The sequence below is a fragment of the Hibiscus syriacus genome, unplaced genomic scaffold (assembly GCF_006381635.1).
Source record: "Hibiscus syriacus cultivar Baekdansim isolate YM2019G1 unplaced genomic scaffold, ASM638163v2 tig00110646_pilon, whole genome shotgun sequence".
NCBI classification, from domain to species: Eukaryota; Viridiplantae; Streptophyta; class Magnoliopsida; order Malvales; family Malvaceae; genus Hibiscus; species Hibiscus syriacus.
The window spans coordinates 461878-533966 of record NW_024062810.1 but is presented as its reverse complement, the minus strand read 5'-3'; the positions used below and the strand labels follow the sequence as shown (position 1 = coordinate 533966).

The following is a 72089-nucleotide window of genomic DNA, read 5'->3' as shown; positions in this document are numbered from 1 at the left end:
TTATTTAGTTGCTCATTTGATTTTAATCATGCAAAAAGAAGGCATTTGTTGCATCTTGGAGTGATGAAGATGATTCCAATGATGAAGATGAAGTAGTCAACCTATGCATTTTTGTATCAATACCTTTGTGTACTTTCAACACTATGTGTGCATGCATGGTATTCATAATGAGTTTGTGAATTACCATTTTGATACATTAGTATAGTGTCACTGTTACTACAGTACCTATACTTTCGTTTAGCACTTATGTGCAAGTCATGTACCTTGTATTCTCTTTGACATACATTGGGCTATGAATGAATATTTTTGAATATATCGATTGATAGGTATGCTGGGCATACTAAATATTGTTTCACAAGTTATTTGACAGAAACTTGGCTTATCAAGTCAGTTTTTATGCGTTTATTTATTTTATATGTTAATCGTATTTTTTTATTATAATGGTTTACTCATTTTTTAAAATTCCTTATTTGTTTTGTTATACCTCACTAATTGAATACTTAGCGTGTGATATTTTCACGCACAAGTTTGGTGTGCGAATCGGAGTGAGAAGTGCAACTGATATCATTTGTCAAGGATTGCCTCATCAATAACAATATGACATCTCTAGACGTTTATTCTGATATTACTAGTTGGCATGTACTTAGATATGTTATGATGCTTTGATAAGATACTTGGTACTTGGTTGTAGTATTATATTATATTTGAACTTAAACTATAGTTTGATGGATTTTAAACATTATTATATATATGTATTTGAAGAACTTTTTATAAACTATATTATTAAATCGTTTATTTAAAAAAACATCATTTTATTGGTTTTCAAGTACGAAAATGTTTCAAAAGTCATGTGACATCTGTGACTCGTATACGGAGACATATACAGGAAATGGGTGTTACATTTATGAAGAATAGAGCTTTATTAAATAAATGGATTTGCCGTTTTGGGTGAGAATCTGATATTCTTTGGAGGAATGTGGTGGTTGAGAAGTATGATTTGTATCAGTTAGCTTTTTGTTCGTGTCCCGTTCCATTAAAAAGGTCTTATGGATTTGGAGGAACATAATGAGCCCTCTCAATAAGAGAGGTGATATTTTCAAGAAGAATCTACAACTTTTTGTGGTGATGGCAGCCGTATTAATTTTTTAGACAATTTCTGGATGGCCGTTCCGTCCTTAAGGTAGCTTTCCCAAGGATTTTTAGTGTGGCATGTTGGATTAAAATTCATAATTATGAGCAGATATTTATAATGCATATTGTTATCATAAAATATGACATAAATTAAGTGACCAATCATATTATAAAGTCATAAGGTATTAGAAGTGTCATAGAAATAAAAGTGTATATACTATTAAATTTGTATTTATAATTTGATGAAGGGAAGAGTTATAAATACATACAATAACTAATTCTTAAATTATCTATATAAGGGGTTATGGTCTCCAAGAAATAGATAATCTCGTATTTTCTCTTATCCCCGTCAGAGAGTTTATACTTAAGACAACTCTATCTTCTTGGAAGATCACAACCGAAGAAATATTCAAGAATTTCAACCAATCAATTAATCTAGGTATGCTTCCACAACTAGTATTTTATTCTTGATGATTTGACATGATTAGATCCTAATTAATTTTTCATTTTATTGTGGTTTGATTCTAACAAGTGGTATCATCGCCTTATCATGTTGATCATAGAAAATCATAGAGTTTTATAAGATTAAAACTCTTGTATAATATTTAAGGTTTACTTTTTTCATTCAGTTGATATTTTTGATTAACACTATCAGCAGATTAAGTCATATTTATGATATTGCTTAATCGATTAGTGATAGTTTTCTTTTTGGTTATTTGGTATCGAACAATTTCGATAAATTTATATACGTTAATCTTGGTGTCAACTTTGTTGCATACTATAATATTTTTATGCGGTTTTCCTTGCTAAACTTTGTTGTTGCTATTTGTGGTTTTTCCTAATTGTATAAATTAGGTTTTAAATTGCAATAATTTATTGTTGGCGCATATTGTTATGCTTTCATTGGTTTTCATGCTTTTCATCATTAACATACATATAAGTTCTCAATAGTAATTGTGCAATAACTGATTTTGATTTCCATGAATGTGTGTCTAAATAAGTTTTTATAATATATTGTTTTTATTCCTAATAGTATATTAAAGGATTTATGTACAATGGACGTGCATTAAGAGAATTACAAATTCATATTTATTAATGCTTATATGCTTTAGAATAGTGAATCATGGCTTTGAAGGCTTGACTTTAAGCTATATGTTCTAGTATGACATATGTGGTTAACGACATACAGTGTAAGAATTTTAGTATAAAACAAAACACATGAATATTTGTTTCCAAAAAAAGTTATTGTAAGTTCTTTTATTATTATAGTAATTATATTTTGTTTCTTGTTACATGTTTTGTTTTAATTTGTTGAATAAATGGTTAAGAAATTTTTGAGAAATAACTAAATATTTAAGTTTTTCGATTTCTGATAACGCCGTCTAGACAATCTTATCATAGGTTACTTTGGAATTCATGATGTGATTAGAAAATTCAGTTTTGGCTTTGATTATTATGGATTATAGGATATATATTTTGGTATTGATATATTCGATTCAATTTGATTAAAGATTTTATTCACTAGTTTGTACTCTGAACTTGACTTTTGGTTAAATGATGATTGTGCGGTTTGTTTTTGGTAATTTATGAAGTTATGGATTGATTACATGTTTAAAGAATTATTCAAAAACAATTAAAGACTTGAGTTTCCGATTTTTTATAGCACTATTTATGTAACCTTATTTTAGGTTATTTCAGATATGGTAGTGCAATCAGAAATTTTAGTTTTGACCTTTGATTGTTATGAAAATATTAAATTTGAATACTAATATTTATTTTGAGATGACTTAATTAAAATAATAAGTCGTTAAAGTGACATCAATTATGAAAAATATTTTATATAGGTTTTTTACATGTACTTAGGATATGTTAGTATTGACCGACACAAAGGAAGATTAATAGTTGACATAATCACATGTACAACTTTGGTAATAAGCATGCGATAATTATTCGGTTTGATGTGTAAGTAATAAATCGACCCAAAGAATATTTTTGCTTGACATGTTCTTATTATCAATGTTTGGTTATTGCACTAGATATCACTTGAAGGTGAATATTTTGTCTAAAGATGAAATATTATTGAAGCATTTGATATATTGACATAAAGTTTAAGTGTATTCAAATTTATTATTATTTTGGTTTTCTTTTAATTGAAAGATAAAATTAAGAGAAATTAATTGGTTGACAATATTTATATGATTTTATTTATATTATTAATGCAATATATGTACATATTCAATTCAGTTTTTCAGTTTTGATTGTTGGTTATTAGAATATATATTTTGAAATAAATTAATTTATATTTTAGCTAAGTCTGATATTTTAGTAGATTTGTTGAAACAAAACGTCGCCAAAGTGACATCTTTTGTGTAGACTGATTTATTTGAAATATCAAGATGACTATGTGTTTCTTGTGATTCATGCGTTTATTAATTGACCCAAAGGAAAGTTTATATTTGACCAAATTTCAAGTGTGTTGAACCTATTTTGATATAACAAATTTAAGGGAGACTAAATTGAATTTATTCAAAGTTTTCAAAAATAATTCAATGTCCATAAAATTTGAATTTAAACACAAATAATTTATGGGCAAGAAGTACCGATGTTGTTCTTACAATATCGATACCATATAAACAATATCGATAATGTTCTTGTAGTATCGATACCCAAGGTAAGGGAAGTATCGATACTCTCATGGAAGTACTGATACTACATATTGGTTTTAAATGTGTTCACATTACAGTATGAAAAGTTGGTATCAATACTCAAAGGAGTACATATACTATTGTATAGTAGTATCGATATCGTAAACCCTAATATAGATACTCCTTATCCAACGATCGAAAAACAACTAGTTTTTATTAGTGCAATATTGATACTCCAAGCTTGAGTACGATACTCCCTAGTCTGGGCAATTTTATTTTGCAGCTTTTAAGTTCCCAACGGCTAGAAATCTAGACACTCATTCCAACTTATAAAAACAAGTTTAGGACACTTGAAAAAGGTTATATAACATATATCCAAGTATTGATCATCAAGAGAAAAACTTTCATTCTTTATTCTTTGTTTTCTCTTGTAAATAGTGTGTTTTGGTTAGCTTAATTGTGTAAACACATTCCTTTGAGAGGTTTCTTGATTATATTCTTTTTATACTTTTGTCAAAGGGGTTTGGTTCAAGTTTAGCCATTGAAAACTAGGGAGTTGTAAAGGTTACGTTTCTTGATTATATTCTTTTTATACTTTTGTCAAAGGGGTTTGGTTCAAGTTTAGCCATTGAAAACTAGGGAGTTGTAAAAGGTTACTGTTGAGCTTAGAAAAAAAATAGTGAATTTGTTAGAAATCCTTAGTGTGGAGCTAATATAGTGGATGTAAACTTCAATAAGGAAGTTGAACCACTATAAACGTTGTGTACTTTTTCTATCATTTCTCTCTATATTCCCAAAAATTTTATTTGACCAATTCACCCACTTTTGGCACTTTTTTGGTTAATTGATATAGCATAATAAATCCCAACAATTGGTATAAGAGATGTTCATAAATAGATGGTCTAACAACCATGTGAAAATCTTTGGAGCTCTCTATCAATTCTTGACATAACCGAAAAGATGACTTCTACATCTGATGCGTACTACATTGAGGACTGTCACTCCATCCATATGAATCCCTACTTTAATTGAGCAAATTATTCCTATTAGAAGAATAGAATGATGTTGTTCATCCAAGTCACCGACCTTACGGTGTAGGATGCCATCATCCATGGTTCTCTCATTTCTCCAAGGAAGATCAGAATGGAGAAGTGAAGATAGAAAGCTTGTCCAACTCAATGCCAAAGCCATGCACATTATCTTTTGTTCTCTTGGCTCAGAAAAATATAGTAGAATATCTTCATACTCTAATGCTAAAGAGATTTGGGATAAGTTGGAGGTAACTCATAAAGGAAAAGCCAAGTGAAAAAGTCCAAGGTTGGCATTCTCACTCTCAACTATGTGAACTTCAAGATGAAGCCCGATTAAGACATAAAGATGATGTCTGATCGGTTCACTTCAATCATCAACGAGTTGAAGAACTTTGGGAAGATTTATCCCAATGAAGAAATAGTGAGAAATATGCTTGCCTCATTGCCTACATTTTGGGAAGGTAAAGCAACTTCCATAGAAGAAGCCAAGAATTTGGAGTTGTACACCATTGATGAGCTTATTGGTTCTCTACTCACTCATGAGGTGAAACTCCAAAAGAAGAAGAAGAAGAAAAAGAGAAGAAAAAGAAAAAAATGAGATGAGAATCATCTTCCAATCCACCAATGAGAGTAATCATTACTCAAGTGAAGAGGTGGATGATGATGAAGAGATGGACAAGCTCTTCAAAAGATTCACAAGATTCATGTCTTCCAAAGGAAAGGAAGTGACATAAGTCGAGTAAGAGAAAGGGTCCCCGGGTTTGCTTTGAGTGCCAAGGAATGAGACATGTCAAATATGAATGTCCTCTATTAAAGAAGAATGGATCAGAAAAAAAGAAGGCATTTGTGGTGGCTTGGAATGATGAAGAAGACTCTAATGATGAAGATGAAGTTGTCAACCTATGTCTCATGGCCATCAAAGAAGATTTAAGGGTAACTTTTAACTCTTGTGATTTAAATTCTTATTAATTTAAAGAGTTACAAGATGCATATGATGAATTGAATTTGGAATTTGAGACCATGAATTCCAAATATAATAAATTAATTTCAAAATTTAAAGTTGAAAATGATTTTTCTTTTGAAAGAAACAATAGATTTTGAAAAACAAAACAAAATTTTGAAAATGATTTTGAGCTTTCAAAAATCAAAATCAATAATTTAGAAAAAGAAAATCTTGATTTGAAAATTAAGCATGAAAGCTTAACAAAAGGAAAAGAATTAATTTCTCAAAACACTTCATCATGTTTTAAAATGACAAAATACTCACATTACCATTTCCATGGTCACATGGAACATGCTTATCCTTTAAAACTTAGAAAATCTTTTAAAATTAGGTAAGTATGGGTTCCCAAAGGAACAAGAGACTTTTGCACTAACATTCAAGGATCCAAATCAATTTGGATACCAAAATCCAAATAAATGTCTCTTGTAGGTGTGTGGGAGTAATGATGACAAAAGTGAAGAAATTCAAATGCTCTAGTCACACAAAGAAAGGAATGTGTAACCTCTAAATTTAATGTTTTTGTTTTTATATACAATTGCATGAGTTTTTTGTTTGGCATAACTTATTATACGTTGTTTTTCAATCTTGTGTATGTTAAAATATGTTATGATGAACATTTTAACATTTTAATGATTATATGTTGGTCAAACATGTTTTATTGTTTTGATTTTACAAACTCTACTTTTTGACCTTAAATTTAAATGTTTATGCATATGGTTTTATTGCCAATGATGTCTCTCTAACAATTGATATCAATTTTTCAAATGCATAACATTTTTGGATGGCTTTATACATATGAACTTTAATGTCTCGTGTTAATATTTCATAAAGTAGTATAGACTTGGATTTATTGAATTTCTTGTGTTACTAACATGTTTCATCTTTGTTGAAATTCAATAGTTTTTAAGTGTCAAGCTTTTAAAGTCAATTCTTTAATGCATTTGTTGAGGGGGAGCTTTTTAATTTTCAAATGATTTTATGTTAAAATTTATACTTTCTCTCCATTGTTATTTGAAGCTAAATGTTTGAATTATTTTTTGATCTAAAAAAAAGGGAGAAGTATAAGTTTGAAAAATTCAATTTCAAGAATGAAAAAGGGGGAGCTTTAATATCTTTCCAATGTCTTTATATTTTTCATTAAATGTTTTATTAAGGGGGGTGTTTTTGCCAAAACCATTTTCAAATGTTTTGTTATATCAAAAAGGGGAGAAATTGTTGATCCTATTTTGATATAATAAATTTAAGGAAAATTTTTAGACTAAATTGAATTTATTAAAAGTTTCAAAAATAATTTAAAGTCCAAAAAATTCGAATTTGAACATGAACAATTTCTGGGCAAAAGTATCGATATTGTTCTTACAGTATCGATACCACATGAATAGTCTCGATATTGTAGTAACAATACCCAATGTAAGGGAAATATCGATACTCTCATGGCAGTACTGCGTATTGGTTTTAAATGTGTTCACATTATAGTACGTAAAGTTGGTATTTATACTCAAAGGAGTATTTATACTATTGTATAGTAGTATCGATATCGTAAACCCTAGTGTCGATACTCCCTGTCCAACAGTAAAAAACTACTAGATTTTATTAGTGTGATATCAATACTTCAAGCTCGAGTATCTCCAACAGTAAAAAAACTACTAGATTTATTAGTGTGATATCATACTTCAAGCTCGCCAACAGTAAAAACTACTAGATTTTATTAGTGTGATATCAATACTTCAAGCTCGAGTATCGATACTACCTGGTCTGGGCAGTTTTATTTTGCAGTTTTTAAGCTAGAAACGGCTATAAACACATTCCAACATGTAAAAACAAGTTGATGACACTTGAAGAAGGTTATGTAACACCTATCTAAGCATTGATTGTCAAGAGAAGGTCTTTTATTCTTTATTCTTTGGTTTCTCTTGTAAAATGTGTTTTAGTGAGCTTAATTGTGTAAACACCTTCCTTTGACAGGTTTCTTGTTTACATTCTTTTTATCCTTTTGTAAAAAGGGTTTGGTTCTAGTTTAGCCATTAAAAACTAGGGAGTTGTAAAAGGTTACTCCTCATCTTAGAAAAAGAAAGAAAAAATTAGTGAATTTGTTAGAAATCCTTAGTGTAGAGCTAAGGTAGTGGATGTAAACTTCAATAAAGATGTTGAACCACTATAAATCATTGTAAATTTCATTTTTTCCTAGAAAAAAGAAATAACAAATTAGTGAATTTTTATTTGGTCAATCCACCTCCTCTTGACACTTTTTTGGTTGATCGATCGCATCATAAATTCCAACAAAGCGACACTGTGGTAATAACAAGAGTATCGTTTGCAGTTACTACATGGTATCTTGTGATGGAAATTAACCATTATTTTGAATTTATTGTATGCTTATGTAAGATTCTTGTTTATTTTGTTCCTCTAGTTATTTTACTATCACAGTTTATGCTAATATCATTTTATTCTCATGCTTAATAAGACAAATTTCAAGTAATGGAAAAATGCACTTACATAAGGTTTTGGTTGTATAAACATAGACTTTGCACTAAGGAAAGAAAATTTTCCACCTTTCATGAGGATAACATTATTACGCTATTTGTGTACTTATAAATTACGCAAAAATATTTGCAAGTATATGTAGGTTATGCAATAGATAGTGACCGATCATTCACCTAAATCTAGCCGATTTTTTTTCTTTTTCTTTTTTTACCCTAAATCTAGTCGTCGATCATGAATTCCACCACTTCTTCATCGGAGGTCACTTCAGAAATCATCATTAATTCACCCCATTCTGATGTTTCTTCAGCCTCTATCACCTGTCACCGATTGAATGGTGACAATTATATCCCTCACTCTCAAACTACTACTTGACCAAAGAATGGGAGACCTTGGTGTGACTATTGTAAGAAGGTTGGTCATCTGCGGGATTCCTGTTAGAAACTACATGGCAAGCCTACTGATGGGAAGTCTTCAAAACAACATCAACAATGTGATACTCAAGAAAATTGTGTTGTGAATACTGATTTACAAGGAGGTTTGTTTACTGAAAAACAAATGGAAGAGTTGCAGCAATTTTTTAGTCAGTTAAACACTCCTTCCCAATCAGTACCTTCAGGTAGAATTTCTTCTGCTACTTTGGCTAATACATCCACCACTCCTACTTGGGTTGTGGATTCTGGTGCAGACCGATCCTTCACCTAAATCTAGCCGATTTTTTTCTTTTTCTTTTTTTTACCCTAAACTAGTCGTCGATCATGAATTCCACCACTTCTTCATCGGAGGTCACTTCAAATCATCATTAATTCACCCCATTCTGATGTTTCTTCAGCCTCTATCACCTGTCACCGATTGAATGGTGACAATTATATCCCTCACTCTCAAACTACTACTTGACCAAAGAATGGGAGACCTTGGTGTGACTATTGTAAGAAGGTTGGTCATCTGCGGGATTCCTGTTAGAAACTACATGGCAAGCCTACTGATGGGAAGTCTTCAAAACAACATCAACAATGTGATACTCAAGAAAATTGTGTTGTGAATACTGATTTACAAGGAGGTTTGTTTACTGAAAAACAAATGGAAGAGTTGCAGCAATTTTTTAGTCAGTTAAACACTCCTTCCCAATCAGTACCTTCAGGTAGAATTTCTTCTGCTACTTTGGCTAATACATCCACCACTCCTACTTGGGTTGTGGATTCTGGTGCAAGTGATCATATGACAGGTGATCTTCGGCTCTTTCACACTTTTCATGCCGACCTCATCTATCTCTCATATTTGAACAGCTGATGGTTCTCTATCCGGTGTTGCCGGTCATGGGTCTATTCGAATAAATCAGGACATTTTGTTATCTCATGTTCTTTATGTTCCCAATCTTACTTGTAATCTTATCTCCATTAGCAAGTTGTCTGCCGATTTATGCTGTATCATGAAATTTAACTCTTATTTTTGTGACTTTCAGGATTCTAGCTCGGGGAAAGTGATTGGCAGTGCTAGGCTTTGTGGGGGTCTTTACCTACTTCCAGCAACTTTATTTTCCCACCCATCTACTTCCTACCATGTTATACAACAATTTCCTTTACTTGAACCTTCAACTGATGTTATGTTATTGCATTTTCGTTTAGGACATCCCAGTTTCTTTTATCTTGCAAAATTGTTTCCACATTTGTTTGTCAATAAGAGTCCAAAATCTTTTTCTTGTGATATTTGTCCACTTGCTATACAAACTAGGAGTGTTTATCTACCTTCTCCATATAAACCGTCCAAACCATTTACCATGATCTATAGTGATATTTGGGGACCATCTCGGGTCGTATATTTACATGGGTTTCGGTGGTTTATTTCATTTATTGATGATCACACTCGTACTACTTGGACCTTTCTCATGAAACCCAAATCTGAAGCTTGTGAAATATTTAAACGGTTCCATAAGATGGTTGAAACCCAATTTCAGTGTTCAATCCAAATGATTCATTCTGACAATGGTAGTGAGTATTTTGCTAATGTTTTGGGTTCTTTCTTTCAGGAAACCGGGATTATTCATCTTACTTCGTGTGTCAATTATCCTCAACAAAATGGGATTACTGAGCGAAAAAATAGGCATCTTCTTGAGGTTACTCGGTCTCTACTTTTTTCCACAAATGTTTCTAACTATTTTTGGGGGGAAGCCCTTTTAACTACCACTTATTTGATTAACCGTCTCCCTAGTAAACCGTTACAATTTAAGTGTCCGAGAGATGTTTTTCTTCAGTTTTTTTCCCAATTTTAAACCGATGACTTCATTGTTACCCCTTAGAGTTTTTGGTTGTACTGTGTTCGTTCATAACAATGTTCCTTTTAGGTCCAAATTAGATCCTCAAGCATTTCAGTGTGTGTTTCTGGGTTATTCATCGACTCAAAAGGGCTTTCAGTGTTATTATCCTCGTACAAAGAAATTCTTTATTACTATGGACGTTATTTTCTTTGAAAAAACACCTTTTTTCCTTAAAACTGCTATTCAGGGGGAGTCATATAATAAATATCAATTTATTGACTCACAACAATTGTCACTTGATTTGCAGCCAGACGAAACAAACACTACCGAACCCAAAAAACGTATCTTTGCCAAACAAGTCCTCTGAAACACATTTACCTCGGCATGATCAACATATCACTTCGCCTCAAATACCTCAATCCGAGTTTCAGATTTACAAGAGACGATAAAAACCAATTTCTAAACCAATCCCTGAACCTAATCCCAAGTCTCCCACACAGCATGGACACTGTTATGAACCGGAACCGAACGAGAATCCTTTGGAGAATGAAGAAGGTAATCAGAGTTCTTCCACTGAATTAAATGTTTTAATTGATGATAATGACTTGCCGATTTTTCAAAGGAAATGAGTAAGAAAATACGGAAATTATCCAATTAAGATATTTGTTGCATATGGAATGCTAACGCCTTGTTTTAAGAACTTTACATCAAGTGTAGATAGCATTATTATTCCAGATACGGTGGAAGAAGCATTGAAAGATCCCAAGTGGAAAAAGGCAGTAGAATAGGAATTAAAAGCACTGGAAAACAACAATACTTGGATTATAGTTGATCTTCCGAAAGATAAAAACCAGTCGGCTGCAAATGGGTATTCACGGTAAAATACAAAGCTGATGGTAGCATTGAAAGATATAAGGCGAGATTAGTGGAGAAATGATTCACTCAATCTTTTGGAGTTGATTATCATGAAACGTTTGCTCCGGTAGCAAAACTAAACACTGTGAGAGTGTTATTGTCATTAGCAGTTAATGAGAATTGGGTACTTCATCAGTTAGACATCAAAAACGCATTTCTAAATGGAAACTTGGAGGAGGAAGTATATATGTGAATTCCACCGGGTGTGAAGAGTAATACAGGAAAAGCATGTAGATTACTAAAGTCCTTGTATGGACTTAAGCAATCTCCAAGAGCCTGGTTTGACAGATTTACAAAGGTGATTATTCAGGATGGTTACAAGTAAATGTCAATCAGATCACACTTTATTTGTCAAAATATCTTCAAACAACAAAAAGGCAATTTTGATTATCTATGTGGATGATATCATTCTAACAGGTGATGGTTGTATGGAGATAGAAAGATTGAAAAAGCTACTGGCGAAGGAGTTCAAAACCAAAGACTTGGGAACTTTACGGTATTTTTTAGGCATGGAGGTTACAAGGTCAAAAGAAGGAATAGTGATCAACCAAAGGAAATATATCCTTGGTCTACTATCAGAAACTGGAATGAAGGGATGTAAGCCAGCTAAAACACCCATGGAATCAAATCTGAAGCTAATGAGAGAAGAATTGGGAAGTCCTGTGAACAAAGAACAGTATCAAAGGCTAGTAGGTAAACTAATTTATTTATCACTTACTAGACCTGATATTGCGTTCCCTGTCAGTATAGTGAGTCAATATATGAATGATCCAAGAGAATAACATTTAGAGGCTTTGAATAGAATTCTAAGATACTTGAAAATGACACCAGGACATGGATTAATTTTTAGAAAGAGTAATGATAGAACAGTAAGAATTTTTTCGGATTCAAGCTGGGCAGGTGAATTAACGGATAGAAGGTCTACAACTGGTTATTGTTCATTTGTTTGGGGAAATCTGGTTACTTGGGAGAAGCAAAAAACATGCGATGGTGTCTCAAAGTAGTGCAGAAGCATAATTTAGAGCAATGACACTTGGAATTTGCGAAGGAATTTGGCTTCAAAGAATGTTAATTGAGCTGGGGTTATATGCCAACAAATGGTTTGAACTTCAAAGTAACAGTAAATCTGCAATAAGTATTGCAAAGAATCCAGTTCATCATGACCGAACGAAGCATGTGGAGATTGACAGACATTTCATCTCTGAAAAGGTGAATGGTGGAACGGTAAAGCTCAATTATGTTTCAACGAAGAATCAATTAGCAGATATTCTCACCAAAGCACTTCCAAGAATTACCTTTGATGAGATTATATCCAAGTTAGGTATTTTCAACATTTACTCCCCAACTTGAGGGGGAGTGTAGGTTATGCAATAGATAAGTTAGTATTTTAATATAACACTAACTCTTAGAAAGTTAGATAGATAAGAATAACTACTAAGTAGTTTACTTCTAATAGAAAACTTACACCTAATTTTTCCTATAAAAAGATGTATTTTCACCATTCAATATATAATAAAAAGAGTTCATTTTCTTCTCCACTATGTTGTTTATTCTTTATCAACAGTATACATAATCAAACAAGTAATATAGATTAAGTGAGTATCATCTCCACAGGGATTGGAGGAAATTACAAGTTAAGTTAAAACACCAATCTAAATTATCTAAGTATAGTTAGTTTGATGGTATGAAAAAATGATAATATCATGGTAAGTTGAAATGTATGCAGATGGAATTTCAATGGTGGTGTGGAAAGGTAGGAAATAGAAATGCTATGGCAAACTGAGATATATTAAGTGTAACCAATTAAAAATGCTAAAGAAAATTAAATTGAGGATCCAATATTAAACGAGATAACTTGAAAATTTTCACCCAAACAAGCTACAATGGGAATGATTGGTGGGGTCACTAAGGAATCATAAGCTTTGTTTTCTAGAATGGTCCAAACTTTTATAGCTTACTTGTTTAACATAGTTTACTAAGAGTGTCCCTATGTTGTCTCTAGTTTGGGAACCTGACAGATGAAAATACCATGACAATACCTATCGGTATGAACATTGGCACAAAACCTATCGATTAAGTTCTACTCCTTTTATTGGTTGAAATCCTATCCTTATCTTAAAGGTAGATTAGGTCGTAGTTAGCAGCTAAAACCCATTACTCACATTATTCCTTACCTAGTTTCTCTCGAGCACTAAGCATCGAACTACCTAGTTTCTCTTGAACACTAAGTAGTGAACCTAAGAAATGACTACTCTCATATCTCTTACAATCCTAAGTAAGTAAATACAATTAATAACCATAAAAAAACTTAAACCATTCATTAAAACAAATACTTAATAATCCATAAATAACCCACACCAAATAAGGTTTAGTTCATGGTAGGGTTTAAATCATCCAAAAATATCATTCATTTCATAACAACCCACAATATATAAAGGAAAAGAAAGCAGAAAGGTGGAGGAAAAACTCTGAACGCGCACTACTGTGAGCTCATTCGGCCACCATGAACCACCTCAGTAATGCTAGCTTCTCTCGAATGCCTAGCTCGCCATTCCTTTGAGCTTGAAAATAGAGGACACCACTAAAAAGATGAAAAATGGGAGAAAAAGATGGAAGCTTGTAGCTTATCTCTCACTCTTGCCCCTCTCACTTTTTCCAAAAAAAAATCCTTTCCCCATTTTTGTGACATCATTTTCTATTTATACTAAGGGGATGTCCTATGGTTTTGAGCTAAAATTCTCTTAGTAACTAAGTAACATCCTCTCACGTGAAAATGGAGTACAAAGGTAGTAGTGGTCCCCTCCTAGGTGGCAAGCAACATGAATCATGTGTGGGTTAGACAACTGGCTCTTTTATAAAAAATATCTTCAGTTTTTTGTCTTTTTCTGCACCCAGAAATGCAGGCTTAGCCACCGCGGCATTTTCCTCATGCTTCATCAACTCAAATTGTCACAACAATTTCCCTTGCTCACTTTTAGCTTCATGAACCTGCACATCACCAACCAGACACAACCTTTCCCATCAAGCAACACCGGTTGCAAAATAAAATACCACAGAAAAATAAATCAATCAAATGCAATATATGCTGCTAAATACATCTGTATGATTCTAAATGTGCCTTAAGATAACCAATAACTTAAGTGAAAAAGCCCTAGATATAGCCTTTTTATGGAGTTATCACACCCCCCAAACTTAAGCTATTGCTTGTTCTCAAGCAAAGGATAGTGGTCAGCAAAAGAAAAATGCAATGGCAAGTGGTCAGTAAAAGAAAAATGCAATGGAAAGTTCAGATTTAGGACAAATATATGGGATAGAATTTCAGCCCTACGAGTAGTTGGCTTCAACATGCTAGGCAAGTTAAGAAATCAAGTACAATTCCTTAGGGTAAGTTCCTTGGGACAATCATATAGGATGACTCCCCTTGTGCAGTGCTATGTAAAAAAATTGAAAAATTAAAAAGTTTAAATGCTGAATAAATAGAAGTAATTTTGTGCTTAATGAATAATTTTATACCTCGTCAAAAAAAGGAACTTATTTAAGGACTTTCTAATTCCGTTAAGCATAGACTAGATACAATCACGCACACATGCTTGAAAAGGATCTTGGCCTAGGGAAAGTTACTTGACTTCTCAATTAGTCTAGTATGTTAGAGCCAACTTTTTGTTGATGGCTGGAATTTTAGACCACTTGACTATCCTAATTAAAAATTTTACCATAGCATTTTATTTTCTATTGTTTATTATCCATTGCTTGAGGACAAGTAATAGTTTAAGTGTAGGGATGTGATAACTCCTTAAAAATACTATATTTTAGGTCTTTTTACTAAAGTTATTGTTGTCCAAAAGTTTTTTCATAGAATTTAGTTACACTTAGGAAATTTCATGCATGTGGTGAATAAGTTTTGTCTCTGCTAGTTTTTCTTTAAAACTGATGTTGTTGATGAGAAGGGTTATGTGATGGTTGTTATGATGCAAGTGATAAAAATGACCAAGGAGGAAAATATTTGTCGAGACAAATTTTGTGCGAAGGAATAATGAACTGAAGACGATGATCGTGAGCAATTTTTCGCCACGACAAGTTTTATCTTGCAAGTCAGACGCAAAACGAGAAAAATTGTTGACGTCACATGGCCAACTGTCCATTGCACCACACGTGAATCTCTGCCCTGCCAAAGATTTAGGACCACTACTAGCTTCCATATTATTCACGAAATGGGCATGTCTTCATGGGTAGTTGGGGAATTGTAAGGAGTTAAACATTAGAAATTCCTCACTATAAATTGCACATTATGCAAACCATTTAAGAAATCACACTCTCACCTACCTAAAACTCTTTGGAAAAAGAGGCAGCAGCACCTTCTTCTCCATCATTCCCCTCTTGTCCTTCCCTGTGTCCTCCATAGCCGTGCTTCGCCAGAGTAGCAGCTAGGCCCTCGAGAGAGGCTAGCGCGCAGAGGAGTCATGGTGATGGTCTGGTTTCACAAAACATATCTATTTTTTGGGAGTTTCCTTCTCCTTGTTCTCATTTTTATCTTTTAAGGTCTTGTACTTAAAGAATATTTGGAATGATTTTAGCCACACATGACTATTTTATTTGTGTTGGAGGTTTTTGGATGATACTTTATTTTATGTTTAATAGTTGATAAGTATTTTATGTTTATTGATGTTTTCTTCAATATTTTAATATTATACCTTAGCACTGTAAGAGCTTTTGGAGGATTGACTGGTGCCTTGGCAAAATATCCTAGACTTTGTAAGAGCTGTTGAGAGATAGTTGTTTTTCTAGGAGTTAATACCTAATATCGGGAGAGTTAGGTTAGATCTACGTGAACAGGGACTAATCTGGGATGGTGAGGTTTTAATCTACCTTAGACATAAGGAGGGTTTCAAGTGACTAAAGGGATAATACTTAATTGATAGGCTATGGATATGCTTACGCTAAGAGGTTATTGTGGCAATAGTTGTATCAGGTTCCTTACTATAGATAGCTTAGGAACACTTTAGTAAATCCTTCGGCAGTATAGGCAATCATACTTAGTTCATCTTAGGCTTAGAATAATTTATAGCGTAGCAAATCCAACCCAAGTGATCCGTTAGAAGTCTGATTGTGTGAGGTTGTTAGTCTATATTCAGAACTTGAACATTTTTTCCTTAGCAAATTTTATTTAATTACTCTTGAAATTAATTTTTGTCTTAGAAATTTTTACTTGTTTACTATTGCATATTTTTCTTGCCACGACAAAAATTATATGCTCTCTCTTCACTTCACACATTTCTTTCCTCAAACAATTTTTTCTATATGTTCATACTATCTGCCATAGTACATTTCTCATTTGTTTATATCACTAGATTTAGACGCTTAGGGTTAGTTAGTGATGTGTATTCCTAGCTGTAGCAATCTTTAAAAAATTCCCCTAATTCCTGTGGAGACGATATTCACTCACTATTGTATTACTTGCATCAATTTTGTATACTTGTACAAATTTACATGCCATATCACACAAATTTACACGGGATCACATTGCACAATGCTCACCCATTAACTATTGGATATAAGATAGATAACCCCAATACCAAGTAACTTTATGATTTCCTTCATCACCACCTTCTTTATAACCGGGTTGAGCCTTCTTTTTGGTTTAATGGAATTATTGTGGCATTCATCAAGCAAAATTTTGTATATGCAAATAGTAGCACTTATCCCCTTTAAATCAGCCATAGTCCAACCTAACACTTTCTTATGCTATGACAAAATAGGTAGCAAGCTACATTCTTGGTTAGGCTTAAGACTAGAGGAGATAATCATAAGTAATGTCTCATTACTACCTAGGTAAGTATATTTAAGATGCGATGGTAAAGTTTTTAGATCTAAGTTAGGTTCATATTGTAGGGAGGGTTTTGGAGGAATAAACTCATCAAAATCAAGAGGTTCAAAGTAAGTACCTTGTTTAGCTAAGAGTATGATAGATTGTTGCACCTCCATTGGACAATTCTTAGGGTCCTTTATGCTTTCTTCTTCTTTGAGTTTTTCATAGTCTTCCAACTATATGAAATTACTGTAGCAAAATTGCTCAACTACCCCTTCTATCATTGAGTCCATTTCCAAAATACTTTGGCATTCTTCAGAATCATCCATATACTTGAGAGTATGAAAGACATTCACAGTCACACTTTGATCGGTCACTCGCATAGTGGGCTCACCCTTCTCACAATCAATAAGAATATGACCAGTGGATAGGAAAGGCCTCCCCAATATTATGGGTGCATAGGTATCAACCTCACAATCGAGTATAAGAAAGTCAGAGGGGAACACAAACTTATCCACATTAACAATGACATCTTTGATCTTTCCCTTAGGACGAACATGAGAGCGGTAGGCAAGTTGAAAAATAACATAGGTGGGTCGTGATTTTTGTAATATCCACATTTTGACTAGTGACTAAAATAAATTTTTTGAAAGTTTAGTGGCTAAAGTATAAAGTTTAAAAAGTTTAGGTATAAAAAAATGTAATTTTGAAAAGTTATAGATTTCAGATCGTAAATGAATAGTTTGTCTTATAACGAGGATTTTTGTGGGAATCAAATTTTTGGTAAGGGATTTGTGTTAAAATCTATAAAGCGACAAAGTTCTGTATTGAAATCGAATAATTTGATCAAACCAGAATTTTAAGAAAATTTGAAGGATGTTAGAAAATGGTTGAAAATATTATTTTTCATATTTTAGATCAGAAATTTTGGCTCTTAACGGTGTAACTTTTTAAGATTTGACAGAATAGTGGAATTTTAGTGACTAAAATACAATTTTCAAAAATTGTATGGCTAAAATAGAAAGTCAAAGCCGAGTTGATTCATATTTGACTAAGGAATATTTTATTGGAAGAAAATTCAATGGCATTTTGTAATTATTAAGGTTCATTAATGGTATTTTTGGAATTTTTCATTAATTGAATTTTAAATTAATTTAAATTAACTTTATGCCAAGTGTATTAGTTATTAAATACTAGAACTATTAAGAGAATTAAGAAATTTTCAACCATTTTCACCTTAGGCCGAAAGTTCAAGGGTTTCTAAGGTGAGAGATTTATTTTTAATTTTTGAAGTTACATACTTGATTTTTTGGATTAAGTTATTAGATAGAGAATTAATCTACATGAAATTCTTTATCATTTGGTATAAATATTTCACAGTGAAGATTCTTATATGATGAGATTGAAAGTTAGGGTTTATGGAGATTGAAGAATTGATGAAAGATAATTATATTTTTTATGTTGAAGATTAATTCTAAAGCATGTATGATGATTAATTAATGTATACATGTTTTGGCCTAATTAAGGTTTTTGGAAATGTTGGGATTTTGATGTAATTTGATGTTGTTATGGTTAGAATATCATGAATTTAATATAAAGTTGAATTCATGCTTGAAGTTGAATTCATGCTTGAAATTGAATGAAAAAGTTTACCCTAAGTGCTTAGTGATATTCGGCCAATTGGGGGGAAATTAGGGGGAAATATTGAAAAAATCCCTATGATTTATAATTGATATTAGAAGTGTTATAAGTGACTTGGAGATCAATTTGGAACCTTGAAAGTGAAAAAGGGCTAGTTTACAAGTTTTAAGGATTTTGGGACATTATTGTATAAATGTGAGATTTGTAGTATTCAATGATAATATTTAGTATTTAGATGCTGAAAAATTAAGTTGGAAAGTTATTTGGAACCAAATTGAAAATTTGGTAAGAGTTTGGGTTGGAATTTGGAAGGTCCTAAGAAATGGAGACTTGTTTGCAAATTAATAAATGTAGAAGTATCATTTGCGTAAATTAGAAAAATTCTAGAAATTCTGGAAGCTTGCTGAATTTTTTTTTATTATTAAGTTTGAATCAAATTACAAGTTTACAGAGATTTGAAGTTGAATTGACAAAGTTTAAGAAAGTATAGGATGAATTTGCAAACTTTTGAATGTTTAAGTATTGATTTGAATACTTTTTGTAGGTGCTGGAAATTTTATGTTATTAATGTGAAATAATCATAATGGTGAAGGATCATTATGAAGTTAATAGAAAAGTTATAGTGAATTCTAGAAAGAATTCATTATTAGTGGTTTGATTATGTAGTTTATAATTAGAAAGAATTCATAATTAGAAAGGATCATTATGGAGTTAATAGAAAAGTTAAAAATTGAAGGATTGATAGTGAAAATAAATATTCATAGGATCGAATAAGTATTATGAGAAGTTTGAAAGTACGATTTAGATTTATATCGATTTAAGTATCGGATTTATTTCTATTAAATTTTTATATTTAAGTTTAGATTATGTTAGTTCGATGCTAACATATAGTTTGAATATTTTATGTTATTATATAATGTCATCAGATGAAGGTAAATTTAGTGATTCAAGTAGCATAAAAGGGAAGGAAAAAGTATGGGAATCGAGAAGATTATCATGGAGAATGTTCGATAGTGAAGCAAAGGTGAGTGCATTTAATTCGCGTTTGTGTTATCGTACAAACATTGGCTTGCAATGAGCCAGTGACGGAGTTACTACAGTAATAAGTGACTCCTAATGTTGTGTAAATTGTGATTCTAGGGTAAATGTTCATTTATTAAGCTTATATAATTATGAAATTAAGATAAGGATGTTAATTAAGGAAAGTTGTCTATAAATTAGAATTCAAACAATGAGTTTAGAAATTCACCATAAATTATACATAATTGATTAGAGGATGATCTATATACCGTTAGATTCGTATATCAGTACATCTTGGTTTAAAATAGAGGGTGACTAATTTCAAGGTGTACACAAAAAGATATGAATTTTAAATTGGTGATAGGTCAGAAAACAGGGCAGCAGATTCTGCCGAAATAGCTTTTATCAGTCAACTTTGAAAATTCGTTATAAATTGTACAAGAGGAACTAGACGGAGTGTCTTATATGGTTAGATTTGTATTATATTATAGTTTTCATTAGTTTAAACATAATAATTTTTCAATATATTAATTAATACAGAATAATATTTGTTTGAAGGCAGTGCAAACTGCCAGAATATAGAATTTTGATAAATTGTATATTGAAAGTAGTGGAAAGTAAAAGAATTTAAATATAAAGTTGATTGAGGCTTATATTTTGATTTAATAATAATAATAAGTGTTAAAGTGAGTGTAGTTTGTTTGTTTGATTGTTATAGTCGAGGACGACTTGCGATAAGCCAACCTCATTTTATTTTCCAGTATGATTAATAAATTTTAGTATGGAATATTTCTATAAAAATTTTCATCAAGTTTTATGAATGATTTTGGGTATGAACTGCCCATGTATGATATTTATGATGATGAATTCTAAATATTTACAGTTATCAGATGATTTTCAGTTATCAGATGATTTTCAGTTATCAGATGATTTTCAGTTATCAGATGATTTACAATTATTAGATGATTTTTAGTTATCAGGTGATTTTTAGTTATCAAATGATTTTCAATTATCAGATGATTTACAGTTATCAGATGATTTTTAGTTATCAGATGATTTTCGGTTATCAGATGATTTACAGTTATCAGATGATTTATAGTTATCAGATGATTTTCAGTTATCAGATTATTTACAATTATCAAATCATTTACAATTATCAAATTATTTTCAGTTATCATATGATTTTCAGTTATCATATGATTTACAGTTATCAGATGATTTACAGTTATTAGATAATTACAAATATCATATATTTTATAGTCATCATATACAGATTATTAAACGATTTTATGATGATAAATATAAGCCATTGTATGTTGCATTGAGAGTCGTAGATACATTTGGCATGCCATTAAGTGAGTAATTATCAGTTCAGCTTTGGAATATTCGTGAATCAATGTTCATTTATCAGTTATCAGTTCAGCTTTGGTACATTTGTGTATCAATGTTCAGCACAGTTGGTGCTCATTCAGGTTATGATTGCACTGAAGTGCATTATATATTAGTTTCAATTATGATTCGACATCTTGTTGTGCCTAGTGTGCATCTTAAACTCACGTACCTTATGTTCTCTTACATATACATTGGGCTATAACCGTAAATGTGAAAGTTATGACAGTATATAAAAGAAATGAACATAGAATTGAAAAGAAAGTATTGAAATATGTTGGTATGAAAATAACAAAAGTTATTTATGGTATTCGATGTTGACTTAAGTGATTTTTGATAAAATCGTGAGATGATGATTTTTTAGGTTTTCAGAAGGAAAAACGACTTGATTAGCCGGGTTTGAAGTTTTAGTGTTTTATTTAAATTATTGTTGATTGCTTATATTTTATCGATTTTACATTTTAGTTATATTTCTGCGTCACTAAGTTTTACTTAGCATGTGATGCTTTTAATGCGTAGGTTCAAATAAAGTAGAGTTCGTGAAGTGAGAAGCTTCCCAGCATCTTATGCAAAATCAAACCTACTGATAGTATCAGTAAGACATCCTAACTTTGACATATTAATGGCATGTACATTATATTTGTTGGGTTGTTTTATCATATTTATTTAAAAGGGTTTGTAATAGTAATTATGATTATTTTCTTTAGTTTTATCTAATTTTAGTATTAATCGTATTTATAAGTGAATAGTATAAATGTTATATTTTAAATAGCTTAAAATCAAGCGGTATTAGGTAGTTGTACTTGGATATGAACAACACTGAACTGCCTAATTACTGACTGAAATCAGGCTAGTTTTTAATGATCAAAAAATATTTTATAAATTAATATGATTAAGGAAAAATTTTAAAGTAAAAAAAAAGGAAATTATTAAATGAAACAAAAATTTTACGCATTTAAATTCAATAAAAGTCAGTTGAGTTGATGTGACATTTGTAGCTTGTATTACGAGACATATATGGGCTATGAGTGTTACACATTTACCATCCCAAGCTTCAAGAATATAGATTTAGGCATTATATTTACATTCAAGCTAAGGTCACATAGTGCCTTCCCAACTTAGTGGTCTCCTATAGAACATGGAATAATGAAACTGTCAGATCTTTTTTCTTTGATGTCAGCTTGCTCAGTATGGAGCAATATTCTTTTACTGTGGCAATTATCTCATACTTCTCTATTTTCCTTTTCTTGGTAATGATTTCCTTGAGAAATTTAGCATTAGTAGGCATTTGGTTAATGGCCTCCAAGAGTGGGACATTAATATATAGATGATTGAGGATATCAACAAACTTTTTGAATTGAATGTCATCATTATGCTTCTTCAATATTTGAGGAAATGGCGGTGGGGTTTGACTTCCTCTACTGATGGTGTGAGGAAAACTTTTGTTATGGCATTTTTTGTTGCGCCCTCAGTAGGTCCGCTTGTTGAACCTTCATCCTTGTTTTTCTCTCCAAATGTCTCTTCTTGCATCTCAAATTCAACTTGCTCAATTGTGGGGTTAGAATCATCCTTCTTTCTTCCACAAACTTATCTTATTTATTGATTTGGGTGCCAATCCTTAGAGTGAGTGCACTACATTTCTCCTTGCCATGAGCTGTAGTGACTTAAGTGTCAACTGGTAAATGACTTGGTTGACGTTCTTGTAATGCCACGAAAATTTAACCAACTTGAACCTCTAGAGCTCTTAAAGATGATCTATGACTTTGCAACAATGCTCCTTAACTTTGAAGTAGAACTCCTTGGTTCTTATAGATGTCAAATGGACCTGCAACAAGGTCTTGGTCAAAGCCATAACATCCTTAGTAGTTGTCATGAAATCCTGTAAATAAGGTTTCAACGAGTTGGTATTCAACGAAGATGTTACCCCCTTGTTAGATTTTTTCCACGACATATTTTCTTGAAAACCTGGGGGTTCACTTATATTTTTCTATCGAATAAAATGAATAACATTAGTGGCTCCTTGATTTCCCCATGAAAAGTTAGGATGTTGTCGCCACCCTGGGTTATAGGTATTGGAGTAAGGGTTATTGTTTCCTTGATTGAAATTTCTTACATAGTCGATGGAATCTTATTTTTTTGGGCATTCATTCTCATGCTGATTGCCTCGACATAAAAGACATGATGCGTTGGCCACATTTACCTAATTTACTTGGCTAGAGTGCTGAAGATTTTTTAGCATGTTGGTGATGGAAGATAATTAAGCTGATACGAAGTCCTTGGCATCCAACTCAAAGGTCCCTTGAGCTTTTTGCCCTATTCTCAGCCTTGAAGACAAAAAAATGGTAGTCATTACTAGTTATCCAGTCAAGAATATCAAAGGCTTCCTCAGGCGACTTGTCAAGAAAAGTTCCATTTTTCGGGCCATCTATAATAATTCTCGTGGGAGCATTGACTCCATTGTAAAACATCATGACTAGAGTCCAATCTTGAAATTCATTGTTGATACACTTGCAAAGCAATCCTTTATAGCGGTCCCAATATTCATACATTGATTCGTCATCAGCTTGATGGAAGGATGCTATGTCATTTCTAAGTTGAGTGTTTATGCTTGGTGGATTATACAGTAGAAAAAAACCTTTGCATAGATCTAACCATTACTTCATTGAGTCAGATGGTACTCCACTAAACCAAGCTCTTTCTTGGTCATGCAATGAATATGGAAACAACTTGAGCTTCAACACATCTTCATGCACTTCTTGTTGATTGAAGGAATCGCAAACCTCCATGAAGGCACGAATGTGTTGCCTTGTTTCTTCATGAGGTATGCCTCCAAACTGAAGTATTGAATTCAACATATTAAACATGATTGATTTGAGCTCGAAGTGGGCTTCTTGAATCTCAAGTGATAGAATACCATGGTTTAAATCGTCCAATATAGGAGCTAAATGATCTCGAATAGTACGCGGTCGAGCAACATTCCTAGCATTTGGAATTGCTACAATAATTGGACCTGCAGGATCCTCTGTTTGGTCTCCACTTTGGTTTTTTTGTATATACATGTTATTTTGAGCATGTTGAGAACGTCTCCTTTGTCTAAAAGATTGTTCTACCTCGGGATCAATCGGTAGTAGGCCTTCGGGATGTCCTCTGGTCATACGCAAATAAAACCAAAAAAGAATAAAAGAAATAACAATTAAAACTATACAAAAAAATAAAGAAGAAAAATTAAAAAAAAACTATAACAAAACCGATAAACTTCCTGTTGCCAATTCCTGAAACCGAAACCAAAAACTTGTTGCGCTATTTGTGTGCTTATAAATTACGCAAAAATATGTGTAAGTATACATAATTAAACAAGTAAAATAGAGTGAGTGAGTATCATCTCCATAGCGATCAGACAAAATTGCTAGTTAAGTTAAAGAATAAATCTAAATTATCTAAGTATAGCTTGTGTGATGGTATGAACAAATGATAATGTCGTGTCAATATGAAATGTATATAGATATAATTTAAATGGTGGTATGGAAAGGTAGCAGATAGAAATGCTATGACAAAATAAGATGTATTAAGCGTACATGCTAAAGAAAATTAAATTGAGGATCCGAGATTAAAAAAGATAACTTGACAATACTCACACAAAAAAACTACAATGAGAATAATTGGTGGGGTCACTAAGGAATCCTAAGCTTTTTTTCTAGAATGGTCCAAACTTCTATGGATTACTTGCCTGACAGAGTTTACTAAGAGTGTCCCTATATTATCTATAGTCAAGGAACCTGACAGATGAAAATGCCACGGTAATACCTCTCAGTATGAATAGTAGCATAAACCCAATCGATTAAGTTCTACTCCTTTTATTCATTGAAATCATACCCTTATCTCAAAGATGGATTATGTCATAGTTAGTAGTTAAAACCCATTGCTCACGTTGATCCTCACCTAGTTTCTCTAAAACACTAAGTATCAAACCACCTAGATTCTCTCGAACACTAAGTAGTGGACCTAATAAATGGATACTCTCACAGTTTTTAAAATCCTAAGTAAGTAATTATAATGAGCAAAACAAAATAATAACCATAAAAGACCTAAACCATTCATTAAAACAAAAACTTAATCATCCTTAAATAACCCACACCAAATAAGGTTTAGTTCATGGTGGGGTTTAAATCATCAAAAAATACCATTCATTTCATAACAACCCATAAAATATAAAGGGGAAAACACAAAGGTGGAGAAAAAACTCCCAACATACATTGTTGTGAGCTACCTTGGCCACCACAAACCACCAAAGTGATGTTACCTTCTCTTAAACACCTAGCTTGCCCCTCCCTTGAGCTTGAAAGTGGAAGAAACCACTAAAGAGATTAAAAATGGGAGAAAAAGATGGAAGCTTGTAGCTACCTCTCACTCTTACCTCTCTTACTTTTTTCCCAAAAGAATCCTCTCCCCATTTTCATGGCATTATTTTATATTTATACTAAGGGTATGTCCTAGGGTTTTGTGCTAAAATTCCCTTAGTACCCTAGGTAATATCCTCTCACATGAAAAACGGAGTGAAGAGGTAGTAATGGATCCCTCCTTGGTGGAAGGCAGCAGGAATCACTTGTGGGCTGGACAACTGGCTCTTTTATAAAAATATCTTTAGCTCTTTTTTATCTTTTTTTGTGCCCAAAAATATTGTCCTAGCCTCCATGGCATTTTCCTCATGCTTCATCAACTCAAATTGCCATTGCAATTTCCCTTGCTCACCTTTAGCTTCATGAATCTGTACATTACCAACCAGACACAACCTTTCTCATCAAGAAGCACCAGTTACAAAATAAAAATACCATGGCAAAATGAATCCACCAAATACATTTATATGCTCCTAAATACATCTATATGAACCTAAATATGCCTTAAGACAACCAATAACTTAATTGAAAAAACCCTAGATATAGCCTTTTTATTGAGTTATCAAACACCTTAATTAGTATAAGAGATTTTGAGAGGACAAATTTTTTAAAATTTCATAAGTCTAGTGGTCATGAAGAAGCCTTTAGGGGCACATAATCTGAAAAGATTATTAAGGCTAACGGCTTCCTTGGCGAAATTAAGAAATGTTTTTCCAAAAACAATAAAGTTTAAATGACATCATTTTTGACTTCTTTGATGTCTATAAAGTATAAGGGTCAAGGAAATGTGAGGGGGTAGATTATGGATAAGTTTCATATTGCTTTAAGACTTAAGACACTTAAGATCAAGTTTTTCTGAAGAATTACTTGTTCTCATGATTTTGATATCATTTTTATATAGTTTAATCAACTCAAAGGGATAAATAAACTCTAAATGAGTTTATTTCTCATTATATGCAAGAGGAAGAAAAGGTTGAAGCATAATAAGTTTGAAAGTACTCACTTGAAAAGTGCATATAAAGATAAAAGAAAAATAAAACTAGAATGTAGTTATTAAGGGTCTAACTCAAAAGAGACAACAATATGTTATAAAAGGTTGTTCTCTTTTTAGATAAGTTTGATATATGATGATAACTTGAATTATAAAACATTAAGCAATTATTTTTTTATTTTGAGTGATCCAGGGGTTATAAGTTTTATGATCCCATAACTATAAATATTTTTAAGATGAGATCTATAACATTTTTTTAGGATGTTGAGTTTGGAGGGAGAAATAAGGTTTAAGGAATTAATTCCGAGGGGGAATTGAATTAATTCCTATTATCAATTTTGATGATATTCATGTGTTCGTACATGTCATTAATCAAGAAGTAAATCTAGAAACTCAACAAGATAATATTAAAAAACTCTCCATTTTAGATGAGAAATTATTACGAAAGAACAAACTCAACAACCTTAAAGAACAAGTGTCATTAAGGAGATCCACGAGATGAGAGAAATACTATTTATAATATTTTGTTGTATTTCTCGAAGAAATAAGGATTATAGTTGAATGATGAATGATGATCTAATCAAGTTTTGTCATGTCATAAAAGTTTTGACTCTCAAAAGTGGTTTAATGTCATGAAAGAAAAGTATAATTTTTATACAAGATAATAAAGTTTGAGAACATTTCTAATTACCTGATGGTGAAAAGTTGATTTTTTAAATGGATATTTAAAATCAATATGAATACAAATGGTAATGTTGACAAGTATAAGACATGTCTTGTATATAAATGATATACTCATAAATAAGGCAATAATTTTGTAGAGACTTCTATTTGGTTTCATTAGCAGACTGTTTTATGATAATTATGATACTTGTTGCTTATATTTGATCTTGAGTTACATAAGTTGGATTTTAAAATTGTGTTCTTGAATAGTAATATTGATGAGATATTTTATACAGTGCAATTAGAAATTTATGTCTGATGATACAAAAAAATGACATGCAAATTAGGAAATTCATTTATGAGTTTAAGTATGACTCTTGTTAATTTTATAACAAATTTCATCAAGTGATTATCTCGTTTGGTTTTGAGATTAATTTGATTGACAATTGGATATACTATAAGTTCAGTAGGAGCAAACCAAATGATATCTCTTATTGGTAAATGAAACAATTTTAGTCTTGATGAGTGCCCTAAGAATGATTTTCAAAGTAAGGAAATATTAAAGGTTCATTATACCTCAAAAGCAAATGAGGAGTTTAATGAAATACTCGGGTTTATACGCATTGGATATAACGTATGATTTTAGGATATTAAGCAGATATTTGAGTAATTTGGGTATAGATCGTTCGATAACAGCCAAATTGATTCATATGATACACTTAAGAACAAAAATGTTACATGATCACATATCATATGTCTAGTAAGTAAGAGATCATCAGGTTTATGGACTCCGACTTATAGGAATTTGGATGCAAAATTTTATCACATGAACTGCTAATTATGGATTGAAAAGAAAGACCACTTGAGTTATTTTATGACAACTAAGTTGTAGTCTTTTATTTCATATATACCATATAAAAATTTAATTCTAAACACATAGATGTTATGTTTTTTTGTTGTTAAAGAAAATTTAGATTGGTTATGCGTTTATACAGCTTATTGGTACAAACTCATAATTGCGCACTTACTAAGGAACTGTCACCCTATGCCTTTCATGAGCACACTACTCGTGTGGGTGTAATATTATTTAAGGATATTAATATTTAGTTGGGAGTTTGTAATTTTAATGCTTGTTTATTATAGACACAATTTCAGTTACTTCAGTTTAAGGATATTTATGTTGAAGTTATTTTCTATAGAAATAAAATTTGTTTTGGTTTATTCCACTATAGTTTTGGTAAAATTTAATCTCACTAATGTTTAAAATTGACCAATTGGAAATATACATGTGTGGTTCACATTGCATGTAATTTCCATGCTACGCTCCATGATTGATCTATGTCATTTGAATGTGTTTGTATACATGACCATTGATGGGTCTAGACATGATTGATATGGTAAAGGCCACTTTGATCTTATATGGATATAGTTTATGGACGAGATTTTTATAGAATACATATTATATGATAACAAGTTTTGAGTTAATAATGTTATACATTTATTAGGAAACATATGTTGCTCAAGTGGGAGATTGTTGGATTAAAATCCATAATTATGGGAACATATTTATAACGTATATTTTTTATCATAAAGTATGACATAAATTAAGTGTCCAATTGTGTTAGAAATTCATAAGGTATTAGAAGTGTAATGGAAATAAAAGTCTAGATACTATTAATGTTGTATTTATAATTTGATGAGAGGCAAAGTTATAAATACAATCAATAATTGATTTTTAAATCAAATATATAAAAGGGCCATGGTCCCCAAGAAATGGATAATCTTGTATTTTCTTTTATCCCCTCCAGATAATTTATACTTAAGAGAACTCTATCTTCTTGAAATGTCACAACCAAAGAAAGATTCAAGGATTTCAACCAATCCATTAATCTAGGTACGCTTGCATCTAGTATTTAATTCTTGATGATTTCACATGATTAGATTATGGTTAGTTTTTCATACTTATTATGGTTTAGTTTTAACATGATGATCAAGAAATCTAGTAAGCTTTTTTAGTTTGGAGCTACTTGGGTTTGGAATATAGAAGTAAGGATGGTTCTATTTGATTGGGAACTACGTATTTGGGATGAGTTCATGTCCACGATAAATAGAGTAGCACAGGGTGGCAGTGTGGTAGATAAACCAAAAGTGGTTGGGGCACTTGATGGGTCATACTCTTCTAGTTGATATTGTAGTTTTGCAGTTAGCAATGGGTTACTGTTAGATAAGTTCTGGAATTTAGTGTGTCCTAATCTAGCACCATTAAAGGTTGAGGCCTTCATTTGGAAAACTATCATACAAAGAGTCCCTACTCTTGTAAATCGTGATTCATCACTGATATGTCACAATGATTAAGGATTTTTTATGGTAATCAGTCAAGTGGGTCGCCTAACACCATTTGAAAACTAGAAAATTTCAAAACCATATTCTTTCTAGAAAATTCTAAAAGGAATAGTGTGCAAATCTATCGAATAGTCTTGAACGATGGATTAAAGGGGTCAAATGAAGTCTGATTGGTCTGAATTATGAACTGGATATTTCTCTTAGGACGAAGTAAGTACCTATAAAAAATCATGCCATAATATTTTTTGTTTACGAGTTGTGGATTACTTTGATTTTTTTCTCTCTTTTTTGTGTGTTCCTTATTTCTTTTCTTTTCTTGATTTTTTTCTTTTTTTTATGAAAATAAGCCAACTAAAAAGAAGGAATTGAAACAAATCTAAAAAAAATGAAAAATAAATCAGAAACAATGATCTTGTGCGAACTAGCTTTGTTGGGGTAACTTCGCGATGTATGCTTGCAAGAACGATCAAGAACTCTTATCCAAGAATCGTCCCAAGTATGATATCAATTGATAGAGATGTGGTATTGGATGAATGATTGTTGTTCTTGTTGAGGAATCAAACTTAGAAAGCTCTAGACTCAATGAAGAAAATGGAAGAAGAAAATGATGGAGTTGTGAAATATGGATAATGTAGGGATTAGAGTTGCTGGAAAATCAAGAATAAAGATTAAGACAATAAAGAATAAGATAATAAAGATAAATTAAGATAAGGAATATGAACATAAAATAAAGAATTGATAATGATAGAATGACTTAGCTAAATTAGGGCTTATGGCCAAATCGTGGAGGTAGTGGCGTGGATGATATTGATAATGGAGATGGATATGATGGAAATAGATGGATAAGTGTCCTATTGAACCCTCCTAATCGCAATGAAAAGGAAAACTCGATAGATGACTCTAACCAGCCCTCCTAATCACAATGAAGAGTCAAATCATAGTGTGAAGATCTCTCTCACAAAGAACTTGAAAAGAACTTAATAAAAGAAGCTTCGAATTCATAAATAATCGACACTTACAAAGATAAACTCTCATTTAATGTATTTAAGAAAATATATGATTACAAAGTTGAATGAAGCCTTCTTTATATAGGAGAGGAGTTCTTAAAGTCCTAAATAGCTCATGAATAAAAATAGTAATAAACTAAACATGTTCTAATAATAATTTCTAATAAATAATAATAAACTAATGTTTTAACTTGATATTAATTCCTAATAAAATAATAAATCTAATCCTAAAAGATAATGCACCATCCTATATTAAATTATATTACAAATAATCAATAAAAATATTGAAAATCTGTAATAATTACAAAATCTCATATTAATCCAATATAGGAATTTTTGCATGTATTGTCTTCACTAAAATGAGCATATCTTGAGTTCTCAATATTAGATTGATGCAATTCAAGAACCGTTGGAAAGTTAAGAGACAAAAGGTCGTAACTTCAGAGATATGTTAACTGATGCAGGGGGATCCGAGACAGATGATGCTGAGCTGTCAGATTGCACGTTGATGGCGCTGAGATACCATGAGTTGGCAGATCAGCGCAAAGGCGGGAATTGATTGTGACATGTTCCTTATTGGGGTCGTTTTGAGTATGTTTCAGTCTTTTGGCCATAACTTTGGCTACAGGTGTCAGAATCGCGCATAAGACCCCAATCCGGAAAGCTCTTTTCGACGCGCACGCTCTCCACATTGAGCTACGCTCCATGTGGCCTTTTTTTCAACCTCAAATTCTGCCGTTTTCCCCTCCGAATCACTAGATTTAGTTATTTTTTACTATTTATGGTAATATTTCGATTGTTAATTAGGAAGTCAATTTAAATCCGATTTAGACCGGATTTTTGGGAGATTGCTTATTTTATTTCGAATTTCAATTTAGAGTGATTTTCGGGATTTTGCTATTTTTGGCAAAATTCGAATAAATACGATTTTTTGCTATTTTTGGCAAAATTCGAATAAAGACGATTTTTTTAGCTATAACAGTCCGGCTTGTGGACTGCTTTTGACAGTTATTGATTTTATAATATTTTATTAAACCCTAGAGACTTTTTTTTCTCTGGTTTTTGGGCGAATTTTCTCTTGTGAATCGTCTGTCGGAGCTAGCCTACAGGATAATCACTATTCTGTCTGGCGTCATTAACCAAATAACATCAGGATCCTATTTAAAAAGTTGTCGTAAGTCTGCTGCTATTATGGTCTTATTTTCCAAGGCTTGGTCGTTTTGATCAATTGAAAGCGTTAATCCATCTTCTTTCATGTGATCTTGTGATTCATGTATCACCCTCCCTCTCTTAAAAAGATTTAATCTCGAATCTAAAACCTCAAAGGGAGAAACATTAGGATCTTTAAATAATCCATTCGTATTATACTTTCTAGAAAATTCTACGAAAATTCGAAAAGGAATAGTCCATCTTCCTTTGATGTGAGTCTTGTGATGCATGTATCATAAACATACGCATAAACCCAAATTTTTTAGAGAGATTAGACAACAGAAAAGATCAGTGATGAAGGTGGAGATGAATTTGGTCGACAAAAATCAAACAATTCGGTTCAAACTCCGATGAACGCGGAATCTAATAACATTTCAGCGTCTACTTTGTCTTCTCGTTTTGCTTCTAAAGATCTAGATTATCTTCTGGCTTCCTCTAGATCTACTACTGAAGCTGATCAGGTTAAGTTTCTTTCTAAGGATGGAATCATATATGCTAGCAATATATCTCTTATGAGTGTTTTAGTATAGCTGAGGCGCTGATACCCGATTTACTTATGGGTTGTTTCCTTTCTTTGCTGAAGCATCTGTTTCTTTATCTATTGTTTTATTTGTGAGTCAAGCATGCACTCGTTTTGCCCTAACTCACTCATAGCTTCACTACAATTATAATCTGCCAAAAACCTTTGTGCTTAGATCGACTCCGTTTCTATTATCTTTTTTTGTCTTCTATAACGATTGATACTGAAACTACATATACAGATACTTTCCCACAGTCAAACCTTCTACAACTTTCATTATTTGGTAGTGACTTCTGGAAATACCAGACAAATGGTCGGTTGTTAGCATAGACGTCGGATTTTATGTCAAGAGAGGAATTATTGTTTCTTTAATGGTAGTATATTTTGCTTTATTGATACAAAATATTCTTATTTGAATTATTAGGTTAATCTGTGGAGTATTTGATTTCATATAAACAAGAGAGCCCAAGAAATTTCTTCGTCGGCACAAGTTTTGGCTTCTCGACGCTAATGTAATGCTTGCCTGACCTAATTGTTATGCACTATTATACTCTGATATGATACTCATCTGATATATGCTAAGTATACTAAAAACGAGGAAACATTTTCTTATTAATCTGAGATTTGAGAATTGAAAGGCTGCAACCGATGCATAATGTAAATGTGTAATCCTGTTGTCAACAATCCAACACTGCCCCGACCAAAATCGGTGGTTTAGAAGTATTCTCCTTGTGGGCAAGGGAACAAAAACCCAACCCCATCCATGCCCATTTTCTCCTACTGGAATAACATCGTGGGGGCGCACTGTGATACCTCATTTGTCACGAGCAACAAATGTCAGATATGTATGTCCTCGTCAAATGATACCCTTTCAACATTGCGGTTGAGTTGTGAACAACTAAGCTGAGGAGACGTGGCATATATACTATCCTCACACTACAACAAAACTTTGGGATCGTACTTTGCCACTTCCTTTGTTAGTTTGCTTTCGTTAATATCAAATGCATTTTGCTTACATGAAATATAGTAATTCTTTGTTGTGGCTCCAATTAACTTTTCACGTTTACTTGATTCATGTATAGCAAGTGAAAATTTCAGAACTTAAGGGTAAGGTGATTGGGGTTTACTTCTCAGCCAACTGGTATCAACCATGTAGAAATTTCAACTGAGTATTGATCGGTGTCTATGAGCAGTTGAAGAGCAATGGCTCAAATTTCGAGATTATTTTCGTGTCATCTGATGAAGACTTGGATGCCTTTAACCATTACTGCCAAAGCATGCCTTAGCTTTCATTTCCATTCTCTGATTTGGAAACAAAGATGGCCTTGAATAAAAAATACGAAGTTGAAAGCATTCCTTGCCTAGTCATTTTGCAGCTTGAAGATACCATGGGTGATGCAACTTTCTGTGATGGTGTAGAACTCGTTTATCGGAACGGGGTCGACGCCTTCCCATTTACCAAAGAAAAGTTGAAGGAATTGCGAAGGGAAGAGAAGAGGAAGCATGACAGTCAAACTGTGTCCTATTTATTAACAAACTCGGACAGACTATCTTTTGGATCAAGCCATAACTAGAAAGGTCAGTGCTAACGATGTTGATAATACAATTTCCGTTTTATGTTCTTACTGCTGATATTGTTGATTGTAGGTGTCGTTTGATTCCTTGATTGGTAAAACGATTTGACTTTACCTCTCAGAGCAATGGTGTTTGCCATGTTGAGTTCACTCCCAAACTGATATCCATCTACCAGAAGATCAAGCAATATTAGAAAGAAAAAATGGCGAGGATTTCGAAATCATTTTCGTGTCAAATGATCATGATCAAAATTCGTTCGGATCATTCTTTGGTACCATGCCATGGCTGCGTTGCCTTTTGGAGACCCCACTGTTAGAAGCCTTGCCAAATACTTCGATGTGCAATGGATTCCTTGTTTGATAATAATAGGCCCCGATGGAAAAACCGTAACCAAGCAAGGAAGAAACCTTATAAATTTGTACCAGGAAACTGCATACCCTTTCACTGATGTCGAGGTGGAGTCAATGGAGAAAGAAATGGAGGAGGAGGCGATGAGCTTACCAAGACGTGAATACCGTGTTTGCCAACTCCACGAGCTTACTTTGGTATCAGAAGGCAGTGGATGAGGTCCCTTTATATGCTGTGATTGTGATGAGCAAGGATCTGGCTGGGCTTACCAGTGTTTGGAGTGTGGCTACGAGGTGCATCCAAGGTGCATTAGTGCTGTGACTCCTCAAAGCTCTATTGAAGACAGCTGACACTCGGCACAGCTGGCGTTTATCCTAATTGAGCTTTGATTAATTTGTCATCATTTATGATGTTTGTATATAATAAAATGATGACATGCTATATTATTAAGCTATAGTCATGATCATTTGTTTAATGTAACAAACAAAATGTGTACTCCAACTATTTAAGTATTTATATTGTGTTGTTCTACTTTTTTCTTTGGTCACTCAATTTTTTAATCGGATAACACTTGAAAATTTGAAGTAAATCAAAAGAAATTGTATTAATAAGAAATCAAATTTTAATCTTTAGATAAATCATCTGATAGAATTTTGATCCAAGGGCCACATGAATTTTGATATTGGATGAATGATTTTTCTTCAAGAACCATTGAGACAGTTTTAAATCAATAAATTTCGATTCACGAGATGTTAGTCTGAGTTTGGGTTTTATATTGATGTAGGCCTGGTTGGTTGGCCCAAAGCAAATTTAGTGCTCACAAAGGCTGATAGTCACCAACCTGGAAAGTAAATTTAGACTTTTGCTTCGTATCTTCCCACATGAACTTCTCAGTCGTATACCTGCAAAGAGACTTGACCAGTACTACAGTATCCAGATTCAACAAGCAGAGTTTTTGATGGAGCACGTCTGTCCTCATATTTAGATCATCTTCATTTTCATTTGCATCAAATTGCCAAGAGATTGTTTCAATTAAACCATTGCCTTTGCTGCATGCTCTCGGCCAAAATCTACCTCGGAGAACGGTTTATCTACTACGGCCCGGCGATTATTCTGGTTATAAGTATTCCTTATTTTCTGTTGAGAACCATTAAAGCTTTTCCAAGAAAATTATATTGCATTTCAAACAGGCTGCTAAGACTTATTTTCTTTTGTTTAATTGAAGGTGGAATGCTAAAGAGTTGAATTCCCTGGAAAAGACGGCAGTTTGGTTAAAGTAGTTGTGATTTACTCAGCACTTTCCAACGTCGTTTGGAATCTCTTATTTTGGTCAGCTTTGGCACGTACTTCTTTATTTACGTTGAAATTTCTTTGGAATTGGTTGCGAAATGACATCTCTGATCCATGGCATAATACAATATGTTTAAAAAACAAATGTAGGAAAATGGCATCGTACAAGCAATGAATACAGCTACTGTGTACAAAATTCATATTCCTTGTAAGATTTCTCGTGTCTCGTTTGATTGGAATGAATTGGAACTTTGTGGGCAAGAATCAAATACCATTTTCAGGTTCGGAATTGTCTCCTGCATAAAGGGAAAGATTTGTGGTCTACTAACCACTGCTGAATATAGGAGCTATGAAACATATGGCGACACTGTGGCAAGCTATGAACTATTACTCCCGTTGTGAAGTCCTGGAAATAAGAGTGTTCAAATGAAGTTTAGTCCAAAACCCAAAACTCGCAGTAAAGACAGAATAGAAGAGAACCTCGAGGCAAATCGAACAAGAGATTCTGCTCCCCAGTGAATCCCATACGTAATCTTCGGTGATTCTCTTCTTTGGAATTTTCGCTATTGAATCCTTTCGCAGCACTTCATTCCATATGACTTCGTCCATTGCAGACTCAAATACGTTTACCTAAAAAAAACCGAATCTATAAGCATTGAAATAAAAATCCATTTTTTAAAATTAAAAGTTTAAAAGATGATTTAACAAAAGTTACTCAATTGGTTAAAGGAATAATTGTTGTTTTTAGAGGTTCTAGTTCGAGCATCAGAGACGACGGTATATTTGGACGTTCATTGTTTGAGAGTCTTTGAAATAAATACTAGTACTTGTAAGCACTCTATATTAATAAAAATAAAAATAATTTTTTAAAATTGTTATTTGAGACGAGAATAGGGATGATAAAAATACTTGAACTCAATATATTTTAACTTAAATCCATCTATAAGAATAATTTAAATTAATTTAAGACGAATTTTATTTGAAATTAGATTAGGATTAAGTTTAAAAATACATATCTTACCCCACTCTAAAAATATTTTAAAAAATAATATATATTATTCAATATATTTACAAAAATATCGGCATATTTTTTATATTTTCATGTTTTCATATATTCATCTCCTTTGTCCACTCAATTATTCTTTACGCCCCTTATTTGAAGAAAATCAAAATCAATTAAAAATATAATAAAAATATAAATCAAGATACAGTGATGATTATTATCCTTAAAGGTTTTATGTTTAAATATTAATGACTACAAAGATGATGAGTTTTTATTGTCAAATTATTAAGAACCTTCATAACAGATACTATATTATAATCACTTTAGATTAATAAAAAAGAAAGAAAAATATAACAGAAAACTAGTTTCGTTAATCCTTTTGTTCATGATTCACTTTTAAAATGTTTTCTTTAAAGGAAATATTAGAACAAAATACCTTATTTAATTTGTATGTAAAGTTAAAGATGATGAGTATATCGGTGTTTTATTTTAAATAATCTATAATGGTTATAAGATAATATTTATTTAAAAATTTTAATCAATTGATAATACATTATACGAACGCATCAGGTTAAACCCAAAACCTCTAAAAAATAATATTTTCGTAGTTCACTAAAACCGTTCAGGACACCAATGGATTTAAACGAAAAGAAAATAATGATGATGTTGATGAAGAAAATAAAATACCTTATAGATTAAGGTGTATAGGGTTTATTTAAGATGAAAAAGATATTATTAAATCAGAATAAAATTTAACAGAAATAGTATTATATCAAAGATAAGAAAAAATTTAAAAATTGATTTGTTCATGTATTAAAAAATTAAGATATGATGGAAATGAGTATTTGTAAATAGTAGTGAATAATAATGTTGATCAACTGTTAAAATAGTAGTGGTTGAAGGTTAGGAGTAGGCTTAGATTGGACCCAAAGAGTAGATAACGAAACTTGGTATTAGGGCTTAGGCCTATGGATGGGAATTTTCTTACATGGGAAAGAAAGGTTAGGTGTAGGAAGATGAAAGTGTCTTGGTCGTGACCTTTGGGTCCGAGACATTGGTGCAAGTGTCCGACAAAAAGGTTCAATATTTAATATCGGGCTTGTCAAGATCACCAGACTTGGCCCATCACTTGGAGAATGTTGTGGAACCCGTTCACACTAGTTGTGCAAAAAAGAAAAGTGGCATCAAATTCGAAGATGGTCACAAGAGCTCGGTAAATATGGCAAGAGACAACAAATTAGGAAGATATTGTGGGAGAATCTTACCATATCCTGTGTGAACACTTATCCAAGGAAAGAATCCTACTAATGGATGTAATTAGATGGGATTGGGTTCTAATTCCTTAATTTAGGGGATTTGAATTAATTGGGCAAATCTTAGTCGTTGATGTAAAACGATCTAGGCCATTGATTGAGAGGGAGTTCGACTATAAATAGAGAGTCTCTCCTCCTCATTTGTATTCATCCATTCATTCATCCATTCTCTTGGGAGAGAGTAATAAAATCTTTGAGGCATTTACTCTACTTTCAATATTTTTTGTTCCCAAGTTTCTTTGTGTTGTTTTCTATCTTGGTGGCAAGGAGTAGCCACACTTGTGTTTGCACTTCCACACAATAGTCCAAATTTGGTGGCTTGGAATAGCCACGGTGTTATTAAAGCTTCCGCAATCCTAGAAGCATTAAGGGCTTGGTTCCAACCATTGTGAGTTTACATGCTCAACAGGCTTGGGTAAGGCTTACTTAGTCGCGAAGAAGACCCAGAAGCGTCAAGAAGCATCTAAGGTCGCACGACCCATCAGACCTTAACTCTGATATTCAACAGTTTGTGCTTGAAGGTTCTGAGGGCGTGACAAGTGGTATCAGAGTGAATCGTTGTGGGCAGACAACAATCGATTCGTTCGTGTTTAGTGGAAGATGTAAAATCGGGTAAGTTTGATTTACTTACTTTACTGTCAATTTACTTTGGAAGTTAAGTTGGCAAGGATTTACGCTCGAGCTAGTCAAGGGTAAATTGAACTAGTTTGTGGCAAAGTTAATTGAGATGGGGCACAAGAGAAAATGAGTTTATATACGCAAAGGCAAAGAGTGCCATGGTGGGAAACAAGAAAAGAGTCTGATGGGCCCGTGAGCATTGTCGGTGTCCAAGCATGGGGATGAGTAAGAAATCTTTGGGACGGGGAAAACACACCAGGAGGAGTTAGATCTCGAGGTAGAGAAACTCAATGGTGGAGCTCAAAGCATCTAAGGTCGAACGACCCGTCGGACCTTAACTCTGATATTCTGAAAGTTTAGGCTTGAAGGTTCTGAGAGCGTGATAAGTGGTATCAGAGTGAATCGTTATGGGCAGACAATGATCGTTTCGTCCGTGTTTAGTGGAAGGTGTAAAATCTGGTAAGTTTGATTTACTTATTGTACTATCAATTTACTTTGGAAGTTAAGTTGGCAAGAATTTGTGCTCGAGCTAGTCAATGGTAAATTGAACTAGTTCATGTCAAAGTTAATTGAGATGGGGCACAAGAGAAAAAGAGTTTCTGCATGCAAAGGCAAAGAGTGTCATAGTAGGAAACAAGAAAAACGTCTGATGGGATCGTGAGCATCGTCGGTGTCCAAGCATGGGGATACCATGATGAGTTCACAAGAAATCTTTGGGACAAGGAAAGTACACCATGAGGAGCTAGATCTCGAGGTAGAGAGGCTCAATGGTGGAGCTCAAGGCATGTTCGAGCGAGACAGTACATTCACTCATGAAGACGAGGAGAGTCTTGATAAGGAACAAGAAGAGAAACTAAAAATAGACAAGAAATGGGCTTATTTGATGGAATGTTTGACTTTCCACACGGAGAGGCTCATCAAGTTGGAGTATATCTCAACTTTGTGGGAAAAGAGGGTCGCTTGAAAAAACCAATAAAGAGGCCAAGGAGACCCAGGGTGTTATAGAGTCTCACCTTGATAAATTGGAGTCCATGGTGGACAAGTTCAAGGACAAGACGCACCGAGTTCTCAACGAGTTAGAGATGGTTCGAGGAAGTAATGCCCATGAAGTAGAGGTGATGGCTTTGAGAAGTGAGGTGGATGATCTCAAGAAGGAGTTGCTCATATGTAAGGGAGTAATGAGTGAATGGAGTGTGCTCAACACCTTCTTAGAAGGACTTAGACCATGGGTGATGCTCGGGGGAGAGGAAAGTGATGCCCATAGACTTTTGGAGGCTATAGTTGTAGCCGGAAAGCTGACCGAGCTTGCGGGAGACAAGCCAACTAGCGTTATGTCGTCTAATCCCATGCCCAATGATAGTGGCAATAGTGGGGGAGACAAGGAAAATGTGCAGCAGGGAAATGGTAAAGGAAGCTCTTCGAATGGCCAAGGTGAGCCATCGACTATTCGTAGCTAAAGAAAGCCATCGGGAAAGAATGGCAAGGTTAAGTCTGGTGTGAAAAATGAGAGCAAGGAAAAATTGAAGTGTTACTTCTGTGATAGTCCTCATTTGATTAGAGGATATCCCGAGAAGCGTCGCCTTGAAACCATCATGAAGATGATGGGAAAAGGGGAAGTAGCGAGAATTAGCGTGGTTGCAAGTGTTAAAGCTATCAAGCCAGAGAAAAGACTTGGTCCGATTGAGGGGGTCAATACAGTCAAGCAAGGAACAAGACAAGGTACGACTATGGATGTTAAGGCAGCTGAACCCATAAGAAATACCTATGTAATTGCGAGTATCCAATCAATCAAGTCAGGAGAAGGACTTGGTTAGGCTACATGTTCCAAAGTAGTCGAATCAAAGGGAAAGCATGGTGCGACTATAAGTTCTTAAATAGTCAATCCAAGAATGAGACGTGACGAGACTGCATGTGTCAAAGCAGTCGAGCACAGGAAGAGACCCGGTGCGATAGTGAAAGATAAAGTCGTCAAGCCGAGGGTGCAAAGTGAACAAGTTCATTCACAGTATGCCAGGATGGAGGTATGGTCTAAGTTAAAGCGTCTTAGGCATAAAGGGACACTTAAGGAGTATGTGAGCCGATTCAGAAAACTCATGCTCAAAGTCCCGAGTTTGACTGAGAAAGATGGGTTCTTCACCTTTATGTTCAGATTGAAGCCATGGGCGAAGAAAGTGTTGGAGCGAAAGGAAGTTAAGGAGTTATCTAAAGCCTTGACAACCGTTGAGCCCATCAAAGAATTTGGATTCAAGAAGAACAAGACTTCCAAAGCAAAGCCGAAAGTCGAGGGTAGTGACGAGGGAATATGTGATAAAGGCAAGTCAAAGGGTGAGGAATATTGTTCCTCGAGTGGTAGAGAAAGCCCACTCAATGATGAACCAGATGGTGAATCTGGGGAAGATATGTGTAGACTTGGCACAATTTTAAGTGTCAAAGATGTTAAGTCGAAGGTAAAAGTTGAGCAAACAACTGGAGCCGAGTCATCCAATGTGATGGATGAGCTCAGGATCGAGTTGTCCAGAGAAGATGACAAACCCAGGATTGAAGAGGCATTGAGACTTGGCTCAATAAGGTTTGTTTCTGCCAAGGCAAGTGGGAGCCAAGTGCAGGAAGCGTTGTCCATGTCCAAGGAGTTTGCCGAGCATGTTCGTGTAGAGACCATCATAAGAGAAGGGTTAAAGGAGGTGCTTACTGAGGGTGTTCAAGTGAAGAACAATCCTTCAAAGACTAATAGACAAGAGTCAAAGGGGGCCAAGACTTTGAGGGATAAGGCAACCATTGGAGAAACTACCCATTTGCAAGGTGGGAAGTGAGCTCCAACCTTCGTGTTGGAAGGTAAGATGCAAGAAGAGGCATCAGACTATGCCGTGAGAAAGTGTCGATGCATGATGACGCAAAGAACTCCAATGATAAAGGTTCGATGCAAGGAGTGTCAGACTTCATAGAGTAAGAAGGGTTGACACATTTTTGAGTAAATACCACAAAATCAGAGGGTAATGTACATCTCAACACTATTATAGTGTTTTTTCGAGTTTGATTTGTTATCTTTAGTGAGCATAGGTCGAGTAAGACATAACCTTTTGCGCGAAGGAAATAAAGTTTAGAGGGGATCCAAGATTTTGCCGTAGGGCCAGGAGGGTCCAAGACGAGATAAATCAAGACTTGTATAAAAAGGTTTCTATGAAAGAGATGTACTTGTGGGCATGTTAGCCCATTTCATCACTTGGTGGAAAGAGCCGAAGCAAGAACAACCTTTATGGGGAGGTCGAGTTCTTATGGGGGAGAACGTAAGCAAGTGGAGGCGTCAAAAGGTAACTAAGTTGATGTGAAATATGGTGCGAGGGATCGTGAAGTTACATGCGGCAGAAGCCAAGGCAAACAATTCGTATGAGAGGACCGCAACAAGCCAAGGCATTAAGAAGTATCCAAGATAATGTTGCCCAAGATCGTCGAGGGCAGCGACGAGGGTGTCGCTATGTTCGATGAGGGAAAATGTCACCAGTCGTGACCTTTAGGTCCGAGACATTGGTGCAAGTGTTCGACAAAGAGGTTTAAGATGGAATATCGGGCTTGCCAAGATCACCAGACTTGGCCCATCATTTGGAGAATAATGTAGAGCCCGTTCACACTGGCCGTGCAGAAAAGAAAAGTGGCATCAAATCCTAAGATGATCGCAAGAGCTCGGTAAATATGGCAAGAGACAACAAATCAAGAAGATATTGTGGGAGTATCTTACCATATCCGGTGTGAACACCTATCCAAGGAAAGAATCATACTAATGGATGTAATTAGATATGATTGAGTTGTAATTCATTGATTTAGGGGATTTTGTATTAATTAGGTAAATCTTAGCCATTGATGTAAAACAATCTAGGCCATTAATTGATAGGGAGCTCAACTATAAATAGAGAACATCTCCTCATCATTTGTATTCATCCATTCATTCATTATCTTGGGAGATAGTAATAAAATCTTTGAGGCATTTACTCTAGTTTCAGTGTTCTTTGTTCCCAAGTTTCTTTGTATTGTTGCCTATCTTGGTGGCCAGGAGTAGCCACACTTGTGTTTGCACTTCCACACAATAGTCCAACCTTGGTGGCTTGGAGTAGTCACGTTGTTATTAAAGGTTCCTCAATCCTAGAAGCCTTGAGGGATTGGTTCCAACCTTTGTGAGTTTGTATGCTCACTAGGCTTGGGTAAGGTTTACTTAGTTGCAAAGAAGACCCAGAAGCGTTTAAGGCCGCACGACCCGTCAGACCTTAACTTTGATATTCTGATAATTTGGGTTTGAAGGTTCTGAGGGTATGACTAAAGTATGAAATGCGTAAGATTGGTCGAGTTTTAACACCCAAACCAAACACTTTTCCTTGATGCCCGCCTACCTATTCATCTTCCCGTTACATTTTATTTATTTTCCTCTCTTTCACAAAAAACTGAAGCAAAACACTGATACAAAAAGAAAGGTCGAGGGAATGATACTCGGCCAAAGCAAAGCATCTAAATAACATTTAATAAGGCATCAAAACTACTCTAGATGTTGTTTCAACCATCCACTCAAACAAAACCCATTCCTCTGTTTTATAATTTAAAAAATTATAAATTTCATATATTTTTGAAAAATTTATTGATTTTTAAAATTAATTGTTTAAAAATATAAAAAATATATTAAAATAAATGTTTAATTACAATCGATGGATCAGATGAATTATTATTCATTAATTATTATTTTTCAACAACAATTAATAATGTTTATTCATTTTTAATAAAATTAAAATTTAATATTTATTTTATATTTTTTAAAATTAATATCAGAAAGAATATTTTAAATATATAGGTAATATTAGAAAGAATAATGGTGAGGTTATTTTAATATTTTTATATTTTAAATAATTAATTTTAAAAGTCAATAAATTTTTCAAAAATATATGAAATTTATAATTTTTTAAATTATGAAATATTTCTTATTATCATCATCATTTTGTAAAAAGAAATACTAGTTATAAAACTTTTATAAAATTATTCATATTTTAAATTACTTACCCTCAAAGTTTTCCTAAACTAGATTATACTTATTTAGTAATTTCATGCAAAAATTAAAATTTATCGAGTTATAAAATAATTTACAAAAGAAGATTTAAAGATTTTAATGTAGAAATTTTTTTGCACACACAAAAAATAAATTAAAAAATTGATGTTTTTAAACAAAAATCACTCTAACAGAAATTAATTTCATATTAGGTACTATTTTAAAAAAAACTAGTACACTAGCACCCAATCTTTACAAGTGGCTTAAGGTGCGGTGCATGTGCCGCGCCTTATCCCACATGACGCCACATCAGTATAAGTCGCAGTGCATGTGTTGCGTCTTTCTGCAAAAGGTGTTAGATCCGTAATATTTTCTGAAAGGGTATCTGACACGTATATATTAAGAAAAATATGATTTTTCGGGACAATCGCCTCAGATTTCTATGTAAACTGGAGTCGGTCTTTACTAGGAGGTTATTGCCATTGAACCATCAGAATTTCATCTAAAAAGTGACACAATTCCGGGTCAAGTTCAATTATGAAAATGAAACGTATGATGGACCTGATAGTATATGTGTGTATATATTGATCTCTTTGCTCAACACTTTTTTCGCAATTACTTAAATGCTAGTTACTTTGTCAGGTAGAATGTATAGGGACCTTGTTGGAAGTGCATATTACGTTGCACCGGAGGTTTTACAGCGGAGATATGGCAAAGAAATAGATGTGTGGAGTGCTGGAGTCATTTTGTAAATTCTTCTTAGTGGAGTGCCTCCATTTTGGGGTGGTATGGAGTCCAGTTTACGTAAAACTTCAATTAAATTTGCATTTGGTTCTGATATCTTTTCATCTGTTAATGAATTAGTCTTTTGTTGCAGAGACTGAGAAAGAAATCTTTAAAGCAGTTTCGGAAGGTAATCTCGACTTAGAAAGCCAGCCATGGCCATCTATATATGATGCTGCAAAAGACCTCATCAGGAAGATACTAGCAAGGGATCCTAAGAAACGAATTACAGCTGCACAAGCCCTAGATAAAGAAGGAGAATTGGGTCGTCTGCTTTGTGTATCGCATTTGTTCTTAATGCAAAACATAGTTGGATAATGCGTGTGCCATTAACGTTTTCGATTTTGTGTGTTTGAACCAGAACATCCATGGATGAAGGAGGGTGGCGATGCATCAGATAAACCTATTGATTGTGCTGTTATTCGCAGGTTGAAGCAGTTTAGAGTAATGAATAAGCTAAACAAACATGCTTTGAAGGTACCATCAAATGCTTCTGGTGTACATGTATATGGTGATGTTATTTCTTTCTTCAATTATATTAACTCATCTGAAATTTTAATCACCGGAAGGTGATAGCAGAAAACCTATCCTCCGAAGAAGAGATCAAGAGCTTAAAACAGATGTTCAACAACATCGACACCGACGGAAGTGGTACGATAACACCTGAAGAACTAAGGTCGGATTAGCTCGATTAGGATCTAAGCTAACCGAACCAGAAATAAAGCAGCTTATGGATGCTGTACGCCTTATTTACTTGGTGAAACAAAGCTTGACAACTGCCAACTCTCTGAATGTTATGAACTTCATTGTATCAGGCTGATGTGGACAAGAATGGAAGCATCGATTACATAGAATTCGTCACAACTACAATGCATCGACATAAGCTAGAGAGGGAAGATAACATACGCAAGTCTTTCCAGTTCTTTGACAAGGATAGCAGTGGGTTAGTGTATTTCAAGCCACTCTACCGATGATTCAAAATGAACAGGAAACTAGCGTATAAATCATTTTATTTTTCCATTCAGGTTTATCACGAGAGATGAGTTGAGGCAAGCTATGACCCAGTATGGAATGGGAGATGAGGCTACCATAGATGAAGTCATTGAGGATGTCGATACCGATAAGGTAAGTGTGTTGTTGTTCGTTGATGAATTCTTTTTGTTGCTTTGTCAATGGTGTCGGATAAATGAATGTGTAGGATGGGAGGATCAATTATGAGGAGTTTGTAGCCATGATGAAAAGGGGAACTCAAGACGGTGATAGTATGTGAAAGCGAAGTGCTTACAGCTTGTGGAACTTGGGGGATTTTAGATCAACACCAATCACCACATCATGGACTCTACCTCTGCGTGTAAATAAAAATGGCACCTCGAATTTCTCAACAAAATTATGTAAATAAAAGAAGAAAGGAGGGTTTTCCTCCGTCCCCCGTGTCAACTACGGAGAAATGTCAATTTCAGAATTGAGAGATTGTTTTCCTTTCTCACAATGCTAAAGTTTGCTTTCGTCTAACAATTATATATATGTAATTTCTTTATCTATCTTAAATTCAATTCTTTTTAAGAATTTATTTTATTTTCAGGTTTTTAAGTAGAAATAATATGATTTCTCTCATAAATTAAATATAAAAAAGATTTGAAAATAACCCAGGAACTTTTACGTATTTAAACCAGTAATTGTTTCAATCGTAGTCAAATTAAGCTTTGAACGATATCCCTCTGAACCCGGTTCTTTATTTGGGTTGGGCCTGAGAGGCAGAATGGTATCCCTCTACTCTTATTGTCCCTTTCCTTCGACCAAAGCCCTTCAGATCCCCCCTTCTTTCCTCTTCTTTGGAAACCCAAAATTTCTTCCATTTACTTTCTCCAGAATCCTTAGACGCGCCTCCGTTTCGTGTTCAAATTCCGCCGCCAAACATGAAGAACCGATTAGAACCAGCTATGCTGGCGTTCAACTTGAAGAAACCGTTTATGAGACCAATCTAGGCAAGCTTCGGCTCGATTCTTGGATCTCTTCTCGAATTCAAGGCATCAGCAGAGCTCGAGTTCAGTCCAGTATAAAATCTGGCCTTGTAACAGTCAATGGCCGCGTCGTCGATAAGGTGACTCATTTTTAACGTTTGCTATTACATTTGGACAATTCTGAATTTAACCTTTTTAAGTTTGTAATTAGGTCTCGTATAGCTTGAGAGCTGGAGATAAGGTTAATTGCGTGATTTCGGATTTGCAGCCATTGAAAGCAGAGCCAGAAGATATCCCATTGGATATAGTTTTCGAGGACGACCATGTCTTGTTGTTAATAAACCTCCACATATGGTAATTGAATTTAAGCTTTGAAAAAAAAATGTTATTGCAATTTCAATTTAGACTGTAAAATTCTGACATTGGCACACTGCTTTGTTTGGTTGAGGTCGTTCATCCAGCACCCGGCAATGCTAACGGGACATTAGTGAATGGAATTCTTCACCATTGTAGTTTACCCACATTAGCATTGTCCGAAAAGGAAGTTCTTTCACTTTCAGACACACAGGATGTGTCTGATGACGAAGAAGCTTTTTATAGTGGCACAAGTGAAGCAGCATCTTCTGTTCGGCCAGTGATTGTACATAGACTGGATAAAGGCACCAGTGGATTGCTTGTTGTTGCGAAGGTTAGTCTTTTTTTCCTTTCTATTTTGCCGCTCCAAGTTTCAAAAATCACAAACTTTTTTCATGTTATGGTTGTATGGCAGGATGAACATTCACATGCCCATTTGTCGGAACAGTTTAAGCAACATACAATCCAGAGAGTGTACATTAGTCTTACTTGTGGAGTGCCTTCAGCTTCTGCCGGGCGTGTGGATGTTCCCATTGGTCATGATTCAAATAATCGCATACGGATGGTTGCTGTGCCAGGGTTAAGTCATCGTGGACAAGCCCGTCATGCTGCTAGTAGGTGATTTATAATTCTCATTACGTTGTTCTATCTTGACAGATCAATAGCTACTGAAGAAAGATAAGCGTGGTTCCCTTTTATCAGATATAAAGTAATTGAAGTACTAGCCGGTGGTGGTTCTGCACTGGTTCAGTGGAGATTGGAAACTGGACGTACTCATCAGGTACCGATCTGCACATGATTTGAAAAGTTCTTTATATGGAAAGTATCAACTATCGAATGCTTATATCCGCTTAAACAAAAACTCATATAATTTTGTTCTTACAAGATATCAGATCAGTGTACTTTTCACACATGTTCGTAATTTGTTTCTCTTTATGATTGTGAAATAGATTCGTGCACATGAAAAGTACATAGGAATTCCCTTGTTGGGTGATGACTTGTACGGAGGGACAAAGAACATGGCCTTGTCACTGCTTCGCCCGAGGACCCCCCCTAAGTATAACGATGAACCTTCACGGCTGATTTCTAGATTGGAGAGGCCGTACCTTCATGCTTTAGTCCTCGGGTTAGGGGATAAAACCTAACTTATTGTTTTGCTGCTGTTTCATAATCATCAGAAAGTGATATCTGCTTTTACTTATTTGTTTGTAGTTTTGAACATCCACACTCAGGCGTGAAGATGCAGTTTTCCTGCCCACCACCTCCAGATTTTAGGGAAATATTGAGTAGTCTTCAAAGAATTGGCATTGAGAAGGTAAAATTTCTGGTTGAGAATCTAATTTATCAGGAACCATTTCAAAATATGTTCGACTTTACCTGCATAAAAATCCAAATGCCACTTAGTCGTATCATTGGATCCATCTTTTCTGCATGACGTGGTGTGTGCTAATACTAGGTATGCTTAATGCAGTAGAGCTGCGAATATGATTGAAGATGGCAAAAGTTTGCCTTGTGTGTACATTTGGCACCTTAATTAGGTTTAAGATTTTTTTTTCTCTCAAGTTGATACCTGAATTTTAATTTTTTCCATTATTTTGGTACTTTTTTATGGGGTCAACATAAGATCTTATGTTACCAAAATAGTTGAAGGAATTAAAGTTTGGTACCAACTTGGAAACAAAAAATTCTTTAGGTACTAACTTGAGAGATATCTAGTTTAGATTTACTTGAGAAAAAGTGTCCAAGCACCCATTTATATTTAAACCCAGTTATAGAACCCATTGAGTAACATCAGAGATGAAAAAATATGTTATTCTCAGGTTTAAGCATATATTTGCAGAATATGCGTATTGTCAATAAACTAAAAAAATATTTGAACATATACTACTTTAATTAATCCAGACTATTTAAAAAAAAAAGTAGTTAATTTGTTTGTTTTCTTTTACGTGAAAGCAAATCTTTTGTCGTCTAGCATCATAATATTATTATTAGCAAGGCGAAAGCTTGCCTTACGAGTATTAAATGTCTGATATGCAGCCTATTTCTAAGGAATAATCAGATTTACTTTGCAACCGGTACTTGCTTTGTCATCCATCATCAAGAACATCGAGGCTACATTTTTTTTTTTGCACAGACAGAACCTACGAACGGTTAGGTTGCACCAGGAGTAGAATAAAAACGTCTGTACGATTAACATCTCATACTTAGCTGAGTTGAGTTCCAATGAGAGTTGCATTGTTGAACATTGAGTGGCTTATACGTTATCACTCGTAATTTATCACAATTTAAATAAAAGTAGGTGAAGTTTTGTCTATCCAGTTTGTTTCTGTTTTATGAACCATGGGCCAAACAGTGTGTTAACAACAAAATAGATGGGAACTTTAGTACGTACTTCTGATTTTAAAACCATGAGACCTGCAATAGCTCCACACAGTGTGTTAATGGACCTAAAACGTATGAATCACATTCTCCTAACCCGATAGTTTACAGCAGAGTATACGAGAACAATCTTCTCAACCTAAGAATTAGGTCAAGATATACCATGTACCGTCAAAAAGAGAATAATGGACCTGAGTCTAAAGGGGTTGCTTCAATCACACTTCCTCAGCACTGCACGGTTATAACATGTACCGATGTACCCCGTCATCCTGTCAACAAAAAACAGCATTGAATCCGCATATTTCCTATTTACTTGGTTCTTAGCCACAATGTCTACGGAGATAAATAAGAACATCCCTTAAAACCCAGCTTACTACCAAAAAGTAACCAAGCCAAACCTACTATGTTTCACCATGTTGTAGTATTGCATGCCATAATTTCATTTCAATCTACACCCTCAAAAAACCAACAACTCACCTTGAACCTTCGCATATACAAGGTATTAATACCCACGCATGTCTGATTCATTGAAAAAGCTATCTAACAGTTGAGCTAATAAACTTCTGTAATTAATGTTTGAAATTTGAGAATGATCCTTGACCCTTAGCATATGCAGGTTACTAGTGCCCAAAAATGTTCATTTGTAAACTTTTTCATGGTGTACACTTAGGGATGGATACATGATTTTATGCTAGGGGGTAAACTTAAAATTTAAGGGGGATGAAAACAGATTATCAATAGAAAATACAAAGAAAATATCTAAATTATATGGGAATTTGAAATTTTCAGCTCACCCGGTCCAACTAAAGCAGTGATTTCCAGTGAAACTAACTATGTTAGCGTACACAGGTACCTCTATACAGCAGCTCAAACCTTGTATTCTTCAACATGAATCCACTTTGTTGAGGACCATTTGTTCCCCGAAATCACTGGGCACCCACCTGGCATCAGCCACAAGAAACACAGATAAACGCATTTATTCTTTTTAAAAGTAGATAACTAAAAGTTGATATAAGATAAAACAAAAAAATAGTTTCTGAACACATGGTAACAAATCAATTTTTTTCTATGGAAATGCAAAACTGCTTAATTATTCTTGAACCACAATTGAAGATAAAAAGCCAAAAAAAAATGGTACAAAAAGGGATTGTAGCAGACCATGCAAACTTGAAGGATCTAGTGTGGCATTAGGCCTAATGCTCCAGAACAGCAATGCATCTCCCATCTTTGGCTTCTTACCACATTCAGACAATTCATTCCACCAAGGCACAGCACTAACATTTCCCTTGGCTGCTGGAAATATTGTCTCACCTCCTTCTTCAACATCTAACCTGCATGAGTGGCAAGAAGTAAGGTAAGAGAGGCCAAATCCTACTATTTTTCAAATATAGAAAGGTGAAATGAGGAAAGTGGTTCTGTGAAACTTGATTGGATGTGGAATGCATCATAGACATGAACAGATAAAATTATAGAAATTACAAATACATAAGCACAGTAACCATCCGCTGGCCTCCACTTTTAGTGTTGAACTCATCAAGTTAGTAATCGAAGTGTGCACCATATTTCTGTCCAACCTCATAGTGGAGAACTTGAAGGCCTTCTCCATGCTGTGTATTACAAAGTTAGCTTAGACATATTAAAGAGAAAAAAAAATAAACGACAAAAGAAAGGATAGCAATCCACTTAACTGCAAAAAGAAAGAAACACATAACAAAAAGTGTAATCTGGCCACCATTAGCTGTAATAATATGCTATAGAGAAACAGGTACTAATATTCCATTTGCACATGGTCACCACTCAAGTTTAAAATTAGTCATAATTAAGCGCTTGCAGATAAAGGAAGAAAAAAAAGGACATCCTCAACAGATTTTTGTATAAAAAGGTTTAGTTACTGATTACAGAGTAAACTACTTACAGAAGGTTTCACTTGGTATTAGAATCTCATACCTACAGGAATGAAAGTATAATCAGCTATCCTTTTTCCTATGTCCCTAATGATTTTATCTTGCCCTCTTCTCAGAAACATACCCGAACTTGTACGCACCCTGTGAACAATACAAGTCAATGTAAGATTAGGTTCAGAGTTTATCACATAATTGGTCTTCCAACAAAAGGCCTCCTCAAATAAGATATAGCATTATAACTTCCAAATTCAAAATAAAACATAAACAGGAGAAAAATTCAATATCTTAATTTATCCCCTCCCCCCAATCCAAAACAAAGAGCAGTTTGATACCTTAATATCATATCTTAGCATTTATAACTACAAGAAGATGTTGGGATAGGAAACAAACCTGCTATCTTTACTTTTCCCTGTTTTGCTATCAACAACAGTGGACTTTGCCATGTGAGGATTAGCAAGACTGATTAGGTATTCACATTCTTCCTTGGACTGTTGAAACGAGTAAAAATTCAAAACAACAACCCAATGAAAAAAGTAGTAGAAAATAATTTTATTACCACATTCATGATTATTTATTACTAACAAAGAGAAAGATCTCAATTCCAATATACATGTATGCAGCAATAATAAAATTCCCTTCATGTATGTTATTTGACTCATCGAATACATCATTACATTGTAGTTCCAAGGAACAACTAATACTCTTCTTAATTCACATTAATAGCAGAATTTTCTAGCATGGTCGTATACAATTGACGATGAGATCAGATTTGCAATTTCAAATTAATTTATACTAACCAAAAGATCTCAAGGACGCAAGAAACCTTGATACATTTCTGTAATAAATATAGATTACAAACAAGGATAAGAATAGACTATAAACTAACCAAGAAGTTATGATAAATGAAAGCTCTAGGCTCCCAAGAAAGGATTTCAGTGCACTGTTGCCCTCTTTTCCCCAAGCCTTTTCCTCTGCATCAAAATAAATATTCATAAAAAAGAGCAATGCTTAGAAATCAAACCATCAGGACACAATTACCTTTCAGAAGCCATGCGTCTATAAGAAGTAAGGTCAGTAGGCGGAGAATCATCACTGTTTATAGGAAGAGAGAAAATCCCTAGTCCTAAAAGCATCAATAAAACTACCGTTAACATAAACAACATGGATAATACAAGCGCTACGGTCGACAGCTTCTTCGCCTGCAACCAAGAATGTCTCAATTTCGGCATTCTTGAATTTAAGAAGATGAAACGAGAGAGGATTCAGCTCAAAACCCAGGGATCGGTAGAAGAAAATCACCCCTGATTCTGGGTAAAACTCAGATTAAAAGGATTAAAGATTTTTTCTTTGAAAATATTTTTAAAAAATGAAACTATTTAATGACTAACTGACATTGGGACGCCCATTTAAGCAAGCTACTGCCTACTAGTACTTTGTAAGGTTAATATATGTTTAGGCCCCTGTATGTTTTGTACTTTGATAATCCAGTCCCTCTATTTTCATTTTTAGGAATTTAAAACACCTTTAAAATAAAACTGTTATGCTCTTGGCTTATACTTTAATTTGAAAAAAAAAACAATACTCATTTAACAGCCACGTAATGAAAATAAATATTTGACGGTAAATCAAATATAAAATAAATAAGAATTTAGTTAAGAGAGATTTAAGTAAAAATAAAAAAAAATTATATAACACTCGATGAGTATCGATGAATATCACTAACGATAAGTATTATTAATTTCATTTATAAAATTTTAAAATTATAAAATACTCAAAGTGTAATTATAAATTAGTTAAAAATTTAAACGTAAATTATTTAAAATAAAATATTAATTACATTATTTTTATAGGATAAACTATGCATTTAGTACATAAAGTTTCACTTTTTGTACATTTTAGTACTTAAACTTTAAATTTTTAGAAAATCATACCTAACGTTTAGTTTTTATTTAAATACTCGTTAAAAACTTAATGACATGACTGACGTGACATAATATAATATTTTTTATTATTTTTTAAATTATCAGGTCAACAATCAAATAATATTTTTTATTATTTTTATTCAATCAATAGAATGATGATATGTGTCATTTCTCTATTGAAATAGAATTAACATATGAACCCACGCCCTCTTTGAGGAAAGGAAAAGGCTGGACTAATAGCTAAGAAAGGTAATTGTTGCTCACCACAAAATATATTTAATTTATACTTGATTACCAATATAAAATAAGATATTTTAATTAAAATTAAGACTCAAACTTAGTACTTCTCCCCAAGAAAAAATAGAGTACATATAATTAAGCTAGTTTATAAAATTAATTATATAAGATCAATTTTATATTTAATTTATATAATTTTTTAATCAAATATTAAATTTATTTAAAAATATAAAACATTTTTTAGTATAAACTATATAAAATATTAAATCATTAAAATAAAAGCTATTTTTGAACTTAATAAATCATCTATTAATTTAAAATTATTTAAATAAATATAAAATTTTAAATTATTTATGATAAAAATAATTTTTTAATATTTATTTAATTTATATTTATATTATACAGTCATAAATAAATATTTTAAATTTAATTTTTAAAATATTTTAATATTGATTTTTCAAAAACATATATTTAATTATTTTATTCTAAAATAAAGTTAAAATAATTTAATTTTTATTTAAGTAATATGGTTTATAATGAAAAATGTTTTGTATTTTTAAATAATTTAGTATTTAATTAAAACTTTCTTGTTTGGGATGGTAATGGAAAATAATTAAATATAGGTTGTGGTGATTTATTGACTATTAATTTGCTTAGCTTAATGGCTAATCCTTTATTAACTTTCTTGGATAGCACAGGTTCAGTTCCTTGATTGTGGACAAATTTTTTGGTTTTATTAGCCGAATAAAAGTAATAAAAATATATTATTTGATTGTTGATATGTTAATTTAAAAAATAATAAAAATTATCACATTATGCCGGTAAGTTTTGCAAAAACTAAACTGTAGGTATGATTTTGTAAAAAATGAAAGTTCAGGTGCTAAAATATATCAAAAGTAAAACTTTAGGTACTAAATGTGTAATTTACCCTAAATAATTTAGGATTTAGATTTTTTACTAATTTATAATTATACGTTAAGTACTTTATAATTTTAAATTTTATAAATTAAATTAATAATGTTCACCGTTAATGATCTTCGTCATTATTCGTCAAGCGTGAAAGAATCATCCAAAAAAATATACGATAAATATATAAATATCTAATAAATAAAAATCAAAATAATCTTTTCCAGTCACTATAGTTTTAAAAAAATATAAATGATCATTAAATTTATAAATTTTTATAAAATGATATGTTATAAAATAATGATAAATTCTAATACATTTAAAAACTAATTTATAATATTTCAATTGATTCAATAATTATTTTATAATTTATTAAATTTTAATTAAAAAATTATAATAATTTTAAAAATATAATATTCATTTTTTAATTTTAAAAACATAACTAATCAAATTGTTTATATAATTTAATGGGATATGTGTAGTGTATTCTAAATATGGATGTAAAAAACTGACCGACCTGTAAAACTGACTGAAACCGGCTCGAGTCAAAATTATTTTTAACATCCGCTATAGCGATCCGAAACCAACTCGAGTCGGAACTGATGTTTACCTGAATTCGAGTTAGACTTGGAAATTGTGGATTTCAACCCGACTTGCACCCGACTTGAGAACAACCTGAATTAAACCGAAAAAATGATACTCGAACCCGAGATTGACCTGATAAATAACTGGTATTACCCGACCTGTTTTTAATCTGACTGTTTCTAACCTGACCTGTAAATGATCCGACTTGTTATTGACCCGATCTGATATTTACCAGACTTGACATTTACCTGGCTTATATATTATCATTGACGAAATCATAAGATTTTAATAAAATTATGAGTTTTTGAGTTTATGATATAACTAAAAAATTAATATGATTAATTTTTAAATGTTATAATAAAATATTTATTATGATAATTAAATTAATAAATAGACTTACTATATAAAATTATTTAATAAAATTATTTAAATTATTTAAATGTAAATTATATAAAACATGATTAATTAGGTATTAAATAATTAATAAGTCACATTGCATATTATATGGTTCATAAATAGTAGTACATGTCATATTAATTTCATTTGCATAATTAGTATTTTAGTTACATGTTAGGTTAATTCACATTAAAATGCCCATTTATTTTGTTGTTATGAATAAGTAATAATAAAACCCAAAAATAAGTTCATTTGCATTAGTGCTAGTCTATTTACATTAGTTTACATATGCTCAATACATAATCTCACTCTTTTATTACAAATATATATGTATTATTAAATAAAAAAAAAAAAAAAACCCTAATCTAATGTGTGCCACCGATTTTGTGGTGTAGGAGGGAAATTTTGGCTTTGACTTTTAAATTTAAACAATGCATTAAATGGCTCAACTTTCAAGGGAGCTTACATCACTTATCCATGTCTAAAAGCTCAAGTAAATCCCAACTCTTGATAAGCCTTGATCCAAATGTCATGAAAGCTTCAATCCAAGTGAAACAAGTACAAATTGATGAGGACCCTTGGATGGAAATCTTGATCCAATGGCTCTCATGCTGCCACATCATCGATTCATGGCTAAGAAGCACAAAGCAATCTAAGCCATTGGATCAAAAAATAGATCCAAGGGCCAAGATTGTGTCTTCTCCAAATATTTTAAATTATTTCAATTTCATCTCTATATATTAATAAACTATTTATAATTAATATTAATATAAATTATATATTATAATTAATGTTAATATAATTAATATTAATATTAATATTAGTATTAACTTATATTAATATAACTTATAGTTTATAATTTGTAATTAATATTAATATAAAATATAGTCTATGAAATTAATATTAATATAAACTATATTTTATAAATTATATAGTGTAGTTTATAAACTATATACTATATCAATATAAATTATAGTTAATATAATTAACATTAATATATACTATATAGTACATTAATATAAACTATAGTTTATAAATTATATACTAAAGGTTATAAAGTATAAACTATATAGTACACTAATATAAACTATTGTTTATAAACTATATGTTACATATATAGTTTATATAACATATAAATAGATTGTATATATACATATACTATAGGTTATATATACTATACATATTTTATACACACATGTACTATAAGTTACATATATAGTTTACATGTATACATATACTATAGGTTACATATATTAACTATTGTTTATAGACTATAGGTTAATGTTACATATATATATATAATTTATATAAACTATTGTTTATATAAACTATATATGAATTATCAACTGTGTCTATATATATATATATATATAGTTTAGGGTTTCATGTTTAGTATTTAGGGTTTATGATTTAGGGTTTTATAAATTATATACTTTATTACTTTATATAGCTTAGACATAGTGTTTCTATAAACTATATAAGTAATTTACTTTATATAGGTTATATATATATAGGTTATATATATATATATATATAGCTTATATATATATTATACATACATGTACTATAAGTTGCATATATAATTCAGGGGTTAGGGTTTAGGATTTCTATAAACTATATACTTTATTACTTTATATAGTTTATGTATAGTGTTTTTATAAACTATATATATATATATAATCTATAGATTACTTATATTAGTTATACATACATATATATACTATATTAATATAAATTATAATTTATAAACTATATAGTTTATATAGTTTATACATATATAGTTTATATACATACATATACATATATATATAGAAAATTAAAAGTAATTAGAATGTATACATGATTAAATTGCATCGAATTGAAAATTCAAGAAGATATTTACAATTAAACCATGACTAAAATGAAAGAAATCAAAACTCAAATACAAGTGGAAAAATGATGATTGTTGGAGGAGCATGAGCCTAATTAACCCAAAATATCTAGTTGGACACTATCGTTGGCGCCAACTTCCTAAATTTTTCTATTCCCTCTAAATTTTCCCATTTTCCTCTAAATTCCAAATAAAATCAAAAAATTTCACACAAAATCTTTTTTTTAAAAAAGTTTTCTTCCACCACTCACTTTGAATAATATATATACACACTATATTAATATAAATTATAGTTTATAAACTATATACTTTTTATAGTTTACATATATAGTTTATATATATAGTTGATATAAATATAATTTATATATATAGCTTATAATAATTTTATAGTTTATATATATAGTTTATATATAAACTTATATTATATATATATATATATATATATTATATATTTTCTAATTTTTTAAATGAATGCAATTTACTATATTTTTTTATTTCTTCACATTTTGCATTTATTTCGATTTCATCCTTTTGTATTTTTTAATTTATTTTAATTTTAGTCTTTCACTTTTATATGTATTCAATTTAGTCCTTAAATTTGTATTTGCATCTTCATTTAACCCATTGTTAGTTGTTATTTATATTTTTGTAACTGACCCATAACTTTTTAAATGGTTATAATTTAGTCATTTTTTATATTAATTTAAACCTCACATTTTTAATTTATTTTGATTTGGTCCCATACCTATGTGTGTTGTTTAATTTATATTTTAAAATTTTATTTGTACTTTTACATTTCTTCAATTTTGTCCTTAAATTTATATTTTTTACAAAATTGATCCATGATTTTTTTGTAATTTAACAATTACAACTTGCAATTCAACAATCATGAAAAATGACAAAATAATTAATCCAAAAATAAAAACGACCCAACCTGAACTCAATCCATATCCGGTAAACATTCGACCTGAATTTTATCTATCAATGATGTGGCCCGATCTGAACGAGATCCGACTGAAGTCCACCTAAACCTGAATTAACTTGGTCTTTATCTGCTTTGGACTTGAACTGACATCGATCTGAACCGAAAATGACTTGACTTGAACCCGATCTGGATCTGGTGTCAAATCAACCTGAAAATGACCCGAACTAATTTGACATTACCCGACCTGATCCGAGTCAAACCATCAAATTGACCTGACTTGACTTGTACCCGATTTTACCTGACCTGCCAAGATCCGACTGAAACATATTCGATTACCTGATTTTACAGCCTTAATTCTAAAGTATAAGACAAGCCAGTACTTTGAGATTTAAATCTCTTTTTGTAAATGTATAGTACGTCATTTTTTTATTAACAGATGTCAAGTTAGGGCGGTAAAAAGCTAGCCCGACCTGTAGAATTGTCTGAAACTGACTCGAGTCAAAACTGTTTTTAACATGCGCTGTAGCGATTCAAAACCGACTCGAGTCGGAACTAGTGTTACCTGAATCCAAGTTGGACTTAGAAATTGTGGATCTGAACCCGACCTGAGAATGACCTGAACCTGAATTGAACCAAAAAAATGATACCCGAACCAGACCTGCATCCGACTAATATGAACCCAAACCCGAGATTGACATAGTAAATAACTGGTATTATCTGACCTGTTTTCAACATGACCTGTGATGAACTAGACCTGTAAATGATCAGACTTGTTATTAACATAATATAATATTTACCTGACTTAACATTTACCTAACTTATATATTATCATTGACGAAATTATAAGATTTTAATAAAATTATGAGTTTTTGAGTTTATGATATAACTAAAAAATTAATATGATTAATTTTTAAATGTTATAATAAAATATTTATTATGATAATTAAATTAATAAATATATCTATTATATAAAATTATTTAATAAAATTATTTAAATGAAAATTATATAAGAAATGATTAATAAAAATATTGGCATTGAACAATGATTAAATATAAATTAATATAGTTTAATTTATGTAAATTATATAGTTTAATTTATTTAAAGAAAAAATAATATTAATAATGTAAGTATTTATTATGTAATTTATATTAGCATTTTACATTATTAATACAAATAATTTTAGAAATGAAATGATAATTAATTTGATAATAAATGAATATTGATATTGAACGTGATTAATTCTCTAAAATATAAATATAAAAGATAAATTTAATTAATAATGATAATTTGAAAGATATCATGAGATCGTTGATGCAATTTGAAAATTTCAATAAGTTCTTAAATTTTTTCACCACATAAAATGTTATCACCTATTTTATATGAGTGCTGACACGCACGTGACATTTCATATTATAGTATAAAATATAATAAATAATGTGAACATAATATATATATAGTATAATTTAGGTATTAAATACATTACATCATATAGTTTCATTTTTTGCATAAGTTAGTGTGCATATAAGATCGATTTTACACGGTTATAAAATTATGTTTACGATATAAATCTCACTTCTTCTTCTACAGACCACTCTCTTTCATAGGTAAGATCTCCTCCTCCATTTTACTTATACGTGGGACCCGGCGGTGCATCACAGCTCACAGTGTTGCGCTGTTATGATCGTTAAAAGCAACCAGATCATCCCGTGCACATGCCGCGTGGAAGATAAATCGACGTGGAAGTTTCGCGAGTGTTGGGCATGATAAGTTCCCAAAACCGGAGGATTGGACAATCAAGTGATGTGAGTCGCGGTCAAAGCATAGCTGGAGCGTACACGTGTCTTGAATCTGATGGTGGAGATCGAGAGAGTTCGTAGCCGAAATAAAAGCTTTTAACATCTAAGCCGTCCGATTGGTGAAATGACCATCCAGCTCAGTTGGTAGAGCACAAGGTTCTTAATCTTGAGGTCGTGGATCGAGTCCACGGAGGGCATTTCATAATTCGGAGGTCTCTTACGGAAGCTACTCTCAACCTGATGTTGGGGGTAGTCTACTATCTTACCTCCCCCTTACCCTATATATATAGGAAAAAAGAACAGCTATTTTTTTAGATAAAAATAATATATTTATTTATTTTGAACATGTGAGCCAGAAAAGTCAAGAAAGTTTTGGGGGAGAGAGAATGATGAATTGTGGTATTTTCAATCTAATCAATGGACATGTCCGTAGCCAAATTATTGTGCATTAATAATTTTATCAATTAGGAAAATGATGAACAATTGAAAGTGTAATGTATTTTGTGATAAATTTTATAAAATATATATTTAAAAATCATTTAATTGAAAGTTTTAAAATGTACTTTTCATACTTTACTAAAAAAAATTTAAATAATATTGAATCAAAGTTGAAAATTTTTTATAGGAAAAAGTCAATAAGAACATATTTAATGGGATAAAAAGAGTATATTATTTCTAATTTATTAGAAAAACTAGGAGATATATTTTAAGGTATAATGATAAAATTTTCTCTCAAAATTTATACATATGGTCATTTTACCCTATATTTTATTTTTGGAGTATTTTAATCTTAAATGTTTTAATTTTTTTGTTAAACATACTATATTGGATGGAAACTGTTAGTTAATTAACGGTCAATTCATGTTGTTGACATGACATATTCACATGTATTCAATTACTAACGTAACACATGTCACATCATCAATTTTAGTTGATTGTTCATCAACTAACGATTTTTATCAACATGATCAATTTTGACCAAAATTAAAATGTTGCTAAAATGCTCCAATGAAAAGAATATGGAGAAGCATATTATATAGTTGCATATATTATGTATTATAGTGTATTAAATAATAATTGCATGTTACTAATTCATGTGGTATTGCATGTTATTAATTCATGTTGCATTGCATGTTACATTGGGTGTTAAATAATTAGTATGTCACATTGCATATTATATGGTTCATAAATAGTAGTACATGTCATTAATTTCATTTGCATAATTAGTATTTTAGTTGCATGTTAGGTTAATCCACATTAATAGCCCATTTATTTTGTTGTTATGAATAAGTAATAATAAAACCAAAAAATAAGTCCATTTGCATTAGTGCTAGTCCATTTACATTAGTTTACATATGCCCAGTACATAAGCCCACTCTTTTATTACAAATATATGTGCATTACTAAATAAAAACAAAAAACAAAAAAAGACCCTAATCTAATGTGTATTGATTTTATGATTTAGGGTTTAGGATTTCTATAAACTATATATTTTATTACTTTATATAGTTTATGCATAGTATTTCTATAAACTATATAAGTAATTTACTTTATATATATACTATGCATAGTTTATACATACATGTACTATAAGTTACATATATAGTTAAGGGATTAGGTTTAGAGTTAAAGGTTTACGATTTAGGGTTTATGGTTTTTATAAACTATATACTTTATTACTTTATATAGTTTATGCATAGTGTTTATATATATATATATATACTATATTAATATAATTTATAATTTATAAACTATATAGTTTATATATTTTATATAGTTTATATACCTACATACATATATATATATATATATATATATATAGAAAATTAAAAGTAATTAGAATGTATACATGATTAAATTGCATCGAATTGAAAATTTAAGAAGATATTTACAATTAAACCATGACTAAAATAAAAGAAATCAAAAATCAAATACAAGTGGAAAAATGATGATTGTTGGAGGAGCATGAGCCTAACTAACCCAAAATTTCTTGTTGGACATTATCATTGGTGCCAACTTCCCAAAATTTTCTATTCCCTCTAAATTTCTCAATTTCCCTCTAAATTCCCAAATAAAATCAAAATTTTTCACACAAAAAAATCTTTCTTTTAAAAATTTTCTCCCACCACTCACTTTGAATAATATATATATATATATATATATATATATAAATTATAGTTTATACATATATAGTTTATATATATAGTTCATATAAACATAATTTATATATATAGCTTATAATAATTATATAGTTTATATATAAACTTATATTATATATATATATATTTTTTAATTTTTTAAATGAATGCAATTTATTATATTTTTAATTATTTCTTCATATTTTGCATTTATTTCGATTTCATCTTTTTTGTTTTTTAATTTATTTCAATTTTGAGTCTTTCACTTTTATATGTATTCAATTTAGTCCTTAAATTTATATTTGCATCTTCATTTGACCAATTGTTAGTTGTTATTTATATTTTTGTAACTGGCCCATAACTTTTTAAATGAGTATAATTTAGTCCTTTTTATATTAATTTAAACCTCACATTTTAAATTTATTTCGATTTGGTCCCTTACCTATGTGTGTTGTTTAATTTATATTTTAAAATTTTATTTGTAATTTTACATTTCTTTAATTTTGTCCTTAAATTTATATTTTTTACAAAATTGTCCATGATTTTTTTGTAATTTACTCGAAATCATATACAATTACAACTTGGAATTCAACAAGCACGAAAAATGACAAAATAATTAATCTAAAAATAAAAACAACCCGACCTGAACTCAATCTGTATCCGGTAAACATCCGACCTGAATTTATCTGTCAATGATGTGACCCTATATGAACGAGATCGACTAAAGTCCATTTGAACCTGAATTAACCTGGTTTTTATCTGCTTCAGACCTGAACTGTTTTGACTTAAACTGACATCGATCCGAACTGAAAATGACTTGACCTGAACCCGACTTAATCTGAGTCAAACTATCAAATTGACTTATACCCAATTCTACCCAACCTGCCAAGATCTGACTGAAACCTTTCCGATTACATGATTTTACAGCCTTATGTCAAGTGGGTAACTTTTTAGTTTTAAAATACCATGTCAATGAAGCTAACAACTATTTTTAAATGGGATTAAGGATGTGATTTGCATTTTTAAACTACCAGGGTGTGTTTGGTTCGCTGTATCTTACATTACTAAGGGGAATGTTTTTTTTTTCCAGAATTATATTCCCACGTTGGGTTCACGGAATCTTACATTATCGGGAATACTCTTTTCCCAATAGTAGCATTTTTTGGTTAAAATGGTGGGACTGTTATTACCTCCAAATTCTTAAGTAATCTTACATTCCCACCACTTTAGACAAAAATACCCTTGGACTAATGAATTCTTTTTATAATGATCCTTCTAAATTCTTATTTTTTATACTTTACCCAAAATTATAAAAATAATAATATACAAAGAGTTTGATTTACTAAAATATTAATAATTTTGAGAATTTAAAATAGTTTATATTTTTAATATTCAATATTTTGTTATTTATAATTTTATGAGATGAAAAAAATAATATTATTGTAAAAATGTAATTATTTATAATAATATTTGACTACCAAAATATTATTTTGTATATTATATTATATTTTATATAAACAAATATTATACTTATGAACTTTATTTAAAAATATAAATTTAATATACTAATTATATTAATTATATGTTAAATGTAATTTGTCCTCAAAAGTTAGATATATAACGATTAAAATATTTTTATGAATTTTATTCAAATATTTATAAATTAATATTAAAGTTTAATTTAAAAAATATATATCACAAGGATTATTTGGTAAAATATGCATCCAAGTAATCTTATATTCCTCCAACCAAACACTATAATCTTACATTCCTGCTAATCATACCAAACAAGGTAATACAATATTCCCATAGTAAAGTTACATTCCAGTAATGTTATTCCCAAAGATAATCTTACATTCCGTGAACCAAACGTTTCCTAAAGTAAACGGGCCAAAATTACGAAGATCATAAAGCATATTTTACCCACTTTTAAAATATGGCCTTGTACACAACTACACAAGTAAAGACTAAAATTGAGAAATAAACTTATGAAATTTAGATAACTTGTAAAATTTTAAGAGATATAAAAATATTAAATACATAAAAATTTAATTTTTATTTGATAAGGTTTTATTTGGATGAAGATCAGAATTAGAGTATAGTGATTAAATCATAACGTTTGCATGGTATAATGACTAACAGAACATTTGACAAATAATAATTCATTAGTCAATAATGGCCCAAAGAAGCCTGCATGGCATTGTTGGGCAAAAATCCATTAACCAGAATTAGCCCGGAAAGGAGCCGAAGTACCTAGGGTTGTTGTTGGCTTGGCTTGCAGCGTTAATGTTGAGTTGCAGCAGCAGCAAGCACTCTGCACTCAAAATCTCAATCTACCCTCATTTTCAAGCCGCAAAAGCAATTTCCATGGCTTTAACCAAGCCAAGATTTGGAGGCTTTCCATCCTCTTTCTCTATGCGATTCTTCAAATTTACTCTTCTTCATGGCTAACCCCCAAAAAAGAAGTTGAAACCGGCGGCACTGATACGATCGAAAAGCCCCTAGCCGCCGCCCTTTCACCCGGGGAAACCCGTATCGCCGAACAATTTCGTTCCTTAATCAAATAGCACCACCGCAAAAACCCAACCCGGATCCAAACTCGACACCACCAACCCCAAGCTTCATCATCCCTTCTCTATCCCTCGACTTCTCCAACATCTCCACTGTCCATCCTATCTCCCCTTCGTCGTACGCTACGTCATCGACAGGTGTTGTGGAGTTCGCCATGGCATACCTTTCCTCCAAACATTGTCTTTCTTTAATTGGGCCACCACCCGATCCGATTTTGTTCAAACTCCCGACCCGTACAACGAAATGATCGACCTTGCTGGAAAGTTGAGGCATTTCGACTTGGCTTGGCATTTCATCGATCAGATGAAAGCCAATAGCGTCAGCGTCTCACTTGAAACCTTCGCGATTCTAATCAGGCGTTACGCGAAGGTCGGATTGGCTGCAGAGGTTGTGGACGCGTTTAATCGCATGGAGGATTACGGGTGTTGTCCTGATAAGATCGCGTTTTCGGTTTTGATTAGTATTTTATGCAGAAAAAGAAGGGCCGATGAAGCTCAAACTTTTTTCCATAAATTGAAGGACAAGTTTGAACCTGATGTGATTATGTACACCAACTTGTTTAACGGCTGGTGTACGGCTCGTAATATTTCAGAGGCCGAAAGGGTATTTAAAGAAATGAAAATGGCAGGGATTAAGCCTAATGCGTATAGCTATACTATTGTGATTGATGCATTGTGTAGATGTGGCCAAATTACTCGTGCTTATGATGTTTTTGCTGAGATGGTCAATGTAGGTTGTGAGCCAAATGCGATTACTTTTAATATTTTATGAGGGTTCATGTCAAGGTCGATCGCACCGAGAAGGTTTTGCAGGTTTACAATCTGATGAAAAGACTCGGTTGTATTGTTGATACGGTAACTTATAACTTTCTCATAGAGAGTCATTGTAGGGATGATAATCTTGATGAGGTTGTTAAAGTGCTTAATTTGATGCTAAAGAAAGGGTGTGCATTGAATTCGTCTACTTTCAATACCATTTTTAAGTGTATCGATAAGTTAAGGATGTTGTCGTAACCGTTTTTTGCCCGGACGGGAAAAATTTCGCACGACTTGGGGGTTTTCTTTTGAAAAGGTTTTGAAATGTTTTAGAGTCGACATCGACCTTTTAGGTTATGTAGGTCAAATACCTAAAAAAATTTTTTAAAAAGATTTTTAAGAAAAACATCATTTTAAAATATTTTTTTTAAATAAAAAAAGAGATTTGGGGATCGATTACGTGTGGGAAATGATAAGCACCCCCACAACGCCCAAAATTGGTTCCTATCGATTATAAATTGTCTCTACTAGTGGAAATCTAAGAATTCGAATACAAATTTAAGTTACGATTCTATTATTCAAAATTCAACCATGAAATTTGTATTTAACGAGAAATTATAAGGGGAAATAGAAAATATTTCCATATTTTCAATCGAAGAGAAAATAATCCTTAAAATACTTTTGGACGAATATTTCTCTTTCCGACTGAAATAAAAAAATATAATAATTTCCCCCAAGAATCCGAGATTAAAATAATTTGATTCGATAAAATGAAAATTTAAGCCAATTAATCCAAATAACACATTTAATTAAAAAAGATAAGAGATGTTCAATTATTTAAAAATATCAAGCATAATCCCTAATAAAATTAGGCGAATTATCTCGATAAGTTTAAATAAAAGAACATTTCCTTTTCTCTTTAATCTAGTAGGGTATTTATTTATTTTAAAATATCAAAACATGACATCTAGTTACTTTAAGACGGTCATTTCTTAATATTTTTTAAAATAAATAAATAATACCTTTAATTTAATTATGAAATCAGTTGAATTATGCTTATGAGGCTTCCAAATATATTCGAAATGTTTAGATCTAGATGTACAAACAAATTTACATGGCAAAAGCTAAAAATTAAAAATACTAATTAGGAACAAATAAATGGAAATTAAAGCAAAGAAAAAAATTAAATGATATTCAATGCTGGAAATGAAATTGGACTAAATTAACAAGTGCATACTTTAAAGCATAAATATTACGTTAAATAAGAAAACAAAATATAATTACTAAAATGAACATTACAAAAATTAAAGTTCTAAATAATAAAATTAAATAATAAATACAAAAATGAACATTACAAATGTAAATAAAGAAATTAAAGTACTTAAGTTAAAAAAACATAAAATTGTACATTCACCTAAATTATAACTAATAAAATATAAAACATATGCATCACTTAAAATACATACTACAAATTTTACAAGCCAAATATAATGTATAATACATTACACCACAACTAGAATCTAAAATAGAATATTACAAATTATATGCCAAATGAGAAATAAAAAAGTGACTAAAATGAATAAATTATAAATATTACATCCACATCATAATAACATAGGAAACAAAATCCAAACAGTGACTAAAATGAATAAACATAAAAAACAACGACTGAATTCGAAAGTTAATAAAATCAATATGTATATTCGAAATAAATAACAAAGTACATGGCCAAAATGAAAAATAAGCTAAAATATGAGGAGCTTAAAGATGATTTTACCCATATAGTGACCAAAAAGTAAAACATGCTGAAACTGGAGGATATGGACTGCGATTTGACCCTGAAACACAAAGCAAAAAAGAGCTAAATTTACCCATTTTCTATACACACAAAATATCACCCCCCATGTTTACGTAAATTGCAGGAAGCTTATTAAAGCTTCAAACATCTCATACGGCCATCGCCCGCCGGCCCTCCCAAGCTGAAAACCGGGACGGAAACCACCCTAAACCACCGGTGACCTCGGCCATGAACGGAGAAGAACCGTCCAACTCTTAAAAGGCCGAGACTTCCCCCTCCTAACCTCACACTCTCTCGTTCTTTCTTTTCCCTTTCTCCTCCCCATTCGGCATCCGAGAGGGCTAAAAAATGAGCCCCAACGTCGCCACCACTCTTGTCTACTCAACGTCGAACACTCGAACTACGAAGCAAAGATCCCGATGAAGGAAAAAAGAAAAAACTAGAAATAACAAAGAAGAAAGAAAGCAAAATGGAGAGCAAGCACAAAGTCAAAGAAGATATCTTTTCATTCCCTAATTTCGGGGATAGAGGAGTCTGATGTTACAAGGGTTGGTTGGGGTATTAATAACCCTAACCACTACATTTTAATATTGTTTTTTACATAATAAAATAAAATAGAAATGGGAAAAATGGTGTTTACAGCTTCCCCTCTTTATTCGTTGTTGTGAAACAGGAATAGAGCAAAGATAGTAAGCACCATTTTTTATCTAGCCTAAATTGCTAAAACCTTGAACTCCAATTTCTTCTGATCGGGCGAGTTATTCTCATTATGAACTCTTCGCTGGGGATGTCAATCCACTTCCTTCTGTGATGGAATCACCAAGGTTGAACAAGTTCTTCTTATTATGAACTTTTTCTCCCTTATCGGATGAATTCTTCTCATTATGAACTTTCCACTGGAAATGTTGATTTACCTTCTTCTGTGATGACATCGAACAAAGTTGAACAAGTTCTTCTCATTATGAACTTCTTCTCGCTCGTTGGATTGGTTCTTCTCATTATAAACCCTTTTATTGAAATATTGGTCCACCTCATTCTATGATAGAAAAAGCTAAGGTTTAACAAGTTATTCTTATTATAAACTTCTTCTCCTTTATCGGATGAGTTATTCTCATTACGAACTCTCCACTAGAAAAGTTAATCCCTCAAGCAAGGTGTTACTGACTCGAATTGTTGTGAATCGAGCAATAGGTCGAACAAGCTCTTCTCATTATGAACTTATTCTCCATCTGTCAGATGAGTTCTTCTCATTATGAACTCTCCATCTGAAATGTCATTCCCTCAAGTGAGGCGTCACTGATTCAAAATGTCGTGAATTAAGTGATAGGTCGAACAAGCTCTTCTCATTATGAACTTCTTCCCCCTTTGTCAGATGAGTTCTTCTCATTATGAACTTTCCACTGGAAATGTTGATCCCTCGAGTAAGGTGTTGCTGATTCAACTCCATATGCGGTGAATCGAGCTAAGGTTGAACAAGTTCTTCTCATTATGAACTTCTTCTCCCTCATTGGATTAGTTCTTCTCATTATGAACTCTCCATCTGAAATGTCATTCCCTTAAGCGAGGCATCACTGATTCGAAATGCCGTGAATCAAGTGATAGGTAGAGCAAGTTCTTCTCATTATGAACTTTTTCTCCCTTTTTCGGATGAGTTCTTCTCATTATGAACTTTCCACTGGAAATATTGATCCCTCGAGTGAGGTGTTTCTGATTCAACTCCATATGCGATGAATCGAGCTAAGGTTGAACGAGTTCTTCTCATTATGAACTTCTTCTCCCTCATCGGATAAGTTCTTCTCATTATAAACTCTCATTGGAAATGTTGATTGGTTTACCCTTCCTTTGAAGAGTTTTAAACCTACAAAAGATTACCATGTGTCAGTAATAATTGTGTTTGAAGTACCAGAAGGTATATACCCAAAGGTCCTCGAATTTTATTGAGATCCATGTATTTCAATGGCGAAAAATATGGATTAATTCTCTGCTGAAGTCGTGAAATGAAATCTTTATTGGCTATTTGAATTCCTTAATGTAGCAAATTGCTGAGTTTTTGTCTTTGTTGGGCCCATCTTGGAAACAACACTGTTCATTCGCATTGAAGTGACCTGGGTAACATGCCCCACTTTAAAAATGATTATTGTTCTATGTATTGAGTTCCTCAATTCCTGAGTTTCTTCCATTATTAATGTAATTCCCTCCATTTGAGGCTTGAATTCTGATTTTTCTTCTCTTTCTCTTATTTCCTTGGAAAATCTGTAAGAATTATGCATGCATGTATGTATGTATGTATGTATAAATGCACTTAAATGAATCTAAATATATTGTATGAATTTCTTGTATGCAGAAATGTTAATTATTCATCTTCTCGCTCCAAAGTGAAGATCTCGATCCTCCTTCACTTGATCTCTCTTGTATGGAGTCTTCCTCAATGGCAACTTATCAGCTTAAGCTTGCATCTTCCGAAGAGAAATCTAATTATCTTGTGCAATCATGTATTTTCTATCCTCTATCTTTGGTTTCTTCGTTACAGTCTTTGAAGTACTCTCATGAATTCAATATGTGGTCTCAATACCTCTTTTGGCTCTAATTCAATGGTTCTATTCGAAACGTTTCGAGGTAAACTCTTTGTGTCTTCATATTCTTCCCTTGGCATTCCAAACGGTTAGACTCATTCACCATGTCTGTTTGATTTGAATCTTGTTATCTCAGCGAGATCTGGCTTTAGTAATGCCCCCATGTGGGTACTCATGGCTCTCTTTGTGCCAAGATCTTAATCTCGAATGGTCTCACTCTGGTGTCGCTAACTAGCAATCATATGCCATCAACAGAAATGTTATCGAATAATTTAAAGGCCTCTCTTCATGATGCCACAATCAGATGAAAACTTAAGAAATGATCAATTCTTGTAACAGAAATGTCTTGAACCTTTGTAATTAGCTGAGATATGTGTCTTCTTCAACTAAGGTATCATCTGCTTCTTGACAACGTCACAATGAATTATTAGAAGTTCAGTCCTTCAGTCCTTCTGATCTCTCAGATTATTTGTTTTTAAGAAATGCTTCATTGTTATGGAATTATTTGCTTTTTTCTTCGATAAAGGCATAATAAGCCTGATCATAAGCTTCAATGACCTTTTTCACTTGAGATTGTCCTGTTTGAAAATGTTTCTCTTATTTTATTTTAGAAATGTGAAAAAAATTGATGGATAAATTTAAAAATGTTGTTATTTTCTTTAGGCTCACAATCAAAACAAATTGTAAAACAAGAGTTCATTGAATATCAAATAAGTCAAATTTTCTTTTAATCCTTCAAAAATTATATACATTTGCAAAGTGTAAAGATTAATGTTGATATAAAGCTTAGGCTGACTTGGGTAGGTAATGTGTTTCAGGTTAATTTGGGGAGGTAATGTGTTTCAGGTTGCTTCTTGCGTTTTTGATTCTGATGTGTTCATTGATCTGATGAAGCAACCGTCATGATTCTCTTATTGAAATGTTCACTGGTTCTTAGCCTTTGTGAGCGCCTTTGGACTGTGCAACGCTTTATCAAAATATATAAGATCGTCTTCTATGTAGTGGTTGACAATCTTTGCATTCGAGCTGCCTTTTCAGGTTTTCAACTCGAAATCTCCTTTGATTTCAAGACGTAATCTAAAATTTTACGTCTTGAACCCTCCTTTTATTATTTTTCCCTATCATGCATTAAAGATTTTAGAAAACTATTTTTTTTGCAAATAAAATTAACCCTGAGGGGCGGAATGAAATCTGAAGATAGTCTCTCCACTCAGAAATCTATGTATGATTAGAAGGGACTTTTCAGGCATGTAACGTAGGCTAAGGCTCACGGTTATGAAATAAAAGGATAAATAGGCCCAAACACGTGTTTAAGGGTTATTGAACCAAGGATCAATTCATTCTGATGTCTTCAATCTTGTCTTACTTGACTTGAATATGCTCGTGCGTTCTTTATTCTCTTCTTATTTTCCCTTGGTGTTTCATGATCTTCGGGTGAATTGATTTGAGTCACTCGTCTTGAAGTGTTGGATTTGTCTATTTTATTATTTCTTCTTTTTTCTCTTTTTTTTCTTTTTCTTCTATTTTTCTCTTTCTTTTTGTGTGTTTTTCTATATTTCTTCTTTTTTCTCTGTGTTGTTAACTCGATTGATCTTCGAGCGCTTCCTATTTGGTCCACCTTGTGATATCTTATTATTTCTTCCTATGACTTGCCTCTGTAGCGAAATCTAGATTGATCTTCACTCATGCGAGCAGATGTCCTTCATCTTTGCCCCCCAGTGTGGAGGGTGATCCTTGGTTAGGGTTGAATCAGAAGAAACAATATTACAGGCTCAAAAGGGGACAACAAGGGATATATATATACATATAAAATGATAAATGAAACAAATCCATTCATCATCTCATACATGAATGTCTTGTAAAAGAGGTATCCCCAGGGGGACGAGTATTCAAGATTAATTTTATTTACATGAAAAAATGTAATTAATGCATGATAGAATTATTTCAATGATACCCTTTATTTTTTTCTTCTTCCATTTGCCCCTAGTATGCCCCAATTATTCGAATTCTCTTGCAATAACTTGATCTGCAACACTCCATATTGTCTTTCTTGCAAGAAAGGTTCTCGTTATGCCCTCCAAGGATTTATTGAGGTTGAGAAATAAATGTTGGTTCTGTGTATAGGAAAGGAAATATGAGACTTTAAAGTCGTTATTATGAAAAAGATAATGTCATGGAAAGATTATTTCTGTCTGGAAGGTAAAAGTACAGGTTTTGGTGCCTCGGGGGATAAGGACATAACTTTATTGTTTCAGAGAGAAGTGATGTCAAGGTTCTATCTTTTGGGAGTAAATGTGTGTTATTTTGGGGTATGAAAGGTCTAATCTTGCCCCTTGTCAAAGATATATAATTAATGAAGCAGTAAAAAAGCTTTAATTCATTCGATATTCAAAGAATTGCAAGATTAAAACTTGATTTATTTCTCATAACCTTGGAAAATGACCTAAGTTCAATTAACAAAATATTTATTGAGAATACAAAGAAAGAACAAAAACACGTTCAAACAGGACAATGCCAGTGCAATATGTTTCACAGTGGGAGAAAGAATTTTTGCTTTTTTTGTTCTTTGCACGGGATGTCTTATGACACGTTAAAGGTCAATACTCATGGGTCAAACAAATT

General features: G+C 32.3%; 1 protein-coding gene and 4 pseudogenes across 1 annotated transcript; 4 read left to right on the top strand and 1 right to left on the bottom strand.

Moving 5' to 3' along the window:
- The first annotated feature begins 12486 nt into the window (after positions 1-12486).
- Positions 12487-36045, top strand: LOC120136999 (annotated as a pseudogene).
- Positions 36046-44236: 8191 nt separating this feature from the next.
- Positions 44237-45673, top strand: LOC120136998 (annotated as a pseudogene).
- Positions 45674-46155: 482 nt separating this feature from the next.
- LOC120137011 lies at positions 46156-48876 on the top strand (annotated as a pseudogene).
- Positions 48877-49184: 308 nt separating this feature from the next.
- LOC120137012 lies at positions 49185-52356 on the bottom strand (annotated as a pseudogene).
- An 11732-nt stretch (positions 52357-64088) lies between these two features.
- On the top strand, positions 64089-65279 carry LOC120136987 (pentatricopeptide repeat-containing protein At1g20300, mitochondrial-like). Its single transcript, XM_039152884.1, has one exon. It carries the CDS (start codon positions 64585-64587, stop codon positions 65110-65112), a length of 528 nt encoding a protein of 175 aa, XP_039008815.1. The 5' UTR covers positions 64089-64584; the 3' UTR covers positions 65113-65279.
- The last annotated feature ends 6810 nt before the right edge of the window (positions 65280-72089 follow it).

Bases quoted from the DNA above. Each gene is read 5' to 3' on its own strand.
- LOC120136987 (XM_039152884.1), top strand. From the start codon at position 64,585: ATGATCGACCTTGCTGGAAAGTTGAGGCATTTCGACTTGGCTTGGCAT.